The sequence below is a fragment of the Electrophorus electricus genome, chromosome 6 (genome assembly GCF_013358815.1).
Source record: "Electrophorus electricus isolate fEleEle1 chromosome 6, fEleEle1.pri, whole genome shotgun sequence".
In the NCBI taxonomy this organism is placed as follows: domain Eukaryota; kingdom Metazoa; phylum Chordata; class Actinopteri; order Gymnotiformes; family Gymnotidae; genus Electrophorus; species Electrophorus electricus.
This window is the reverse complement of record NC_049540.1, coordinates 6,931,555-6,996,429: the sequence shown is the minus strand read 5'-3', so window position 1 is coordinate 6,996,429 and position 64,875 is coordinate 6,931,555. Positions and strand designations below refer to the sequence as shown.

Genomic DNA, 64,875 nt, shown 5'->3' with positions numbered 1-64,875 from the left:
CTTTGCCTCAGATACCTTAGCCGCTTCTCCTCAGCCAGCCGATGGACAGCACAGACAGAAGCCTGTTACGAGTCCTGGAGTCCCCGGACCTGGCAGGGTGTGCTTAGCTGCGCCTGTGTTAGCAAGAAAATCCTTGTGTCTCTCGGTTGGGTCAAGGTTCTTTTCTCTCACTCAGTCAAGACATTCTGAATGTTTTTCTGGCTCTTGGTCAGGTTATTCTCCTCCGATTCTCTGACACTTCTGACACTTACTGCTCCTGTTAGCTAAACTTATTTCTGCTGCTTTGTGTGAACTTCCAAAACTAACCTTGGTGTGCAGTTCTCTACACTGGTGTCATGCCTTCATATTCAACGCCCCTCTCTCTCTCTCTCTCTGTGTGTGTGTGTGTGTGTGTGTGTGTGTGTGTGTGTGTGTGTGTGTGTGTGTGTGTGTGTGTGTGTGTGTGTGTGTGTGTGTGTGTGTGTGTGTTTGTTTGTGTTTATATACCCTGACATTCTGTGGCCTGGTGTGTTTATCCTTTGCTCTATAACTGCTTTGGAGGAGGTGCTAGACCCCCATGGCCCAGTGCCCACTCTTGTTTATGGTTTTCCCACAAAGAGACACTCTCACTCAATAGAAGAGAAGGGTTTCCTCACAAAGAAAGAACTCTCACACAACAGATTCTAAGACTACCACAACAAAAATGTGTTATTACAATTATCCACTTTTACAGCTTCATGTCCTTGAGGCAACACAGAATCCCTCTCACAGGCTCATGGGAGTTTCCCACCTCAGTGATCATAATTATTAGATTATTTTTGTTTTTAAGATATTGAAGAACACGTCTTCTAAACTCCAATAACTGTGGATCAACTAAACTTTTATGACCTTGGAATTTCAGGCCTAATCTTACTTATTCTTCAGCTCCCACTAAATCTTCTCTCCTCAGAAATGAGGACTGCAGAGCTGGATTAGAAGTATTCCTTGTTTCAAAGGGTCTTGCTCTTAAAGAAAGCTGGAAGTTATGGATACAATATGGATCTCCAGATCTGAGAAAAATCCCACTACGTGTGTCAACCAGAGAGGCAGAGGGACAGTCATTGTACAACTCCACCATTGTGTATTGGTCATTAGCATGACACAAGTGCCACTCGCCTTCTCTTCCATTCATTTAGCCTGAGGGCTCTTGTCCTCCCTCTTCTTCACAATGGAGGGGAAAACACTATGGTTGCCATTTTGCATCCCTTCACCTCCTGTGACATGAGAAACTCCACATGGCATAGAGCCTACTCTCCAAGAAACTGCTGATGAATCAAAAGACTGCAAGAGATATACAAGCTTAAAAAAGGCAGTCCTGTCGTCTTTTTTATTTCTAAGCTAACATTAGTATTACCATTTAAAGATTTGCAATTATTAGTATTAATATTCTAAGGGGATTTTTTAAGGATGAAATTTTAAATAATGTTTTAAGGAATTCTGTAAGCACGTTTAAACTGGTAACCTCTGTAAATGTCAATGATTCGTCTGATGGAAATTTTTTTGTCTTACATCTACCTGAAGCGGTCACATGCACACACACACATGCACGCACGTGCGCGCGCGCGCGCACACACACAGTAGCCACAGCTCACTACAGCAGTGTTTGTGATGGCCACTTGAGATTTCATTCATGCGAACGAGGCATTCCCTCCTCTGGCATTAGCTAAGGCTTTAAATAAACAATCCAGCTCAGGACAAATGAACTAGCCAAGGCCCTTCTTGGCTCCCATTCTCAACTCTGATCCCCTTCAGAGAATCTCCCCCCACACACTTCCCCTTAATGTTTAACAGGAACTAACACTTACTGCTTCTGTAAACATTTATGTTTACAAGGTCAAGTGCACCAACACACATTCATGTGTCCTTTTCTCCTCTGCTGGCTGGGATGTTTAACTTGATTTAATAACAGTAAAGACCATGATTCAGAGGTGAAACAAAATTGTATCTAAATGTTGTTGGAAAAGGCACAAAATCTTGCTCCCTCACTGGCCAACAAGATACATCTTTTTTGTAGATTTTGTAACATTTCATTCTTTCATCTCAGTGGTCATTGCTGGTTGCCTCCAGATGCCTGAATGACACCAGGTGTTTTTCTAACAACATATTCATACTCCACTGTGTTCATCTGTGCCTTATATCTCATTTCTCCTATGTTTAGAGTTAATACGGAACAGCAGTGGCTGGCATGATATTTATCAGAGAGGGACAGGGCAACCACAAAGGTCTGTGTTCCTAAGAACCCATGGTCATGAACATAATATGCACAGCAGAGCTGGATGGTTTTGTAACCTAAAAAAGCAAAATGTACGATTGTTACTATTCAGTATATTTTTGTGAAAAAGCGCATGGCAGAACATATTACAGCATATCTTAGCTAGACAGCTTAGACTGTATGTTTCTATGCAATGTTGTGATGTAGAGTAAGGGAATTAAGCAATATTTCATAAATGGTGCTTTCAAGAAAGAACACTACATCCACAGTTCAAACAACTCATTACTGTATTGTATTTCAATCTTTAAAAAAATATAATTTGTACAATGCAACAGAAACAGCATACAAATATACACAAAATATTCTCATAGGCTGGTTCTGCCTTTACACAGTTACCCTTTACATTCTCTAATAATGTTATCTCTTCGCACTTATTCATCTTATCTGCATAAAAGTCCAAATTTACGTTGCTTGCAAGTCCTACATTGGAGTAGTTGTAACGGTGATGCTCTCCATAACTGAAATCGTATCGGATGTTAGTGGATTACTAGCTACACTTTCTCTTCGGTCATTGGTTTCAGGTAACTTGCATCTCAGCCTGACGACCAATGTGATAACTTTTCAAAAAGTGCGGAACTGTAAAGTTGTGCTCTGAATATGTCTCATAATCTGAAGAGGCAGACAAAACAATAAATATAGCGTACTTTTCAAAAAACGAGTCTTTGCTTCAGGGCACTAGAAGAAACGCAAGAGCTAAAATGGTGGACGTCACCGTGAGAACACTGCGCACTCTGCAAGTGCTACCTGCGTTATCTTCTTCCTCATAATCTTCCATCTCATAATCATTCTCGAGGTCGTCTTCATCATCTGAAAAACCACTGCCCGCATGTCTATCGGGCGAATTAAAACACAGGTTCCTCATGCTAACTTTGACGTACTCGCATATAGTCCTCTCCGTCCCGTCGCAGACGCACGTATCCAGAAGCCGTGCTTTCGGTATGCTGTGCATGTGTGTGATAACCCGTCTGCAGTCATCCGAACACCTCTCACCTCCGAAAAGTTTTCGGCAGTGGTAAAGGTAATCCCGCATCGCAGTTCCACATTCCGGATCCTTCTCACACTCCTTACGGGCTTCGGTGCAGCCAGTATGCCTTATTTTAGGTAGGCACGGCTCAATTGCGCGTTTGGTACTTTTGCAAAGAGGGTCCGAAGCACACTCGCAATTCTCCAGCCCCGGGCCATTCTCTGTGAGATTGAGCTGTATGATGGAAGAGATGCAGTGACTCGGACACTTCTTTTTATGTCCGTTAATCACCGGTCCGCACGCGTGCACATACTGAGTATAAGCGTAATAACATTGTGGTTCTCCTTGACATTTCATGATAGCTTGCCAGCATATCAAACGATTACTGTGTGCCGGGGAAGCCACGGCCAAACAATCAAAACACGCCATCGCAATGCCAATAGTCCAAATCAATACCCAAGGGCACCGATTGACCGTTATGTAGGCACCCGTAGCCATGGCTTGGTGTTTCAATAGAAAACCTGTTGCATGACTCCCGTTTAATTTCACATGTCAGCTTACATCCATGTCGCGTCGAATCGCTTTTAATTTCTTAGTGAAGTCCACTTTGTTCTTCTCGCGCCATCTACCCACGTTTTGTAGCCTATCTAAATTGAGGGCATATGAAGATTTGTCTTTTTAACATTCACAGTCACTTGCAACGGGCGTTTATCATACAATAACCTTAAATTCTGTAAGCTCTTGAAATCCATCACATTTTGTCGTTCATCCGCAAACGAACGGACATTGGCGATTATTATCTAGATGCGCTCATTTTTCACTGCAGTCAGTATGGCAATTCGTCACGTAGCGGTGTTCACAATCCTTGCGACGCAAAGGTTTTGCCCCTTTCCGCACGTTTAAGAGCACCCCGCCCACATTTACCGGCCAGTTGCGTCTTTTCAGACACGGATCAATTCTAGAAATGCTAAATTAGAAAAACCTAACGTCCGCTAGATGAACACACGTCTTCTTGGGAGTTTGTCTTGTTTCCCCAGAACTTCGGACAGGGAATATGGGATACTATTGGTCTCTACTATTGGTCTCGGTACACTGTTGTTATTTCTACGTCATATAGAGGGCGGGGATATTGAGGTCAGAGACGTGACAAAAACGTTTGGGAATTTGGTAGGGGGATGGGGTCTCCTTAAAGTTCTCCTTGATAGATGTGTTGTAATTTCATGTCTTATCTTAGTGCGCCATCAGAGCAAGTCTCACGCCATCCGGCTTTTTAGGAAAGCAAGAGCATTTCGACGAAACATTAAACTTGCTTTTCGAATACGAATTGTTTTTATATTACCTAGTCCAATTATCATTTAATTTTAGCATGGTAACCTAAACTTGCAGTAGGGTCATTTTAAAAATCCATTGTTTCGTATGCTATCCTTTGTTACTTCAGACGGGTTTAGTTTAAATTCTTAGACTAACGTTTGAAGATATATTTTTACATATAAGCCTACACCAATGTGCACAGGTATGAAATGACTTGTAATTAGACTTAGATATGCTGATAGTAGACAAGACAATAGAAATTTTATAGGCAGAGGAATCTTATAGTGCACCCTTCTTGATCACTGTTTTGGTGTTATTGGCCAGGAAGAAGTGGACACTGCTGACATGGCCTCTCTTTCACATTTAGTTTCCAGTGAGTGGGAGTCTCCTATGAACCTTTCTGGTCAGTTTGACTCCTTGTAGAATGAATTATCAGCTGCGGCAACACGTATGGCTTCATAGTTCCTTTCTCTGATCTACTTAGGCCCAAAGCAACCTATCAACCTATGTATGTTTATACTTCTTTGCCCTGCCCTCTCATATGCTAAAGAGAGGAAAAACAGTATATACTACTTCCAAATTTTGGGGGTTGTTGGTGGTGGTTCAGTGCCCTTAAAGTTTACCCCAGGGCATAATCACCGCTGACATTCCTCTGCAATTTGAAGCGCAGTTTGTGTGCAGCACATAAAACAGCTGCCCCATGTTACACTAAAGAGCAGCAACAGTCAAATGCTCAAATGTGATTCTGCAGTCTAACATTGCATGGACAACAATACAGCTGGTAATAAAAGTGTTTGTTACACAGATGCCTCCAGAATTTTAAAATGTTAAAACCGTGGAAGCCTGTCAAGTTTAAGACGACAGAGCCTCAGGAATGTATGTTGTCTCCACCCAAAGATGGCTCTATTTTTATCTAAAAATGACAAGAGAGGATCTTAGAGCAAAGCCCAAAGGAAATGCATAGTGAGTTGCCCCACAGGTTTTGACCATGTTACTGTTTTCAGTGTTATTGCATCAAACCAAATGGCTAGCGAAGTCACAGAACACAACCCAGAGATATTGATACTCCAGGGACTGAAACACTAGTCAGAACTATGAGGCCTTTTGCAAAGACTGGTCTTTAAAAAAATCACAATTTTAAAGATTCAGCCAATATATTTAGAGAATACCAAGGTTTTGTAATACAATAGTGGCATTACACTTTAGTAGAATCAGAGTTTGGGTTTTCATTATGTGTTAATTTCTCTGATTATAAGCAGTGTATTTAATAGTTTGGCTCTTAAACCATATACTCAAGCTCTTTATCAGCTTTAACAGCAAACTCAGTCAACACTGTGCCAAAAGTGGGGAGTTGGAATGTCACAAAAAACATTTTGTGGCCATGCAGATGCCCTGTGCCAGGCATTCCAGTTTCTTTCCAAAGGGCTCCACTCTACTCAAAGGAGGAAACTGCTTGATTTTCTGCTACAAGAACTGCTAGATACTGGCATTTCCCTTCCTGAAAGAGATCACGCTAAGTCAGTATTTCCCCTAGTCCTTATGGCTGACCTGTTTAGTATGATTTGCTGAAAAGCACATTTGGGCCTGTGGAAAATGGTGCTCAGGATTAGAGATTTGTCTTTGGAGGTGGGGAGTAGATATTAACAAGAAGGGATGGGAGCTAGATGTTCAGAAAGAACATGCTCATTATTGGGTTGGATTTCGAAATAAGAGAGAACGTAGCATGCAGCTGAAATTCTGTCCCAGTAGCGTCAGTGTTGGCTGCAAGCCAGGTCAGTGCTGGGCCCAATATGGCCCTCTTTCAAATAAAGTCTGAACGCATGACCAAACAGCTGCTCTTCATCTTAATTTGTCTTTGACTGCACTAAAACACTAAAACATAGAGCCCTGTATCAGAGTCAAAAGTCCTGGAATGAGGTTCATAACAGCTTTACTGCAACTAGCAAGGTTTCAGAGTTTGCACAAAACAAATAATTAATTATCAATTCTGTAACTAGACCTGTGTGCTAAATGTATCTATTAAAGCATGTCTGAAATTATTTAGGCCCACTGATGGAAAAGAAAAAACTAGAAGAAAACTAAAAGCAAGAAAAATACAGCATGAAAATCGGCATTATTTAGAATATTGACTCGTCCCATTCCTTTCCTCTTTTGAAATAACTGGGGTGTACATGGTGGCTCCCAGTAACAATTTATTATAACAATTCCAGAATGGAGCACCGACGTTTGTGGAAACAAGACACACAAGTCGCCTGGTCTCTCCCAGGCAAGCCGGCAGTCTCCGTGTCTCCAGCGCTGTCACAACTGATTACACATACTAGATCCTTGCTGCCACAAGTGGATTCACAGGACCCTCCCTCATCCAAAAAGCTCCCAGACGGCACAGAGCCAGAAAACAGATCTAGGGAGGTTGCCAAAACCATCTGGCTCAGGCATTCTGTTTCTTTCTCTCTGCCTTAATGGAAACAGCTGTTGACAGTCTCTCGGTCTGTGCCTCCTTATCCTCCTTCTCCTCCCCCCATTCGTTTTTCACTGTGCTGTGTTTGTTTAACAGTCTGCTTTCTTTTTCACATCTTAGGCAAATGTTTTTGAATGAGTTGTTACATCTGTCCTGGGGTCTGACACCCAGAGAGCCCACTTTAAGATCAGAATATAAAACCATCTTCAAAAGTCTATAAAGTGAATATTAGATATTTCTCCTGTTTTTTTGTTGTGTGATTGTTGCTCTGATATCTTATGAAACTCTATGAAAGCCTTTCAAGGTATACAAAGCATGAGAGAGAGAAAAAAGAAAGAGAAATAGATTTGATTGTCATACAAAAAGAAAGATTTTCAGGCAGTGAGCAATCTGTGCAGTAAACTGATGTTTTAGAATTGTGCCTCTGCTTTTGAGAGAAGCCTTTAGTATAATGATGTTGATTTGAGGAAAGGAGTTACTCCCTTTGTGTGGTTAAATATTTATTAAATATAAATACACTCTAGCCCACTAACGTCCCAGGACTCTAAACTGTAGCTTGTGTAAAACAAATATTTCAGTTTGTGGTTGGCCAGTTTACTTTTCTTTTCTACCACTTAGATTTTGAGATGGGCATGCTCTCTCACTCTCTTGCACTCACTCTCACTCTCACTCTCACTCTCACTCTCACTCTCACTCTCACTCTCTCACACACACACACACACACACACACACACACACACACACACACACACACACACACACACACACACACACACACACCTGGCATAGATACACAGGGAGTGGAGAAGTCTCAGACAGAGGTACTTTTGTTCTCATAGATGAAGCCATAAAATGGACCTGACATGAAAATCCCAGCATATCACCCCCATAGATCCCCAAGAGAAAAAGAGGAAGTGAAATACTTGGATCAGAGAGGGAGGAGTATGTTCCCCCCTCTGACTAAAAGAGTCTGAGTGATGGCAGGTCTGACTGAAAGGGTGAATGAGGCACAGGAGAGCAAGAGGTTCAGGGCTAAGTTACACAATGTTGCTGCCTCACTGTGTGATAACAATCTGATTTACCAAAACTGCTTTCATTTGCTGATCACAATATGTTTTGACCACTTATCATACTTTGAATCCTGCCTAGGCAATTTAGATTTATGGCATTTAGCAGATGCTCTTATCCAGAGCGACTTAAAAAGTGCTGTCATTTACTCATAGAATATATCCTAAGCAGTAGAGTAGGTTAGAGTCCAATATACCAATGATCTAGAATACTGTAGAGCTACAGAAATCAGTGCTGATGCCTAAAAGTACAAAATACATAAGCTCTATCTTAGACAATGATAAGTGCAATAAACAAGTACTAGTTTGTTATTCAACATCAGTGTAATAAACAATACCCTACAATAAGTACTAGTTTCAGTTAGTCAATGCAGGAGCAGGGTCAGTGATCATTTAAATATTCCATGAATAGATGGGTCTTCAGTCTGCATTTAAAGACTGCAAGGGACTCTGCTTTCCAGACAGCAAATGGATGTTCATTCCAAAATCTAGGAGCCAGGACAAAGAATAGTCTCGATGATTGTCTTCCATGAGACTTGAAGCATGGCATTTCAAGCTGAGCTGTACTTGAGCTTTGAAGTACTCGAGGTACGGATGGGGATTTAACCATTGACCTCATGTATGGAGCAGCTGGTCCATTTTTGGCTTTGTAGGCAAGCATCAAGGTTTTAAATTTGATGCATGCAGCTACTGGAAGCCAATGAAGGGAGTGTAGCAGTGGAGTGACGTGTGTACTTCGGAAGATTGAAGACCAGTCATGCTGCTGCATTCTGGAGAAATTGTAGAGGTCTGATGGCACTTAGAGGAAGACCAGCAAGTAGCGAGTTGCAGTCTAGCTTTGAGATCACAAGAGACTGCACAAGTACCTCGGTAGCTTCCTGCGAGAGAAAGGGATGAATCCTTTGTATGTTACAAAGGAAAAATCAGTAAGACGGTTTGATTTGACACATGAGTTGAGAACTACAACTGGTTATCCAAAGTTATGCCAAGGCTACGGGCAGATTTAGATGGTGATACCAGGGAGTTCTTGAAGAAAACTGTGAGGTCATAGTAAGGGTTGGGAGTACCTGGGATGTACAGAAGCTCAGTTTTACTGGGGTTGAGCTTCAAGTGGTGGGCTGTCATCTATGACGCAATGTCAGTCAAGCATGCTGAGATACGTCTGGAGACCTGTGTGTCAGAGGGTGGAAAATAAATAAATAATTGAGTGTCATCAGCATAGCAGTGGTAGGAGAAACCATGAGAAGATATTACATGACCAAGAGAACGAGTATACAAAGAGAAGAGAAGAGGGCCTAATACTGAGCCCTGTGAAACATCGGTGCAGAGTCTACAAGGTTTGGATGTGGATCCTCTCCATGTTACCTGATAGGACTGTCCCTCCAGATAGGATCGAAAGCAAAGCCTGTCACACCAAGCCTGGAGAGAACAGAGAGGAAAATGTTGTGGTTTAGTATGTCAAAGGCTGCCGAAGGGTCTTGAAGAATCAAAACAGATGACAGTTTTGAGTCCGTACCTCAATTCACACATAAGGCCAAAGCACAAACTACACCTGCAGTGAGTCGTTACAGCTAACAAGCAACTAGGTTCAGATAAGAAGCCTTGACTTTAACAGAATCTAAGGCAAAAGTAAGTAAACTCAGAGCTTACCTTAACCAACCAGAAAATAATCCAAGAGAAAAACCAAAGCACACTGCATGATGCATTAGAAGCTTCTTTTTGAAGCTATGTTTGGCTCTACTTAAAAGGGAGGAAAAGCAAATCAAATCAAGTTTATTTATATAGCACTTTTTTTTTTTTACAACAGATGTTGTCACAAAGCAGCTTTACAAAACTCCAAGCCCCCAGTGATCAAGCCAAGGACAACAGTGGCAAGGAAAAACTCCCTAGAGCATGAGGACAAAAACTTAACAGGAACTACGTCTCAAAGGGGGGGCCATCCTCCTCTGGCTAAAAATATGCATGTAGTCCAAACAGATGCAAGATGGGTAGAGAGGGCAGATAAAGAAGTGCATGAATGAACAGATTGGTGTACGGAGAGACAGGGGAGGGTGTGTGGAGCAGCAGCCAAAAGGGCGTAGATGCAGATAAAGGGGAGGGGCTGCAGCTGGAATGGTGGAGCAGCAGTCAGAGGGATGGATGTGTTGTACACAACTATAGTTTTGTTTCTAATGCTACCCTGTACATGCATCTATACACCCCAAATTTAGTGAAATAATCCCAATGTTTATGGAAGAAACTATGGCAACCCCTTACATATCCCCGGTGGCCTGAATCTTCACTCAAAGCCAATTCATTACACACTGTTTATGTAACCCTTATGCAGTTGACATTTAGCATTTTCTCACAAAGATTTTACACACATACTCGGGGAACAGCTTGCTAGAAGAAGCAGCCAACATTCAACAACAATTAAGCAGAACTCTTACTGAGGTCAATGCACACATTCAACAAGGCCAATATAAACAGCCATGCCCATCATCAAATCACCTGAAGAAAAAGCAGCGCTATTTACCTCTCTCCACCTCACCGATATGTTTAATAGTAGAAGACGAAGAGAGTATAGAGGAGTATTTACGGTGGTCCAGGCAGACATACCCCCCCCTCCCCGCTTGGTTTTGTTGCCAAATTCACAAGACATCTCCAAGGAGTCTGTGACCTCTGTCTGACCTACAGATACACATACAATTGAATTGGTTGAATTTATATCATTGCAGCATTGACATAAATATACTCTGAGTATAAATCACATCCACACACACACACACACGAATATTTTGAAAGCATTCTTCTTTCCAATGCTAGTCTCAGACAAGGTGTCCCAAGTCTAGGTTCTCAACTTTCTCAACTATAAAACCATAAAGATGGCAACTCTAAAACTGATCTCAGCTCAAAGTACTTCTAGCAGTGCCTGATATCACCCACCGCTGTTCCAGAGAAAAGAAGCTTTTAAGTAATCTTCCATTTAATGAGAGACATGTTGGTTCATCGTTAACCTCTTCACAGACCATACAACCGACCATGCTCTAGGTGGGATGTGAAAGACATCTCTGAAGAGTCCAAATAAGTTAATGCCAAAAACCAAAAGCTCCTGTCTGTGACACCACATCTCTCCCTATCAGTTACTACGGCTGAGTCACTTAGTTACAAGCATAACATGGAACAAAACTTTACCATGTTTTTCTCTCCAGGCTGAACCTAAGGCCTTAATATGACAAATGAATCTTTCTGAGCTTTGTCACTGATATGCCTGTTAGTTAATTCCGTTTATCTGAAAATGAGTGTTATAATATTGAGTGTTTTTTTGGCATTCAGCAAAGTAATTTAGGAAAGCTGAATAGAAGCCAGTGCTTTCTTTGTTATGTGATTGGTCTGAATTTATCACGTGACTGGTCTGTGACAACCTTCTCTCACTTCAAATCATTCACCTTTAACACATCGCTAATACACAAAGAAATGACATACACATCTAACACTACCACCAAGTGATTAAGATACAAACACGTGATATTTATTAGCCAGGTAAGCAACAAAACACAAAACCACATGACTGAAATCCAAACTATGAAATCTGTTAAATATACATGCCTTAATAGCAATAATTTAGTTTGATTATTTGTGTGGAAATGGGAGGCTAGAAGTAAATAAGGATTTTATTATACTTTAGCCCCACCCTTCAGTATTGTCAGAGCAGTTCCCACGAGGCCTATGAATCCCCTCAACCAATCAGAGCCTGGATGGGGTAGGGCTGTGTGAATGGTGCATTATTCTCCCTATAGAGGACTCAAGTGAGGGAAGGATGGTTGCATTTTGACTATTCTAAGCCTAGGCTGACAGAGACGACAGAGAGAGTGCATCTCAAAAAAGATAGCACATGATGCAAATACATCAGTGGAGTTAATACAGAACAATATACCATTATGAGGTATGGCATTTCACATTTATAGTATTAAAGAAAACCAATAAGAAAGAACTGCTTTCAGGTCAGTAACTTAGTGCCTGAATTACATTCATCTTCATTATAAAGAACACATTTCTGTGAGAGTAAGAGCTTCCTTTTTGTGACATCAGAGGTAAGGCTAGTGAATTTTCAAATAAACACATAGTAGAGAGAAGAGAATAGAAAGCTCAGCTGAAGATCTGACCACAGTACCTAAATATTGACTCTGGGACTTGTAATCATGTTTGGTTTGTGGACAGGGTGAAAATAAACACCAGTGTGTATATCGTGTGTGTGTATGAGTGTGCGTGTGACAGAAATCTTAATATAATGTGGACTTAACAGGGACAAAGAGGTCATTTCAACACTCAACACACAGTAAACCCATATTCATGTAGATTTTGCCTTTTCAAACCCTGTTTCAGCAGCTGCAGGACCACAAGCATATGGAGTTCATAACGTTTCCTTTAGTGACTCAGTGTGTGTCATAACACTAGCATAAATCTCTGTATGCGTGTGTGTGGTCCAAATAACTTACATGTGTGTGGCTTTCACTTTTAACTAAGGATAGCTTCATCAGTTTGAAATAAAAACAGCTTCACCACTTTTAACGAAGAACAGCTTCATCAGTTGTAACTGAGAACAATTTCACCACTTTTCAAAAGCTTTAGCAAAAGCCTCACTACTTTGGCAGACTTTAGGCATAAGGGTCAATTGTGTTCCTGATTTTCACCATGCTAACATCAAACCATTTTAAGAGTGGAAACAACAGAATTCTCTGGGACAAAGGTGGAATCATCCTGGCTTGCCTTACTACCCAAAGAGACACTTCTGTTCTAAAGCAACTATGTTTTTGATCTTTATTCATTCATCTATAACCAACTAATACATTTATACTTGTCATACTTGCCTATTTTTATTTCGTAGACATAGAGAATACAAAATGTCATTATCATCCAGAAATAAAGACAAATATGCAAATATGGAATTCATTAGAAAGCAAATATGGAATTCTAAAATGTTGATAGCAGCTGAAAGTTCCAAAAACTCCAGGCATGAGTAGTTCCCCAATTATTGTACAATGAGAGCACGAGAGAGACAGAGACAAACGGAGAGAAAGAGAGCACAAAGATGGATGACAAAAAAGGGAGACAAAGGGGAGTACACAATGAAGGAATTGCAGGTAGAAGCGAACTCTATAAAGCAACTTAAGAGTGTAAAGCCCCAGAGGGGAGAGAAAGTGAAATAGGGTTAATAGATAGGAGTTCTTAGCCAGCTCAAATAGATACTAGAATGTGCACCTGACAATCCATACTCACATGCTCCGCCTCGCACCACCTCTGCCAACACCAATACTAGCTTTAATAAGCATATCTGCAGTGTGAAGTTTGGAGAGGGTTATGATGTTTGGCTTCTAGCTCCACCTATCGGTGCTGGTGTGCAAATCACAATATTGATATTCAGATTTTTCAGCTCAGGACAAAGCAAAATCCCCCTAAAAACATAAACCTGAAACATTGCAACACTCCTTACTGCTAAATTTAAAAAAACTTAATATTAATGAAGTCAGAGAAAGGGTATCAAATTGATGATTTGTGTACTCAGATTATCAAAGCCAAATTGTTTAAAAACTATTAACAGAACCTTTAGATAACAACTTTAATAATATCTGGCACTCAGTGCTACGAAATGCTAACTTACAAAAAAAAAAACAACAACAAAAAAAAACCACTTAACTATTTGGTTTCCATGGTATTCCAAGATCTTTCTTTAGAAGAAGCTTTTGGTACTCTTTAGTTAGTTTCATCTCACTGAGAAATCTAGTTTTAAATTTACTTCTTTGATAAGCAACTATCAAATATACTTCCATAAATGAAGATGCATTGTGCTTGCATAGTACTGAAAATGGCTGTAAAAGCCAATGTTCACAAATTACACTAACAACATCAGAATATTCATCTGAACAGTTGTAATGGAACAGAAAATTCTGAAATAACAGCAAAAAACAACCCTGAGAAAATTGTGCATGTGTGTGACAGCCATACAGCCTTTTAATTCCAGTTTTATTGTCCCATGATTGTTCAAGTAAAATAACTTTTATAGATCTGGAATAGTGCACTTCATAGAAATGTGTATCAGAAATAATCATCATGTACTCAGAACATACATAACCTGTATAACCAGACCAAAAGGCAGAACAGATTAAGGACTACATGGTCTTTAGGTTCTTGCCTACAAAACTTTTTATTATAACCAATCAAAGATCCAAAACTGTATCCAACATAAAAGCAGCACTTTCCCTTCTTAGACTCAAGATCTGCATGTAACTGAGGTTTGTCTAACCACAGAGATGAAGTCCTGCAAGGACACAGAGATGGAGACTGAAGTGCTGCTAGGAAACAAAGCAGGAGAGTGAATCTAAGAGAGAACAGACACATAGATGGATTTATATTTCGATGCTCATCTGCAGTATGCCTCCTGTACATTTTTTGGTTTAATTACAGTTCTGCTACCATGGTAAAATTTACTGTCTTCTTAGCTTAGGGAAAGAAAAGGAAACATCTACCCTTAGCTACTTTAATTTATTCAAAAGACAGTATATCATTATATACAACCAACAAACCTGAAATGTTCCATTTGAGAATGGATGCCATTATTGTCTACAGGGACATGAGTGTACCAGAAAGTCTGAAGCATCACACATGCAGGTCAGACTCCACAAACGTCTGTTGAAGCCTTGAACACAACAGTGAATCAGGCCTTCTGCCAAACACTCTTGATGATTATGGTTTAAAGCTTCCCCTTTCCATAATCTTAGCTGATGTTTTCAGAACACTATGCAAAAGAGTGTAAATGCAAACAGTTAAACTGCTACCAAATGACACACAAAAAAGTTCTAGACTCAAATTTGTTCACTTACGTTGATGATAAGTGTATAAAAACAGGGTGAATTCTTGCTTCCATCAACAGGATCTTGCAGAATTAGGTCAGAACACCTGATATTTAAATGACAACAGCATCACTGCCCTTCTACTACTGACACAGATCAGTCTTTAAAATGGAAGATTAAAAAATAAACAAACATTCAGTGAGATTCACATGATCTTTCAAGTGAATAAGCCTGTGTACATAGCAGTAGAGTATATATTGTGGTATAGATTACATTGGGTTAAAAAACACTGAAAGTGTAAAAATAAATATACTTTTCTTACTGAAGTTAGGAATTCTAACGGTGAAGGATTTGTCACATAACTGCAGACATCTAAACTTTAAGATGAAAAGGCACATGACTAATTGAAAATTTAAAATAAGGGTCAATATTAGTCAAACAATGACTTTCACACAAACTTCAATTTATCACATCCATTTAAAGATCCAGTATAATGGAGATCACAGATGTTTGGGATGCAAGCAGAGCACAGGGGCGTGGCCTTCTGCAAGCATATCTTCCTTAAAGGAAATTACAGGATTAAGGCATCATTTCCCTGTATTGCAAATATAAATTTGTGACCCATAAATAAAATCAAGCAGGCTTGTTTCTATGAAAAATGACACTCAAAATACATTTTTAATATCAACCCTTTTTTTCCGGGTGATTATACTGTAGTGGGATGTTATCGTTTAGTCCAGTGCTCCACCCACTGCTGCCTTGGTGTTTCTTCTGCTCCGCATTTGCAAACACCAGCATAAAGGTCTACCCAGTCAGCACTCTCTCACTAGCATAATGGATGTCCAGTCCAGCTACCTCCCTCAGCTGTGGGGGTTCCTGTCCATGATGATAACCACCAAATTTCATTGCCAAATGCAAGATGCCCTAATGACTCTGTACACAGCAAAAAGAAACAGCCAGTTGTTCTTGAACTTAAAAATAATTAGAGCAAATACAGAATGAAAGAAAGAAGAGAAACATTTGTGTCCATGCAATATCTAACTTCACTGGCTGCAAGGTTTTTGTTTTTTTTTTAAATCTAGAGCACCCTTTCCCCCCCCCCTTTGCGTCCATCAAGGCGGGGTGTCCTCAAATCCTGTCTAGCCATTCTCCTTCCACAAGACCAGATGAATGCTATGGTCAGGCATACTGGTGGCAAACACCAGGCCTGCATCATTCTTGCCATCAAAGCCATCGAGCCAGGAGGTGATTCCCGGCAGGAAACTAGAGCCCCTCTTGGACTTGCGGTAGGCGGGTAGGGGCCAGCGGCCAGTGATGGCCTCGCTTCGGAGGTCCATGACATACAGGTGGTGATTATCAAACAGGAGGGCAAACACCTCACCGAAGCTCAGCAGTGAAGGACTGGCGGGGTCTTGCTGTGGTTTGATGACTCTACAGGCAGAGTGAAGGACATATTACATTCAAACGAGAGTGACAATTTCCTGGCTAATCACACTTGATTGGCAGGAGAATCTAAAGATGAGGCATCAAGGACTGGATCTAAAAGAGCTACATATATGTTATGTAGGTGTATGGAGAAGCAATGCTTCTCTCACTACCACTACCTACGTAACATACTGTACAAGGAATGCCATGGCAAATCTCAGTTTGCAAGTAAAGATGTTAAATACCTACAATTAAACTTAGTTATAATGGCCAGAAAGTGGTATATCATTAGTTATACCATCCTTTCTGAACAATGGATAAAACAAAGAAATTAACAATCCAAACTGTTTTAAAGTCTGTTCTACATTCTGTTTAAAAAAAACAATACTGCCCTGCCCACATGGCTTATAGCCACTTCATTAGCTATATGCTGCCTGGCAACTCGAATATCCTGATCATTATATCATACATAGCACAGGGTAAAAAAAAAAGAAAGAAAGAAAGAAAGAAAGAAAGAAAGAAAGAAAGAAACAAACAAACAAAAGGTTATGTTACTTTATAATTCTCTATATACACACAAACACACATTACTCTGCACTTTCCTCCAAATGACTACTTTTATCACCATAGATGTTATCTGTGTACTTGCACATGGAATGCACCTTTTCTCTACCAACACACCAAAAGGAATGTATTATGCAATTGAGCATTGCATGCATTCTTTTGTGCATTCTTGCATGTGTTCTGGGGTAGGACTGGGGAAACAGGGTTCACCTAGAAAGGTTTGTGAGTATCCTGACCTCAGTCATACTAGGTGGGTTTCAAAAATCATGTTTTTTACATGCAAACAGAAATAACTTTCGTCAAAATAAATGTAGATCAAACACGGACCAATCTTTAACCATGTGATTAAGAGTTCAACAATGTATGTGCCACAACATACAGCAATATAACCACTATACACTGTCTTTCTACCACCATAGTAGGCAGCCCTGGTTGGCCATGGTCAGAGCTTTACCTTAGGACATCAAAACTGGCAAAGTCCCACTGGTAGACGCCAAGGTCCGAACTGCAGACGATGTAGCGGCCATCGAACTGGAGACGGGGCTGCAGACTCACACTGCGGTCCTCAGACACAGATAGCGTTTTCAAACATTTGCAGTTGATCTCTCGCCCTATGGGCCAAACCTGTTTGAGCATATAGAAGCGCAGAGAGAGAGCGAGAGAGACAGAGAGAGAGAGAGAGAGAGAGAGAAAAAGCAGTTACAATTCTGTCAACAAACATTTGACCAATATGACAAGTTACTATTTGTTGAGACATGGACTAAACAAATGTTTATGAGTAGCTACTTATCCATGTAAATTTCAACAAAATACAAAGCATTAAGAGCAGAGAAGCAGATGTATATGAAATACTGATATGCATATGGATAAAAGCACTCTGATGGTAGTCTAAACAGAATGGAAAGCAATCACAAAGCTAATCACAAAACAACGGCAAGTCAAAAGCAACAGCAGTTAAACTACCTTGATTTCATATTTATCAGCACTCAGTAAAATGTAGTCTCCAGGACTGTGCATCATGGACTCCACTTGGCTTTTCTGAAGGAGTACCTAGAGCAGGGCATATGGAAGAACTGCATGTACAAAGTGCTTATAGGACTCAGTATATATGGAAAGCAATTATTGTAACCTGGATTCATAAGGTGAAATGACAATTTTTCAATTACTCAACAGGTGAAACCTTTAAATTATTGTCATAGTCCTGCAATCACAGTCTTTTAATACACTCAGTTTTGAAATTGTTCAGCTAAAGCAAACGGTCATTAGAATTGAAATGTTAGGAATGTGATATTCATTAGGAATATTACATGCAATACACATACAAAATGTTCTGAAAGATAAGAGATATTTGTAGGATTATTTGCAAGAACACAGACTTGTGGATGAGACTGAAGGCCTTCTTCATGAGCCATGGAAAAACAAAACTGACCCATCACGACTTTCCCATTGGTGAGCTAATACGCTGCTGGGTTATGCAACTAAGCAAACTGTGCAGGACATCTCACTTAGCAGACGCCACCTGTTCCACAGCAGTGCTGGCACTGTACACCAATATTTCTAGGCTAGCCAATCTCTGGGGGGATGCTAAAGCTGGAAAGATTATGAAACAAATCAGAACTGAAGCAGCATTCAGCTCTGGGACAAAACCTCAAAAATGGTTCGATTCAGCCATGAAGACAAAACATTTTCTGCTGGCACCTAGAGTTTAACGTAAAGTGTTAAATAAAAATTTAAGTTTTTAACAGGTAGATCAACCATTATGCTGAAGACAGGTCCCTTGGATTTCACCAGATGACACTGCAGGTATGAATGTTACCTTAGTCACCCACTCCGTGTGTCCAGTGAGAGTGTTGAGACAGACACCAGCTGACAGGGCCCACACTTTGACAGTGAAGTCTGCTGAACCACTGACGAGTGTGTCCAGCTCATCGTTGTAGTCTACACTGAACACTGGAAACAGAGAGGCCCTTTAGTAAAAAAATAATGCCACCTTTAGTAATAAAATAATGCCATTCCAAACTAATGCAGGCAAGAGGAAACTGCACTCTTAAGTAGACACCAAATCTATTTACCCACAAGTCTGGATTCACTGCCAAGCTAAACAGCATATTATATTCCCTGGAACCCAGTAACTGAATGAGTTGGTTAACTGCCAATCAGTAAGATGTGTGTGGGAAAAGGTGTGGGAACACTGTCTGGCATCTCACCTGCACCTGTGTGTCCACGGAACTGCTGTATTCTGGCCCCTGTACTCCACTCCCAGCATGCAATGGTGTTGTCAAAGGAGCCGGTTACCAGCTTCTGCTCGTCAAACTTGACAGTGGCACAAGTGTGGGTCTGGATACCGTAGATGCACTGCCCTGTGCGCACATCCCACAGCTTGGCTGAGAGGTCATCAGAACCTGAAGGGAAAATAAACAGAGGACCAGTCAGCTGCACCAAGACACACACACGCGCCACCACTGGAAGGGGTAACAGGAATCTATTACACAGGCTAGTAATAGTAAGAACAGAACCTTGAATATAAATACATAAAAAGACAAGCAAAAACCAGTAACCCCAAAAAAACAGAGACCTGTGCACAGAAGACCATCCCTGTAGTACAACGCATACACCCGAGCACTGTGGCCAATCAGAGAGCTGGTCTCGAAGGCATCTTCCTCTCTCAGCTGCTTCATGCGGCGCTTGGCCTTAAGGTAGACCTGCTTCCAGTGGGCAGCGTCCTGGATGGAGTCATCGATCCGCCATCCTAGGTCTCTGCACACACCCTGCCACACCTCTGGACAGGCGTTAATCACCTTGTTCCACTGCTTGCACACCAAACAGCAGGTGAGGAGGGTCTGAGGGTCCAGCCAGCGTAGCAGGTAGAAGGCCAGTTCCAGTGGCAGCAAGCGCAGGAAGTCTCGCTTCAGCAACGCCTCCAGCCCATTGGACAGGTGTCGAAGTTGGGCGGCGCCACTTAGCGAGATCAGGCGATCCAAAGACTGATTGCGTTGCTGGTCATTCAGTGCCAGGAAGGAGGTGGAGACTGACTCCAGCCATCCCTCGAAGGCCTCCTTCTCCATGGGCACATGAGGGCATCAACCTGTAAAAAGAAGGTCTGGACACTGAAACAGTGAAGTCTAAATGGCACCAGACATCACCACAACTAGCTGTTATGCCTTAAACAAGCACTTTAACAAGAGCCAGCATTGCACACAGTCCTCGACTGCTTAAAGGCAATAGACCTGTTTTGCTTGAACACTTTAATTGCATACTTTCTAATACAAACAGAATCAGCAATGCAGTATTTCAGGTCTGACGCTTTTGAAGACGTTTTCAGCGTAGAAACTCGTCTCTATAGTCAATTAGCATTAGGCCTTCTTTAAGCACCTAGCAGATCTTATGACGGGTTATTAAATAACAAAAGGGTGAAACTGAAACTAGAGCACCTCAGTAAACACTATTACATTAACGGTCAAGTGGTTTTCCATAGACATTCTATGGTATTCGGTTTATTGTCGTTAAATAACGTCTGAAGAATACACTGCTTAAGTATTTAGGGCCTGTCAATGTAAGCTACAACAAATGTGATCACTAACTAGCTAGCTACCATGCTTAATCCTCGTCGCCTCCCAAAGCCAGATAGACGGCTAACTAGCTAGCTACGCTGGAACTGGCAAGCATACTTTTTGTCCAGTGTTTAGCTAGCTAGCTAATAAATCTACTGTCCAGCCAGCTAGCCAGCACATCTACCAACTAAACTAATATCGCAATTAGCTAGTTAAGTCACTAATTATGGTGGCATCGACACACAGCTTTAACTGAACTGTCACTTATTCAAATGCATTCAAAGCAACGCCATTAGCTAGCTGCTAGAATTACTTTTAGATACCAGCTAGTTAATTAATGATATCCAGCTAGCTATGGATAGTTGGACACTTTGCAAGCTATGGGAGGTTAGCTAGCTAACGTTATGTCAGATCATAAAGTTGCCAGCAGGAACATTTAAATAGCTAGCTACTTTATCTGCCAAGCTAGCGTTAGCTCCCAAAAACTTGACTGCATGGCAGGTTTGCCCACTACCAATACAGGCTACCTGTGCTAACTAACAAGCGACTTACCATTTCCAGTAGAATCCAATGGTTACTGAGGACGCTAGTTGACTAGCTAGCTAGCTGGCTGATACACGTTTAGTTAGTTTTTAATAAAACTCGGAACTACTGTAGCTGTAAAAGTCTAACTAACACTGTGGCAAGTTGGTCGGAAAAGTCCGTGTACAACCACTAACTAATTTTGGCAAGCTATACAATGAGAATCCGCAAAGGCTGACTCCCTTGCTAGCTAGAGTAGGTGTTCCAGCTAGTTAGCTAAAACCTTTGAAATGCTGGCTATCAAGACAGCGTAACCTAGCATAGATACTGTGAAACAATACAGAAACCAACAAATCCAGCAAGTTTTATATATATATATATATATATATATATATATATATATATATATATATATATATATATACACACAAACACACACACACACAAATATATATGTACAAATGTATACCTTGTCTTTCGACACTACCGTAAATGAAAAACACCCATGCTGTTGCTGTAATTAGCGCTAATGTACAGTTTGCTTGCTAGCTGGCTAAGCTAAGGTGCAGACCCAGAACAGGGGTGTGAAGTTGCATTTGACACAAGCGGGAGGAAGTAGGGAGGTGCGACCCGTTTTCCTGCACGGGTTGGATCTTCACGAGGGAGATATGTCTTCAACCTAGCGCATTAATTTGTATTTATTTAAACTCGGTAATTTGATGTTATGAACGGACTACGAATTGTGCAATTTCACAAACATCTGAACATTGAGAAACGTCATACACATAAACAAGGTACATACGTGAGGATGCTGTTTCTGGATTAAAACTCCGCTTTCAAAACCATCCGCCCTAACAAAGTTCACCACCGGACTCCATCAACAAGGCTTGAGCTCACCGCTGTGCAGCTGGATGCTGAACTTATTGTCAGAGCGTTGAGGTGATAAAATGCTATTGTAGGAAGAAGAATGCGGATGGTCTAAAATACATTGGATTATGTAGAGAAAAGGCTCCTGCAGGCTTCAGTGTAAGGTCTCAGAAGGCCTCTGTGTCAGGTATTGGACTAATCCCAGGACATCAAGAGATGGACCAAAATAAACAATATTATTACAATGAGCACCAGGTGGAACTAAATAATTGTATAAATAAAGTAATACAGTTGTGGCTAAAAGATTTGAGACTGACGTAAATTTGGGTTTTCACAAAGTTTACTGCTTCAGTTTTTTGTCAGATGTTTAGATGGTATAGTGAAGTACAACTATAAACAAAGTTTAATAAGGTATAACTTTTTATTGACAAATAAATCCATTTTAAGCAAAAACTTAATATTTACAGTGTTGACCCTTCTTTTTTAAGACTTCTGCAATTCGCCTCGGCATGCTGGATATCAGCTCCTGGGCAAAATCTTGACTGATGGCAAACCATTCTTGTCTGATCAGTGCTTGGAGTTGATCACAATTTCTGTGTTTTTGTTTGTCTACCCTCTTTTTGAGGACTGAACACAGGTTCTCAATGGGATTGAGATCTGGGGAGTTTCCTGGCCATGGATCTGAAATCTCAATGTTTTGTTCAGCGAGCCACTTGGTTATCACTTTTGCCTTGTCACACAGTGTTCTTTCATGCTGGAAAAAGCATTGTTCATCACCAAATTGCTCCTGAATCGTTGGGAGAAGCTGCTCTTGGAGGATAATTTGATACTATTCCTTATTCATGGCAATTTTGAGCAAATCCATTCCCTTGGATGAGAGCTTGCTAAGGATTGGTAGAAGGCAGTTGTGAGTGAATCTGCACACACCGTGAGGTGAAGGCTTTTGGAGGATGGCTTGGTGTTAAGAAGGGCTGCAAAGAAGCCACTTCTCTCTAATAAAAGCATCAAAGACAGATTGACATTCTGCAGGAAGTATAGATATTGGACTGCAGAGGACTGGGGTAAAGTTATTTTCTCTGATGAAGCCCCCTTCACACTGTTTGAGACATCTGGACAAATGATTGTCTGGAGAAGAAAAGGTGAGCGCTACCATGAGTCCTGTGTCATCTTGAGACCATTCATGTGGTTGCTTCTCCAAGGGAGTGGGTTCTTTATGTACAGTACTTTCTTTATGTAAAGTACTAGTGTTTAAAATCTTCACTGTTATATCCAAGTATCCATTATTAAATATATGTAAACTGAGATCCATCATTATGCAAGTTGTATCTTGACACCATCATATCCCATTGGAAGATTTTCCTTTTCTAAACAAAGAGGATGTGAACTCACACTACTAAACACCTGCAAGTAAAGTCTTTCTTCTGCACCACTCTGACCTTGGTAAGATAACAAACCTTGTTTTTGCTACAAAACTTCACAAAGTCTTGTAACAAAGATTATCTTTCCCAGTACTAATGACGTTATTTTTCAGGGGAACAGTTCAGAGTGATCTGCTTTAGACTTGCATAGAGGCCTTGAAACCTCCTGCATCAGAGCCTGTGTTCTGCACTTACAGACCCAACAATGTCTCTTAACCTTAAGATACCACAAAACATTTTAAAAAAGTGGGTTCTTTGTGTGACTGTTTATTTTATATTCTATTTTATATTACTCATTTATACATTATGTTGAACTGCAAATAAACAAGGGACCTGCTATTCTCTTCAAATAATTCTTGAGTCTGCCTCTTTATTTTCTGTTTGAGTGTACTTAATAAAAATTATTGGAATGTGGGAAAAATCTAAGAACCACAGCGTCCTCAAGTAATGAGACCCTGGTCCCCACCCATGCTCCAAATATAACTCTGCGTACCAGAGCAACACAGGGTTGCATTCTGAGTCCCATCCTGAGCTCTTTGTTCGCACACAACTGTGTCTCATCTATTTGACCTACTTCCATTCAGCAGACAATACAAAACCATCTATCCAGACTGAGGAATAGTTTTTTACCCAAAGACATTACAACAGAATCTTACCATATTCATTGCACTACCCACATAACACACATACTCGCTGCACTACACCAATAAACTACAAAGCAAGAACAGGAGTCCATTCTCCACTGGCTACTACTGTCAGGACTGCTGTTGCTGCTTTGTAGTGGATACATCAATATTGATGGTAACAATACCAAAAATTATTTACTTTATATCAATTATTGCTGCATTAAACATTGTTAATAATGTTTAATTTAAATGGATAATGTTAACAACTGTCTAATGTTTACTCTTTACTCTGTTTAAATTAAACAATCTAGATACTCACTGCTGACACCTTACAATTAAACATAGTTTGTTACAACTGCACAGTAGTTTATATTTGTATTTTTGTAGCCTATTTATATACATAGTAACCTGTAGATAGCAACCTGTAAGGAAGCTGAAAACCCAAGTTTCGTACTTGTGCAATGACAATCAAAATATTCTATTGTATAATACATTTGCTATGCAAGATAACATACAGGTCAACCCTTTGAATCAACTGCGACGAACTTGCGATTAGAGTGTGATATGAGAAAAACAGAAAAAAATCACAATGTTAACACTACATGCTAGTATAGACATTTTGTTGCATCAAGATTGTTAAAAGGATTTCACTCTTTTGTTGACACTGCTTTTAATATTTAGGGAGGCATACTTGCCCTGCAGTCTTGCAATTGTAAGAAAAGTGATTTGATATGCTCACAAGTAATTAAATAAGTAATTAAATTAAAGTAATTAAATGAGGTAAGGCATACTGGCATGGCCTTTTTATAACATGTTATGAGACTCCCAAATGATCTAAATCCTTGAGAAAATTCCAATACATAATTGTATCATATTTCTTATAAAATATGTGTTACTGTTTTTTAATATGTTTGTTCTGTTTGGATTAAGAGTTAGTACTTTATATAGACTATTTATTATCATGAATAACCACAATGGTTTACCAAGAGACAGTTAATGTGACAATTTAGTCATTCAACACGTATCAACCTAAACTAGCCTAATATTTCATTAATCATCAAGGTCTCTGGTTTCTGGCATTTAACTAGGGTTAATTCTGATGATGATCTACTTGAAGATAGTCTGTATAATCCAAATGCAAAATGAATGTTTTAAGCACAGTTCAAAATGTAAGACTTTATTTCTGGCTACTTTCTGTAGTAGTGTGCTTTCAGTGGTAGTCTTATAATTGAGCTTCATGCTACAGATTAAAAAAGATCATTACCACAGGTTTTGCATATGATTAGATTACAGAAGAGAAGACGATGTCAGCTACTTCATTTATCGTTCAATACAATTACAAATACTAATATTTGGTCTAAAACTTGCTTGACATAATCTTCAACATAACATGCCTGTCTATTAGTATGTGAAGGAGGGCCAGTGCACCTAGAGAGAATTTCTTCATGGTCATCGTATGAGACCATATATCTAAACAAAATGATAAAATACAGAACTTTAAAACCTACGGTGAACTAGATGTCATTCTTACCCCTTCCTAGCTGCATGTAAAGGTGCTTTACAAAATCTGGACAAGCAAATCTCTAGATAAAACATATTAACCTCCAAATGAAAAAACAAGGCTAGAAATTTGCAAAAGGGCTGTACAAACTTATAAAACATTACATGCTATATACAATACTTAAGGACACTATCACCTTTATTTCTACCATGGTTTGGTTCTTCTTCTTGGTCTTTATGTGGTATGGCATGGTGTCTGTAGTATTAAACAAGCCACAATAAAATCTGAGTGTAATACTCTCATTCAGAAATAATTCTAATGGTGGGTGACACTGAGTCCACTGAAGCACTGGAACCTGGTCTGTCTTATGTCTCTATCTCGATCCTTGCTCTAGTCCTGCATTGGGCCAGACTGAAGGAGGGTCAGGATAATAGTGTCATAAGACACAGGAGGCAGAAGTACGCTATGTCTCCAAGAAGAGACAGCGAGTGCAATTTTTTTTTTTTTGGTAGCCTATAATATAGCATCACATAGCCTGTTATTATTACGCTGTTGGTGACTATTATTATTATTAGCATTATTTATAATTATAAATATTAGCTATAGTGGAGCGTTAATGTAGCGTTTGTGTAATGTTAGAACACAAACTAGTATAGCGTTAGTACGAAAACATTAGTCTGGGAACGTTAATGTTATTGCGAAAACGTTAGTCCGAAAATGCAAGCTCGTTAGTTAGTAACGTTAAACTTTACAAGTTACGGCTATAATCGAATTGAATAAAAGAATGGAAGATGTAAGTGTAAAATATGGTGTGCTGGACATAAACGATGCCTTCTTAGCTAGTGATTAATATTTATGTTTAAGCAACATAAACCCTTGATTTATTGGTGATGATGCATCTGGAAGCGCCTCTGTACCCACAACCTTAACCGTCATGTGAAAAGCGAAGCGATTGTGAAGAAATTTCAAAAAATAAATTCATTTGAAAACGGCTGGTTAATATATAATTATAATTTCAGTTTATCGTCACGCTTCCGTTGTCACCCGTTTCCGGTCTGTTGGACCTGACGCAATATAGCTGAAATTTAAGTCATAATCATCTGAGCGAATTTGTAATATTTGCATATGGTTAGTGCTTTAGGTTAATATTAGGGACTAAGGATGGTATAACTGATTTTGAAAGTTTTTTAAATTAAAACTAAAGGCCGGTAACCCAGACATTTATTAACCCTAATTTTGAATCACCATTAACACTTTTTATAGTCAAAAGTCTTAGGCTTAGTCTTAGTCCGGATCTAGTGCTGCCTTCAAGTCTTGTCGAAAATATCGTATTTACGAGATGAGGGTACATGAACGCCACCACAATGTCATATTTACTAGTAGGAAACTCGAATTTCCGAGTTGGCGGCTGATGGTGTGGATGCCGCTCCTACAGTAGACTAAAGGTTTTTAACTTATTAGTTTTGCATGCTAACTGTAGCTACAGTTCAAGCTTGTATATACATTGTTTGCACAACTCGCACTTATGCTAATGAAGAACAGCAACAAAGCTAATCACAAGAACCCCATTGCATGTCATATTTTCTTCATTTTCTTTCAATAAGGCAAAATAAACCTCCGGTTTTTGATGATACGAAAACAAAAGTAAAAAAGTTTTTTTTTCTCATGGCGTCCATTTCCCCCCCAACCAAAACAAAACAAACAGACAAACAAAAACACTTCAATGCATAACTACCATGTCGCAATTACGGCATTGGAAATAGTAACTTCCGAGGAGGACATGAAACTGTCCCAAATGGTTATTTGGCTATATCTCTTACAGTGTAGAAAATTGCAAAAAACCGTATTTTAAGAGTTTATCCTATTTACAGAATTGACTTTTGAATCGGGATCGGAAAAGCCACCATGAACCGTAAAAGCTCCGGATGTAAGTCTTATGTTGTGATTTGGGAATTACCGTGATGACTAGCGTCATGCTCGAGTCGTCGAATCAGAGAAAGCATAACGTAGTCCGAGCCAAGGTCTGTATTTTGATTGGGCAAACCGCTGCCGAGGCTGGAGGATGCAAGATATTTCACACACAACACATTCATTTGACGCAGCAATATGTCTGCGCGCATAAAGTGAGTAACATGGGAGGGAGGAAAGAGGATTAGGAGAAAGCAATGGGAATAAAACCGTGGAGACGATTTTAGTGTGTTTTCGTTTTAGTCAATATCTGCCCTTGCAATAGTGTGGCGTTTTTTTGGTAAATTCTGCTTAATTCGATGACTGCCCGTGGCAAAGGACGCTGCGCTAAACATTTTATTATATCCTCGGATATAATTAAAGCGCTTTTAATATCCTTCGTGCCACGGGACATTATAATCCAAACATGGATTTCGTTCTGAGTGGGGTGGCTGCCTGCGGCGCCTGCTTATTCACAAACCCGCTGGAGGTTGTTAAAACTCGTATGCAACTGCAGGGTGAGCTGAAGCGCCGTGGTACGTACCACGTCTATTACCGGAATGTTTTCCACGCCTTTTACACGATAGGCAAAGTAGAAGGTCTGGTTGGCTTGCAGAAGGGACTTGTGCCGGGACTTCTCTACCAGTTCTTTATGAATGGGGTACGACTTGGTTCTTATTCTATCATCGAATCTGCTGGGTATATCCACACAGACGGAAGGGTCAGCGCGGTTAAGAGTATCGTGGCCGGAGCTGTCTCTGGGATCGTAGGTGCCTTTATGGGCAGTCCGATATATCTGGTGAGTACATGCGACAATCTGAAACTGAAAGTACGCATTTTTCGTGGAAACCAGCGTCATTTCCAGTAAGGCTGCTGGAGGGTCACAGAGTAAAAAAAGTTGCGCTCAGCTCAATTTCTGGAAAGCTGTCTTTCCTCTCTCGATAACATATGTTAAGACGCCAGGGTGAAAATTTATTGGTATTACAGTCACTGATCATATCACCCAAACTGCGTCTGAGAAACTTTCCCAAATATATGTGGTGGATTTTAAGGAAATTACAACATAACTTACAACATGGCATTAATTAATGCTAATTAATTAAAAATATTCGTGATGGCAAAGACAATGGTGGTGAGCAAACGTTTACTGGAAGGGTGGATCATACAGTCACATTCTGTGCCTACAGGTAAAAACTCAACTGCAAAGTCAGTCCACCTCCACCATAGCAGTCGGACATCAGTATCAACACCGGGTGAGTTCCATTGTGGGCCAGTTCCGGTTCAGCCAGTAATTTTTCCACAACTCACTTCATCTTGGGAAATCACCACGGTGAGAAAACCTCTGTTGTAATATATACATGGGCCATAAGCAACTGCTATTAACATGATTCAGCAATTTGGGAATGACAGCTGCTCACCCCTGTAATTTAGATTTAGATTTAAATGGTTGTGGCTTTGGAGAGTGGTGTCTCTGACATGTTATGACTGGCACAGAACAAGCACTGTATTTGCAGTGTCCACCCAGTCAATGAAACTACAAATGTACCTGATCAATGAAACACAAACATCAGTGAAATTGACCACACTGGACTTTCTGCACCAGTTCCAGAAAGTCATTTAGAATTTGTTATTGACATTATGATGTCAGATCTTACAATGCAAAAATGTTAGTTATAAAGGCAAAATCTTACTACTCATCACACTGAATTATTGATTACATTGTGCCCAGTGCCACATCAACATCTGGTTGGGCCAGGCCTCATTGGTGCATAAGTTAGAGACTTAGAGAAATGCCAGTTTTTTTAGAGCCTAATGCTTACTCATAATTATTAACTGAATTAATTTTTTCATATTTTTTATTGTTTTAAAGGTAAATGATTAAAATATTACCAATTTTCTTTGTTATCCAGAATATTCTTAACTATAGATGGTACTTCTATTTCTGCATCTCTCCAGGGTATGTGGCATGCACTGGTGGCAATTCACAGTCAACATGGCATTCTGGGATTGTGGCGGGGTTCAAGTGCAGCCGTGCCACGGGTCAGCGTGGGATCAGCCGCTCAACTCTCCACCTTCTCCGTCTCCAAGGAGCTCATTGCCAAACTCCAGGTGAGGCCCCACAACACTCATCAGAGAATTCAACCAGAAACACTGTAAAGAATGAGCAGGGAATAAAAAGTGTTCAACAAGTGTATTGATTGTATTTTCACTTTATTTCTGGTCTACCCCTATCTTTCCTTTGTCTTTTCCACTTTCTCTGTCTCCCTCTCTTTTTAGTTGTTCTCAGAAGGAAGCTGGCTGTTGGCTCTCTATGCTGGTATGGTCAGTAGTGTGGTGGTGGTATTGGCTATGACTCCGTTTGATGTGGTCAGCACACGTCTTTACAACCAGCCTGTGGACGACCATGGCAGGGTGAGCCTCTAGCACCCTGCAGGTTCCCCGTAACTGACTTAGCGTTGACTGTCTCAGTCCTGCAGACTGTGTTCACCTGTATTATCTGATGAGTTGATACAGATGTGTGCAGGGCAGAGACAGCAAAAAACACAGCAGTGCTGAGGGTTTCTGTGCCTAGGATTCAACAATATACATCACCTTTCTCAATTACACATATGCACACTCGCACACTACAGTGAGCAAAGCATTAGTATGTTAGCATTGCTTAGGTTTGTAGTGACAAATTGAACACAAGTGTTTTGGCCTCGCTTTAATTAAGCGCTTCTTCAATAATTAAATGCAGTTTCTTATTTAACCATTTGTATGTTTTGCTTCCACAACTATAATTATCCGGTAGCTGAAGTCAGTCATTGTGTGTGTGTTTGGCAGGGTCAGCTGTACAAAGGTTTTGTGGACTGCTTCTCTCAGACACTGAAGAAAGAGGGTGTGATAGGACTGTACAAGGGCCTGGGAGCTTCTTACTTCAGACTGGGGCCTCACACTATCCTCTGCCTGCTCTTCTGGAACCAGCTCCACTCCTTCTATCACAACTACAGTTAACACCAGTCTGAGCTCCTGCCTGAGCTACCCGCACAACCCCCAGTGAACTGGCTCAAATACGGGTTTGGAACACACGTTTCTGGTGTTTGTGAGCCTGTGCCAAATAGATCAAGGTAATAGTGAAAAGTTAAGAGTTAATAGTTAATCAGTGCAACAAGATGACAAATCCAAACTTTTTTTAAAAGTTGTTTTAATCAGTGTTTGCCTTAACATTCATGTTTCCAGTATGGGTCAAACCTAGTCACCATCTGCTTTCCCTACCATTCACCATCACCTCCTACTCATTTATAGTTGAAGTAATGGGGAACCACTACTGCCATTAGGAGCCATTAAATAAAGGTTTGTTCAGTGAACTAGGATCTAGGAGAAAGAGGGTGGAGAATATCTAAGGGAGGAGCACATCATCTGCATTGTCCTACCTCTTCCACCTTGGGCCCACCTCCTCGACCTCCATGATGGAATTAGACCAACTGACTCCACTTCTGTATCACACAATGAAGGAAACTAAAGACAATTGGTCAGAGAGAGGCTCTCTTAGAATGTACTGTATAATAAAATAATGGAGGGTCAGCTGCACTAACTTATTAAAGATTACTCATAAAATGTAAGAGCAAAAGGCCAGGGAATGCTTTTCTGGGAAAAACATTGCTCATATCAGCAATCATGAACTGGTCAGGTCAAAGATACTACAACAAAAGTCATTTCTTACAGACTGGATTTGTCACTGAAATATGCAACAGTTTTGAATTCAAAACTAAACCCAAGGGGTAGCTGATGCTTTAGTTGGTGTTTTTTCTGTAACTGCTCATCAGGGCAGATGAAGACATTAAACAGAAGGGAAAAAAAATCTAAAGGGTATGTATATGTGGGGTCAGTGCTTCCAACGTACTGTGTACCAAAACGGGCATTAATTTCTTCACAACAAGGGAGGGATCTACTGGTACTGGGTGCTTGGTTTGCCTAATGTTTTCCTAGCTTTAGTCATTCTAGTGTTTAATTTAAATTCTACAGTGAAGTGATGCAATTCCCATGTGGGAACAGTCCTGCAGGGCAGGGCTAATGGGTTTTACTACGAGCCAGGAACACAGGATGAATTCAATGAGTTGCAGATTTTATGTAGAATTCCTTTAGGTCTGTATTATCCCCCAGAGCAGTGAGAGATGCCTGATTTTACAGCGTCATTTGCAGAGTAAGGTCAGTTTTCCTGTTATAGAAGGAGTTGTCACTTACTCTGTGCTCACTGGATAGAACTGCACTGAACATAAGATAAGTCATTGAACTCCTGAAATGAGATGGTAAAAACAGTAGTATAGTGGAGCTTGTTACTTTGTTTTTTCTCTTGATAGTGGGTAATGAAAGGTAAATAAAATGTTTGCAATAATGTGTCTGACTTTTTTCCTCCTTGAATGTGCAAGTTTTAGGTGGAAACTAAATGCACAAGGCTGCAAAACCTGTTGCATTATTCTAAAGCTAAATCAATTGTCAAGGAAGTCATATAAGGGATTGTGAATTTACAAGCTTAAAGGTTACAAACGATCTTTTAGTTATCCAGTAATCTGTAATGGAACTACACCCTACTTCTCTCAATAGGAGAAGCACTGTCACTGGAAACAATGTTTGTGCTCTGGTTACTAAAGTGTCCAAAGAAATGTGTTTGACTCAGAATAAATGTACACAGCATCAGCTAGATCTCCTTTCATAGATGTGAGTCTGGTATTTACTACAATCTTTTTTTTTTAATCACAGCATGTAAACAGCTTACTCGGATAGGCCTCTCAAAGGAGTAAGCAATTCAGGATCGAACCAATAAAAATACATATACAAAGATATAAACACACAGTGAACTTGAACTCTTGTGGGCAGCTCTGATTCATTGGGCACTTTCCTATGGAAGATGATCTACTTAACGGTGTCTACATAACATCCGTGTCTTCAAAGGGTTCCACTTTGTCCAACCTCTCAGAAATCCCCTTATGTTTAAACTGACCCATCTCTGTGCGTACAGGACTCTTATCCAAACACTCCAGGATCAAGCAGGCGTAAAGACTGAAGTAGAGTATGGAAGTCCTGCAGTGTCCAGGCTGTTGCAGCTGATCCACTTAATGCACAGCTGCTACTACTGAGGTGACTGAGAGAGAGAGAGAGAGAGAGAGAGAGAGAATCCTGTTCAGAACCTCTAGAAATAAAAGCTACAAACCTGAACACTTTCATAACAAAAACAGCAGCATTCGCTGCTGTGAAACTCTGAGGTTCGTGCATGTGTGTATTATCTGATAACAGGGCTGAACATAATCAGAAGGAAAGAAAGACCTGATGTTTGTATGTTGCTCTTACCAATGCGTCAATAAACGGTATGGAGGGACATTCGTGTCTGTAATGCTGTGGGTAAGTTTGAGTATTACAGATCTGTCCTTCTGAAACCCACCAAGCTGGTGAACTACTAGCACATGGATGTGGCACAAAAGAATGCAACAGAAACTGTCAGGGGAAAACAGGCCTGTGTGCTCAAAAAGTGACCACAAAAGGAGAAATAAAATTGCTTAAAAATGGGCTTTCCCAAACAAAGGGGGTGGAACAATTAAGAAAGACAAGAAGAGATAAAAAAAAAAAATGCCAGCACAGTCCCCAAGGGATGAGAGAACTCCAGAAGGAAAGGCACTACACAACGCTGTAGAGAAGCTCAAGGGGTGAGAGATGAAAAAACAAGAAATACCAGTCTGGTCTTCTGCCAGAACACTGAACAACACAGAGCTTGTGAATTGCTCTTTAGTAGGCAGGAGGACAAGTGTGGCCAATTACCCCCGATTATCCCAGAACCACCCTGTGCCGCCCTCTGGTGGCCAAATGTTGCATAGCAGATAGTCATTAAAACTCCTTAAGGTCCCCTAAGTAAAAGCTTTCCTCAAACTTCAATATCCTAAACTCACTCCTCCTTTCTTAAGATGTATTAAAGAGACTGCAGCCTGCAGTTCATCAGACACACAGCAGTTGGAGGTTTCGAAAGACACAGGAAATTAAAATTTTTACATCAATGTTAGCATCACTACATAAGTTACCTCTGGGTTTTCTTCCTATTTGTATACCTTTGTCTCAGAGTGCCTTGATTAACCATGTTTAAATTTGTTTACCTTGTTGAATATGGTAATTACATTCAGAGTGCAAGTAAATAAACCTTACTATTCCATTTACATGTGTTCTCACAAGGAAGTAAGTTACTGAACATTTCTATTTGTACCTTGTGCATGTATGTGTGTGTGCATGTGTGAAACTCACCTAATAATAACTGGGTCATTGAAGGTAACCAGAATATCTGTGGAGTACTGTGGTAGGCGGAACAACCCCAGGTGAATGTTTACAGTGTTCTTTGCCTGTTAACAAGCAACACAAAATATCACCACCTGAGAGCAGAAAACAAACACAAACCATCTGAGCCAAACATGATCACGTCTACACACTAGTGACAAACACCACAAACAAGACCCTCCTCTATGCACCCACCTCCTCACTGAACTTGGAAATAAGCTGAGCTCCAGAGAGCAGCCAGGCAGAACTGCACTCCAGCTGGTATTGAAGAAGAGGCTCCACCCCACACACCTCCCATGAGCCAGTGGCCGATGACTTATTATCACCAGCCAGATCCTCAAAGTGATACCTACCAATCACACTGGTTGCTTATAGAGTGCATTTATCACAATGAGGCATACTAGGCACCAAATGAAGATCCCAGAGAAATGGAAAGGAATGAACAAGGGGGTGGTGGTAACGACCTTGCTGCCTGTGTGTCCTCCACATGGTTCTGGTACTCCAGCAGCTCAATGATAATGCTCTGGTCTGTCTGAGTGTGTGCAAATGCCTCCTGGTTATCAGGAATCTCCCGTAACTCACTAGGGAGTGTGACGGACCAACATACAGGGATAAGTAGGTTCATAAGACAGGTTGCTGTGTGTGTAAAACTGCACTGGTACATATGGCAAAACTTTTAATATCAGTCTTAATGTATGACATTTCAGGAAATTATTTCTAATGGACTATCAGGTGAATTTGGTGAAGTTCGTTCGTGGCATTTTTTTGTTATATTGTACAGTAAATGTAATTTGTTCAGACCCGTGAATTTTAAGTACCTGATATCTTTGGAGTTAGGGGGAATAGTAGCCGACAAGGCACCTCCAAATAGAGGCCGAGACATCGCCTTCCAAAGCAGAAACAGGCGTACTGTATCGGTGAGAATGACATGTTCATAAGGTCAGAGTAGTTACCGTTAGTTTGCAAGCCCTTTTGCAGCTGTGTGTGTGCGTGCCTGAAGTATGCATTAAATATGAAAATCTGTAACTAGAGAAAAGTGAATTAATTCAAAGAGACTAACTTAAACATACGCAACATAAGAGATCAGCTCGCTAGCAAACTAGTAAGTCGATGTTCGTGTACTAAGCTACAGCTACTATCAATGCTTTAGCTAGTTTACTTACTATATTGTGTGCTAGCGAACGTTTTATATTATTTCCAATAACTCAATATTGAGTATAATGTAAGGAACACATTATAATGCCTACCGTGGAAGCTAAATGAATCTGTATTTTAGAAAGCTGCTAACTAGCTGTTATACCTAGCCGTTAGCTAACATTACTGTTCCCGCTGACATTTCCCGGATGGGAGGTAATACTTTGGACGTAGTAAACATTGTAGAATGCCACTATTGCCCTCTACAGGAGCTAAAGCGCAGTACGCTAACTTAAATAACTAAATATCGTTTTGATAAGAATACAGGTAGTTTCGTATGTGTGATTTCTGCTTTATGTAGCCCAAAGGCCACTATTACACGATAAATACATGCGCTAAGGGTAAGATAATGCAGCATTTACTACTGATGCGGGTCTAACGTAGCTAACTGTTTTACATAAATAGCGATTTTTAATGTGCTTTACAGAACATAGCCACAACGTGACTTTAATACGAAGCAGCACTCTCGCATAGTGCTACCGCCTGAGTGAGTTATAGCTTTCACGAGGTGCTTCACATCTACAAAAAAGAATGATTTGGCGCTGTGAAATGAGGGATTAAATTAAACATATCGTTGAGTTTAAAATTCAGTTCCGCCAGGTTCGATATCGTAATGTTATGTGACCTTACAGCATCTTTGCGCCCCGCTTTATTAGCTCATTTTTGACCTCTTACTGAACTCAGTCAGCTGTGTAGTCCAGGGTTTCAGTGGTCTGAAACATGTTCAGAATCATGAGATGGTCATGTGGGTGGAGGTTGTAATACTGCTTAAGGACCTTCCTAAGTAAATCCCCCAAATTTACACACTGACACGTAATGATTCAACTAACACGCATCCAAAGGTAATCAGACTAGATATCTGCAGACAAGACCCAAGTGCAAGGACACTCCAGGGTTAAATGCAAAACTGCATTATTTGAGATCAAACCCATGACACACACGCACACACACTCTCTCATAGAGGTGGAGTTTTGAAGAGCTGAGGAGAGCTCATCAGAGCAACGACTACCAGTTGCTTATCGCTCACACATTGACCAGCAAGAAAGAGGAAGATGATGGTGATGATTAAGAAAATAATCATGCTAATGTTGAAGATGGTAAGCTATTCTAATGTGCAATAATTGCAGCGGCTCACGACTGGATAAGGATCCAGGGTGTTGAAAGTATGAATAAAAAAAAAAAATCAAAACTCTTTTCTCTCTCATTCTCACTTTTTCTACCACCATGACCCTGTTCACTCCAAGACGCATTAAACATGTGTCTTGGGTTATCCACCCACGAGGGGTTACCAAAATGCATAGCCGTTTACATTTTGAATGTGTCGCTAGTGCCCGCTGGTAATAGAATTTTTCATAACTTTCGCTTAAGGACATTGTACCCCATTCTTACTTATACTTAAATCCATTTATGATCTGATCACCTGGGATCCATGTTAATGCCAGGGCTTCTTGCTCACTCTCTCTTTCTCTCTCTTGTTCTGTCTTGTTCTCCCTCTCAAGTCAAGTCAAGATGGCTTTATTGGTATGACTATACGAAGTACAATGATGCACTAGACATTTTTACATGATTAAATTAAGCAAAAATAATAACAATTACAACAAAAGCACATTACATAATAATATACACATTACATAATAATAGTAATAATAATAGTAGTAGTTTTTACCAGGTTAAAAGAATCAGAACTCACTGAATAGGTGCACTCTTTTCAGGGTTCAGTTCTTGCATCTGTAGCATCTTAAATTGGTAGTGTTACTCTCGTACTGGTCTTTACATACATCCAGAAATGTAGTGATATTTTGTGTTTGTTTATTGACAGTGTAAGTTGGCCTAATTCTGTCCTGCTTGCATTGGTAGGTGCTTTTCTTTGAGTTTTCAAAATCAGTCAGCAAAATTTTGCATGCAGGGCTTCTACTGAATTCTTGTTCCATCTAATGTAGCTATGATGACTGAGTGGAATCTATACTTCAATTCCATAGAGTGGAAAGGGCTATTATTACTATATTAAATAATTTGCACCAAATTGAAATGGGCAGATCAGTGCAGAATCTTCCTTTTATTGCATGTATGCTCTGTATGCCACTTTTTTTGTTTAGTGCATTTATTGCCTTGCTGAAACTTCCTGATGCTATAATGATGAGCTCGAGGTAAGTGTACTGCATCATGTGCTCTAAGGTGTTGCTGCCTATAGTGAACTGGTGTCTGTGCTCCTGGCATCTGGGCTTCTTTTAGAAGAAGCTTCTGCTCAACAAGCCCATGAATAAGCCCATGATTCTCCCTATTAACAGGGGAGGTAGTAATGCTGTACCCTGAAACCTATCCTTTGCCTTCTTTATTGGAAGCATTAAATACCTAGACATCACCATATCTTCTAAACTTTTATAGCTATTTCCTCCTTATTTAAAACCATTATTGGAAACAATAGAACATACACTGCTGTATGAACTTACCAGTTTCACTGTTTGGCAGAATAGCAAATGATCCCTATTCAACTAACCACTAGATGGTTCAAGACACTGGATTCTACAATAACAAAATTTTACTGGAAAACAAACTGAGAATCAGACCAAAAAAAAAAAAAAGAGGCAAGAACTAGGAGGACTTAAAGTACACAGCTATCACAATTAGCATTACTATATAGCAAATTAATGACAACATATCCACATCTAGGCATATGCCAAACAAAAATATTACCAATTTGTTTCTGTGTTATCCACTAGTGTGATCTTACTTAGTGAAATGTGGTTGGTAAACTTTCCTCTGTACCACACCAAAATTCCTCTCAAGCAGGTAGACTGTACTTGGTTTGAGTGAAGCCACAATAATTTATTTAGGTAATTTAATAGTTTGTCAGTTTTTTGACAGTATATATTATATACACATACTTGAAAAGAGTAAGAATGGCTTCTGGCTTATACAGGTGTATAAAAGTACAGTTGGCCTAGATTCTCAGAACATTCACTCATTGATCTTCTACATCAGTATCATGTAAAACCCAAAATGAACAGCAACTAAAAAAATCATGTTTTCTGCATGAAGTGAGGCATAAAAGAAGGGGAGAGGGATGGGGAGGGATGGGAGAGATGGGACAGATGGTGGAGAGATGGTGGAGAGATGGCGGAGACATGGGGGAGAGATGGTGGAGACATGGGAGAGAGATGGGAGTGAGATGGTGGAGACATAGAGAGATGGGGAGAGATGGTGGAAACATGGGAGAGAGATGGTGGAGAGATGGTGGAGACATGGGAGAGAGATGGTGGAGACATGGGAGAGAGATGGGGGAGAGATGGTGGAGACATGGGAGAGATGAGATTGAGTCACATGAGTCCTGCAATTTTTAAAAATGTATTTATTAATTTTTTATATATATATATATATATATATATATATATATATATATATATATATATATATATATATATATATATATATATATATGTTTAATTAATTACTTTATTTTTTGTGGTTGTGTAGATATTAGTGGGGTAACAGAAGTTATCTTTTCATTAACTTAACCCAGTTTTAGCAGGAACAAGAAGCATCCCTTATCAGTCCCTTATCTCCTTACCTTCGTTGACTTTCTGCTGTTTACATAACATGACTATATTTTCTTTCTTGAAGATTTGGGTGCTGACATTTAAGAGTACGAACAGCATAAACAGATAAAAAGTGTCATTTTGTATGGGCTACATATGCCATACTACAGTCCTAACTGAGGCATGATGGACCCAACATCAGAGCAATGAAACAGAGGCAATGTTCTGACACACTGAATTTCCACAGAGAATGCAAATGTGGATAACATACTTAATATATAAGCACTGAGAAGTGCAAATATAATATCTTCTTACAAGTTCCTTATAAACACTTGTGCCTTATACCCAGTCATTCATCAATAACAAACAGACCCCCTTCTACGAATACTAATGCTGACCTGAATACTAATTCTGTCCACCTGTCATCAGTCACTACCGCTTTATAAATACTCCATATGTTCCCATTCATCTTTGTGAAGTATTTTTTGACTTTGGCAGTATTTGGCTGTTCCATAGTTTCCATGGTTTTTGTTCTTAGCCCTGTTTGTGTCTCTACCAACATTGGATCGCACTTTTGTACCTCTGCCCTCTGCCTACCTGGATTTTGACTACTGCCTGTGTCCCAGGTACCGGTTCCTGTGTTTTTGAGCTTTATCTTTGTATTTGAATTGTACCTAGAATTAAGATCCTCCCTTATCCTAGTTCAATGTGGCACTATGCAGGATCTGTGTTGGATCTGTGCCATTTCTGTGCTGGCACTCTTGCTGATAGCTTTGCTGATCAGAGGAGAAGTGAGGAGTGAGAATGGGGTGGAGCTACACATAGACATTTATACTGTCAGTCAAATTATATCAGCTATTGATGTGTTTTATATATCTGAGGACATCTAAATGCCCATACTAAAGTTTAGTTAATTAAAATAATTTTCCATCCCAGTGAGAATGGGCCCAGTGAAACACCACAGGCACAGACATACATTCAATGCAATGTAATCACTCACACTTACTGGACAGGATGTAATCTCTCAAACTCACTGCACAGGATGTCAGCTCTCACACTCATTGTGCAGGATGTAATCACTTATGCTCACTGATGTAATCATTCACACGCACTGCAGGTCTATGAAATAATGCTGGATTCAGACGTCCTAGTCAAGTCAGTGTTGGTGTTAGGGTTAAGGTCAAAGTTATGGGTTAGGATTAGTGTCCACCCCAGCATCAGTCTACATACACTGCCTGGCCAAAAAAAGACATCCTGTGGTCGTGGAAAAGATGTTAATCTGTTTCAGAAGGGTCAAATTATTGGCATGCATCAAGCAGAGTAAACATCTAAGGAGATTGCTGAAGCTACTAAAATCGGGTTAAGAACTGTCCAATGCATTATTAAAAAGTGGAAGGATAGTGGGGAAACATCATTTTTGAGGAAGGAATGTGGCTGGAAAAAAATCTTGAATGATCGTGATCGGCGATCACTTAAATGTGTGGTGAAATCAAATCGTAGAAAAACAACAGTAGAACTCAGGCATATGTTTAATAGTGAAAGTAAGAGCATTTCTACACACACAATGTGAAGGGAACTCAAGGGATTGGGACTAAACAGCTGTGTAGCCTTAATAAAACTACTTGTCAGAGGCTAACCAGCAAAAACGGCTTTAATTTGCTAGGGAGCATAAAGATTGGACTCTGGAGCAATGGAAGAAGGTCTGATGAGTCCAGATTTAACCTGTTCCAGAGTGATGGGTGGATCAGGGTAAGAAGAGAGGCAGCTGAAATGATGCACCCATCATGCCTAATGCCTACTGTACAAGCCTGTGGGGGCAGTGCTATGATCTGGGGTTGCTGCAGTTGGTCAGGTCTAGGTTCAGCAATGTTATGTGCCCAAAGAATGAGTTTAGCTGACTACCTGAATATACTGAATGACCAGGTTATTCCATCAATGGATTTTTTCTTCCCTGATGACACAAGCATATTCCAAGATGACAATGCCAGGATTCATTGGGCTCTAATTGGGAAAGAGTGGTTCAGGGAGGATGAGACATCATTTTCACACATTGATTGGCCACCACAGAGTCCAGACCTGAACCCCATTGAGAATCTTTGGAATGTGCTGGAGAAGACTTTGCGCAGTGGTCCAAATCTCCCATCATCAATACAAGATCTTGGGGAAAATTTAATGCAACTTTGGACAGAAATAAATGTTGTGACATTGCAGAAGCTAGTGGAAACGATGCCACAGTAATACGTACTGTAATCAAAGCTAAAGGCGGTCCAACGAAATATTAGTGTGTGTGACCTTTTTTTTGGCCAGGTAGTGTATAACACAACACTACTGTTTCTGGCTTTTTTTTACCACAGCTCTAGCTAGTAAATAAGACACACACAAAATAACTTTTATGAAACAAGACACAGGGTAGAGACAAGAACAGAAACAAAACAAAGATCACATGTTGCCATAGAAGCCATGAGAAAGCCATGCGTGAATCTGTGAGAGACCGAACCCCTCCTCTAATGCATGATTTTTGTGGTGGGTCAGTAAAGAGAACAGGAGGATCCATGATGGTAGCAGGAGGTTCCAGGAGACCACAGTGCAGAAATTCAGTGGCATTTCCACACAGACAGCTATGTCCATACTGAAAATCTGTGATGTTGGCAGCTCAGAGGAAGCGAGAGGTGGGGTTACGAAGTAATACTCTTTATTCTCCATCGGTTTTTCAACGATGTACGCACTTAACAAAAACAACAATCCTCCTTTAATGGGAACACGGAGACTTCTCTTAACTGAAGTGTCATAGGACCACTAATGTGCAGCCCTGTCTCCTGGAATCTGTGGGTTTAAATAAAGGGGAAAGCATTTAGGGAACAGGTGAACCTAATCAGTATTCTGGAGACTGTGAGCAGGGCAGGTAAGAGGCTTGACCCCTAGCAGGAATGGGCGTGTCCCTCCTGCTAGCCGGCCGACCAACCGTGACACATACCAGGCAAATATGTAAGCAAACGTTAACAAATTAAATATTATATTAAATATTATAAATCAAATGCAGCTAGTGCTATAACAGTTATTATAGCACATATAGTTGGATACTATGAGGTTGGATACAGAGGTGTGGTTAGACATATAGGTGAGCTTAGACACAAAGCTGAGTGTGGACTTACAGTTGAGCTTGGATGCAAGTTTTCCTGGAGACAAAAGGCAATAGTGTGAATACAGGAAATACAATGTAAAGCTAAAGGAAGTATTGATAGAAAAACAGGAGCACAGGACTGCATGCGTCTGGTTGTCATCTGCAAGGCTTCATGAGGTCTGCTAGAATGTTCTAGTCTAATTACCACGAGGTTTTGGGGGGAAATGGATAAACGGGTGTTCCTAAGAGGTGGAGTGAGGCCATGTGTATTAACTTTATAGATTAAAAAAAAATTATTTTGTTGTTTAATGATTGAGTCTTTCAGAATCAGTGCAGTTCTACATTATATAAAGCACAAACACACAAAATAATTTGATGCAGCATTATGCAATTCTTTTGTTTTCAAACACAAGTGGTTGTTGAACTAGAATGCTGAACCGAAAGTTTTAGTTAGGTTTGGTGTTTCCCTTTTAAGGCTACTTGTTTAAGTGGAAATTTCTAACATCAGTGTGGTGGTGAGCTCAGTTCCTGATTCCAACAGACTCTTGACCTGCCCCTTTTCCTCTCTCCCCTGCACTGACTTAAACCAACATCACCATCAGCAATGCACACCTACCACTACAGTGTTTGTTAGTCTAGTTTTTGTCCATTTTCAAGAAAGCACCTTTTTTTGTCTCTTACGCCCCTCAGAAGAGTCTGTTCATGCTGCTCATGCAAATGGATTTGAAGTCATGTCTGCTTATAATGAAGTGTGTTCCTTCACGTCTGCTCATAGTGAAGTGTGTTCCTCCACGTCTGCTCATAGTGAAGTGTGTTCCTCCACGTCTGCTCATAGTGAAGTGTGTTCCTCCACGTCTGCTCATAGTGAAGTGTGTTCCTCCACGTCTGCTCATAGTGAAGTGTGTTCCTCCACGTCTGCTCATAGTGAAGTGAGTCTCCACACCCCTGTGTATAGTGAAGTGTGCTTACTTCCTCTCCTAGGTCATGTGACAAGGAAAATGCAGCCATCCAAAATGAGAAGTAACCATTGATAGCAGTAACCATTATTAACTCAAAGAAAAGACAACTCACATCATCAAACTCTCACTCTCCTTGACACTGACGACACTGAGGTACTGTAACAACTATTCATTTCTTTGTGATCTTTGTATCTGTCCGAACACAAAAGAAAATATTAACATATTTTAATATTCAGATATTAACTGTCAAGTCGTATCTATAGTGACAGATAAATGCCAGCAAAATATACCTCACGGGCTCGGGTGTTAATAAACTGGTTGGACCCTGCCTCACAGGATCAGGTGTTAAAATCCTGGCCAAGAAGCTGGCTGCCAGCAATTCATTCTATAGTTTTACTGAAGATACACAACCCAGTAGCCACATATTCAAACAATAGTTTGAGAAGTTCAGTCTCACTGGTTATAATGAGGTCTGTATATCAACTGAATGTGTACTTGACTCAGTAACATTACTTATGTAATTATTATGAGTGATGGGGTGAAGTTCTCTAATTATAATTAATTCTTCATTCAGTCTGGGCCATGTGCCTAAGCAGTTGTTAATTCTTTCTCTAAGAAATTGCTACTCATGCCCTCTGATCTCTCAAATTATCTCACTTCCAACACATCACTTCCAACAAAACTAAGACTTTAGAAAATGTTGTTATTATGCTTGTTTTTTTTAAAGTAGGAATAACAAACACAATGTATATCAGGTTAAAGAAGTGACGTGATGGAGCACAGCCAAATTTAGCCACACAGTTACACAAAATAGAAAACTGTCCTAAAAAGTCGTAAGAATTTGGATGAGCAGAAACATCCTCTTTGCTGGGAAAATAAAGTCATAGCATATTTCTCTGGTCCTTTTTCGATTCACATTGACTTTCTAAAGTCCAAATTGACTATGTTGTTTACAATGTTTAAAGCCCTATGTTGCCTAGCAATGACATAACCTGCTGATCTCTTGAAGCATAGTAGCCAATTTCAATCATTTCACTCAGTTGACACAGTCTGTGGAACTCCTTTGGTGGAAGGCGTTTTTCTTCTGAACTCTGAAATAAAGTTTCAGAGAGAATATTAAGAAGGGCCACTCTCTAGGTGTTTTTAGACTAAATGTTTTCTTTTTCAGAGTTAATAAACTATAAACTATGGATAGTTTATTAGATATTTTATTTGTTTGAATTTCCTAAAATGAAGTTTTATGTTATGTTAAGAATGTTATTTTATTAATGCATAATATTATATTCATGAATTCTATTATAGTTTTTTGTTTAAAAATGAAGATGTAAATATAAATAGCTTTATTAGTACTGTTACTACTTAGAGAACATAAAAGACAGACTACAGCATTTTCCAAAATTTTGTCTTTTTTCTTGTTTTTTAATAGCTCCGAGCACCATATCACCTTCAGGTTTTAAACTTCTTAATAATTTTTAACTCTTCCAACAATTATTTCATTTGTTTTTACCTTATGTGTTTCTTTTTACGTACATAAGCAGTTTGTATATGTGCATAGACTGTAACACATTTTGCATTTAAAATCCAAATTAAAAATGATTTAATTAAAAATTATAAACAAACCACCCTTGACCTGTGTTCCAGCTTCTCAGTCTAGTAAAATCAAGGGATTTTTATAACCAAGAATGTGGTGCAACATTTTTTGTCACAGAAAGCCCCCAGGATTCTGCTGCTATGGACCTAAGATTACCAGTCAAGGTCAGATTTTAGAGGAAGAAACAAACATACAAGATGGAGGCTCTGAAGCCTACTCTCTCTCAGAAACCAAACCTCCCTCCTAAACCAAGGCTGGAGTCGCCAAACGCTATCCCCTGCCCTGCTGTGCTGGACAGGGCCATTAGGAGGATAGAGCCAGGCACAGTCCGGCAGAGGGCTCTCAGCTTCATCAACAGAGAGGAAACTGGAAATGAAGCTCTGAGCCGAAATGGAAGGATATCTTCATCCAATCAGGCTGTATTTCAGTGGTCAGAAAGCACAGTGAAAGACCAAATAAAGGGAGTACCACCTTCTAGAGAAAATGAACAGAAACAGAGAAAAGATAAAAAACAAGATATTAAGCAGAGAGAAGGGAACAAGGAAAGAAAGTCATGGAACAAGGACCTGTCACCTGAGTGTGAGGAAGCCGGTCGCTCAGGTATGCCAGTGATTATTTTTTACAGTGAGTGACTTTTGAGTTATAAATCCTACGACAACAATAAAGCTACAAAAGTAAACTGATCAGAAATAAAATTAATTAAAAATAGCATTATAGCAAATGTTTAAACTCCTTTAATGAATTAAAACTAGTGAAGGATTTAACCCTTTCTGTACAGACCCCGACGGCAGTGAGATGGACTCTGTGTCAGGTGCAGGGCTGTGTGAGGAAGGCTCAACAGCACACTCTAGCCCTCTGGAGGAAAAGCACTGCCACTGTGTCTGCCACCTCCACAGGCCTGGCATGAAGCTGGTGTGGGTGCCGCTGCAAGCCGAAGAAAACAACAGTGTGTGCATGGACAGGAAGCTTTCAACTAATGGATCATTAAAGAGGGAAGAGGAAATAATAAACTTATCAAAAGGAGAAACTGACTGGACAGAGGGCAAGGTTACCAAAACAGTGCATGCCGATAATAAAGAAACCACACACCTGGTGAACAAACAGCTGATGAACACACATTTGGCTAACGCATTCCAGCCTTTGCCTTCCAAACACACAACCACTGAAAAATCTCCCACAATGCCTCAGTGCGTCAACTGCCAGAGTTTTCGCTTTCATCATGGACCTCACAAGGAAGCGGAGAAAGAGTCGGAATATGAAACAATGGACACATTTTTCCACCTGTGCTCCTCAGAAACTGGGCATGCAGAAACCCAGTCCAGCCAGCCACTCCCTGCTGAGGAGCCTCTGTATTTAGACCTTCAGCCATCCAATGAGAGTGCTGCTAGTCCCCCAACTCCACCGCCCAGGCCCAAGCTTCCCCCACGGCCATGCTCCACCGCGCATGCTAATCAGAAAGAGAGGCGGTGCACTCAGCCAGTTCTAGCCTATATGCTGTCACCAAGGGGAGGTCGCCCACCAATGAGATCTCCAACTAGCTTTGATAGGGGAAGTAAAAACCCACCATCAGGAAAGCCAAACTTAAAAGGTAAATTATATGAAAGCAGTATCAATATGAACTCTATGTAGGTAGTTTTATGGCACATACAAGCCTATGGCACATGATAGGGTTATGATTAGAGTTATGGTAATAATAATTGTACATACATGATTCAAGGTTTGGTAAATATGTGTGTAAGGCTATGATAAATATAGTTATATGGTTAGGAGTATAACATAAGCATTAGTATAATCCAATATGGGGTATTAATAAAAACATCAACTATCGGATTTCTAATTTATTTAAATTTTATAGAGGAAAAGAAAAGTGATGACAAAGATTCAAAAATGAAGGAGGAGACAGAGTAAGTAAGACCACTTCTCCAGTTCATCTATTGCCAATAACAGAACTCATGCTTAGCCATGATGTTTTGCTGTCATGGCTAATCATAACTGTAGCTGCGTTATTCCCAGCACATAATAAGTCCATGTACCCATCCATACTCAGATGGTCATGACATCACACTCTTTTTTCTGACTCCTTCTCCCTCTGACTCCTTACTCTGTACCCCCCCCCCCCATTTCTATTAGAAATGGAAAACAGGAGCAGGAACCCCGTAGGATATCTCATGACTGGGAGCCAAACAGTGACTATGGTAAGATGATAATCAAACTGTTTTGTACTTGAAGATGATGTTAATCCATCATTTTTTTTCTGCTATGATAATCATAAAAAGTCTGACTCAGAAACAGGATGAAAAGGAATCTGGAATGTTAGATATGTCATGAGAATAATCTGTTTTTAATCTGAAATTCTAAGGCCCCTGGAGACAATCATGAAGCCCTCAGAATCAATTGTGAAATCAGACATCGAAAGTAAAATAAATCCTGTCTGTGTATAACTGCTGTGTGCAGAGCCTTTGTATCAGATGTATCAGGCGAAAGTGTGCAAGGAAGCAGCTGAGTTGCAGGATGACAGCCCCAAAGCCCAAAGGAAGAGCATGAGTGAGTGTTTGGGGATGCAGGGGACTGGGGCCACTGGGAACCCATCCAGGAATGAGCTGCTGGAGATCACATTGTGGCAAGAGCTTCCTGTGGTGAAGGAGAGCAGAGTACTGCAGACACTCACTCATACAGAAAAACATAGACAGGAGGTAAGAGAGAGAGAGAGAGAGAGCACAAAAGAGAAAGAAGTATGTCATCATAAAATCTGAAATTTTCAGGATTAAGAATCTTCAATCATCTTCTTCTCATCTGTAGTGCCTTTTCAAACTTCGACCTTTCACCTTTGTCTTAGTGTATGTTTGAAGTATTGACCTCAGAGGCCTCATATCTGCGCTCACTTCGAGTGCTCAAAGATCACTTCCTGGGGTCACGAGAATTGGATGATACACTGGTTATTCATGACAGGAAGTCGCTATTTTCCAACATTCTGCAGGTGTATGAGGTCAGCGAGAGGTGAGAAAGAGCAAAATATTTCAATAGATTTACCCTTCAGGAGAGTTTTACTGCTGTACATAAATATTCCTGTCCTTGCAGTGTTGAAATCTTTACTACCTGACACCTCTCCTCTCAGGTTTATGCAAGCGCTGCTGGACAGAGTGGATGAGAATGTGCTCATATCTGACATCTGTGATATCATTCATCACCATGCAGAAAAATACTTTTCTGTCTACATAGATTATGTCAGAAACCAGGTTTATCAGGAAAAGACTTACAGCAGACTAATGTAAGACACATATATGAACACACATATACACACATGCCTATATCAACACAAATACACACAGACACAACAATATAATGCATACATGTTCTCTCTCTCTCTCTCTCTCACACACACACACACACTTACTCCTATTTCTCATTTCTCTGACAGTGTGTTGCGTATTGTTCCAACATGGCCAATTAATCTTCATTTCCTTATCTGCAGCACAGCTTCCTCTCAACATATCCTCTACATCATCATATGCTAACAGAAACTTCACAAACACTAAATACTGCCTCTACTCAACATTAAACTCTACACCACATCTACTCTACAGTGCCTCTACCTATATACACAGTGTATACTCTAAATACTATTAATTTTTCATCTATTTATATGTGTCTGGTGTGTGGGTATGATTGCATTGATCTGTGTATATTTGTGTGTAACCTCAGGCAGTGTAACCGAGCATTTGCAGTGATTATGCGGCGGCTGGAGGAATCTCCACTCTGCAGACGCCTCCCCTTCACCTCTTTCATGCTGCTGCCCTTCCAGCGCATCACACGCATCAAAATACTCATCCAGGTCTCTCTCTCTCTCTCTCTCTCTCTCTCTCTCTCTCTCTCTCTCTCTCTCTCTCACACACACACACGCACACACATACACACACACATACACACACACACACATACATACATACATCAAAATACTCATCCAGGTCTCTCTCTCTCTCTCTCTCACACACACACACACACACACACACACACACACACACATACATACATACATCAAAATACTCATCCAGGTCTCTCTCTCTCTCTCTCTCTCTCTCTCTCACACACACACACACACACACACACACACACACGCGCGCGCATCAAAATACTCATCCAGGTCTCTCTCTCTCTCTCTCACACACACACACACACACACACACACACACACACATACACATACATCAAAATACTCATCCAGGTCTCTCTCTTACACACACACACGCATCTAAATACTCATCCAGGTCTCTCTCTCTCTCTCTCTCACACACACACACACCCGCGCATCAAAATACTCATCCAGGTCTCTCTCTCTCTCTCTCACACACACACACACACACACACACACACACATACATCAAAATACTCATCTAGGTCTCTCTCTCTCTCACACACACACACACACACACACACACACACACACACACACACACACACACACACACACACACATACATCAAAATACTCATCCAGGTCTCTCTCTCTCACACACACACACACACCCACACCCACACACACACATCAAAATGCTCATTCAGGTCTCTTTCTTTCTCTCTCTATCCAAATACTTATCCAGGTCTCTCTCTATCTCTCTCTCACACACACACACACACACACACACACACACACACACACACACACACACACTCATATATTGAAATACCTATCTGTTCCCTAAAAAATGCACATTTTACATCTCTCAGCCATATGATACTGAATTGTGTCTAGAGCAGTTTGAAGTGTAAGAGTCTGTTTTATAGCATTCTGTGGTGTGGTGAAATGTTTCTAGAGCATTCTGAAGAGGACAATGGAGGATTCTCATGAGGAAAGCACAGCTTCCCAAGCTCTTGCTACTGTTTCTGAGGTGAGAACGACACTAATCTGTCTTCCTTCTATGTTTGTAGCTGCCAGGCTAGCTGCTTATTTAAAGCTTTGTGTGTTAAAGTATTGAAAGATAAATGAACCTGATTTTGAGTACAAAACAAAGAACATCCGGGAAGAAATAGAGAAGACAACATTATTAACTGCATAAAAAATTTTTTCCATTTGAACTTTTATTTGCATCTAAAAAAAGAAAAAGAAAAATGTGTACAGTGGTAACAGCAACAGACCTGTAACAGCAGGACACTCTTGGTAATTGTTCCATCTTTGTGAGACTGGGAGCTGTAACTCTACAGTTCTTTGCATGGCTGTGTTTGTTGTCAGATCATCAGGGAGGCGAACACACAGGTGGGGAAGATGAAGCAGATGGAAGAACTGATGCACATCGCCAACTTGCTCGAGTTTGACAAACTCAAGGTGTGAAACCACTTAGCACATATTTCACAGTAACACAGACTACGCACTCATTGCCCAAATAATACGTCCTACTCACAAACTATACACGACACAAACTACACACTCTCACAACACAAACTACGCTCCCACAATGCAAGCTACACACTCCCACAGCATCCACATGGAGATGGGTAAAGGTCAGCTCAAACTTCTGGTACCCAAGGTTGCTTGTACTCACTCAGACACGTGCATAGCTTTGACATTTAAGACAAAGAAACAGGTTTTCTACAGAATAAGTGTGTAGTATAAAGCTGACTTGACTGACATACTTAAATAGGGCAATCTACACATTTGCATAAGATTTAAATGAACACTTAACCCTTAGACACTATTGTGTTTTATCCTATAATATTCACAATAGGCCATCCCACTTGTGTCTAAAACACGTTGTTTGGAGAAACAAGGTGAGCTGCAGGAGCTCAGTAAAGCAGGATCACTCTTTGGCTTCAGATTCCGCTTTACACCCATCTACATCTTCCTTTTCAATGACCTCCTCATCCTCACTGCTAGGAAGAGGTAAGTGCAATTATATTTCACCAGGGGGCAAGAACCTTTTATTTACACCCGACTATACATTATACTTTCACCATCTATTCACTTTTACCATATTTTCACTAATTCACCTTCAGTGTACCAATATGGCTAGCTTGTGACAGAGTAGCAGTCTAGCACAAATGATGATATTTCTCTCTTCCATTCGCTCATGTGTTTCCATCACTCCAGCAGTGTGAGTCCAGAGCGGTTTGTCGTTCTGGACCATGCCCACCGCTCTTTGGTGCAAGTCCAGGGTGTTGAGGGTGGGCCAGCCCCCCAACTAGAGCATGCCTTCAGCCTAACCATACTAGAGAATCACCAGGGCAACACCTGTGAGCGCCTGCTCAAGGCCAACACGGAGTAAGTTGCACATGCATGCCACCTAGAAACAGTCATACGCTGTGAAGCAACACACCACCAGAGATAAAACAGAATGGTTTATGGTTACAGTTGAGTAGGGTGGTTCAAGATTAGGATTGAGTGGTTTTAGGATTGAGTAGAGTTGTTTTGGGCTATGGTTATTTGCTACTCTGTAGTGCCTTTATATAACAGGCATTATCACCAGCTTTTGAGAATATAATTTAACTATTGCTAGTTCTCCTTCCCTCATCTTACTTTTGTCCCTTTTTCTTATCTGTTTCTATCCCCCCTCCCCTCCCTTCCAGATCAGACATGCACAGGTGGATAGCTGCATTCCCATCTCTGACTGGAACGCAGGAGGAACAGAAGGAGAAGGTGTATGAGGACTGGGGTGAGCTTCAGTGTAGGAGAAATTATCCCCTATTCCCCAGTTTAGGATGCACATATAAAAAACACGAGTGAGCAATCGTCTCCTTATTTTCAATCGGAATTGGGGAGCTGGGCTGTGAGAACATACAGCATTCACAGCACCTCCACTGTACACATAGTGCATACATCCTTTTATAACCACATAATGATGTGGTGGTATATTACCACCTACTAGTTCTCCCTTTCCCTCAGACAGGTGCACAGGGCCTGTCTGCTTCTGCAGAAAAAATTGTTTCCAAAGAACCAGGGCATATCTATTCTAGTGCTAATCATTCATGGACCCGTTCACTGTTTTATATTTTGATGATTTTATTTTGATACACCAGCCACATGGTATTATTATTTTGTGTGTATTATTCAGCCAATCAAACTATAATTTTAAACTCTAAAAATCTGTTAATACTGTGAGTACATTAATATATGAAAACTAAAATGAAAATTTATGAAACTTTTGACATTTTCCAACAACAGTTACATACAGCAACGCTAGAAGGCAATGGATTTAAAATAGGGGTTTTAAAAAGGAGAACAAAATACTTAAATGGAGTGTAGGTAGCTACTGAAGCAGAACTGGGATCCACTGCTCTAAAGCTTATAAAGCATCATAACAATAATCTAGTCAACAAGACTTTACAACCACATTATTGACCATGGGTTACTACAGCTCAGGATTAAGTGTCTCGATAGCAGTGACACTACAATCCTTGTAGTCCATCAACCCAGTCCGAACCTATTCAAACAGCAGTCCAACCTGAGGTAAGCAGCTCTGCTCTACTGGTCCCTGTAAGCCTGCCTCAGGAGCATGAGGGACAGAACAACAATTCCCTGCCTTCTTATACTTATACGTGTGTGTGTGTGTGTGTGTGTGTGTGTGTGTGTGTGTGTGTGTGTGTGTGTGTGTGTGTTTAGATTGCCCTCAGGTACAGTGCATCTGTCAATATGTTGCAAAACAAGCTGATGAGCTCAGTTTAGAACCCTCTGATGTCATCAATGTTATACGCAAAACAAATGAGGGTAAGGCTATAAAAAATTAGAAGCACATTTAATTTAAAGAGATTAGGCACTGTTCAACATTGTTTTTCTGTCTTTCCATGGCAAGGGTGGTATGAGGGAATCCGTCTTTCAGACAGACAGAGGGGCTGGTTTCCCCAGGAGACTGTTGCTGAGGTAACCAACGAGCACCAGCGACGCCGGAACCTGAGAGAACAATTTAGACTGGCACAGGCAGCCAATCATATTGTTCAGCGCTGAAATTTGCCAAAAGATTCCAATCTGGTTGCTGAGCTTGAGTACAGGCCACTCATTACTTCCCATCTTCAAAGCATTCTGTATATAGTATAGTAGGCTGCTAATTGTACAAGAAGTTAAAGGTATAAAATGTAACCCTAGATCATTAATTTCATTTAAAATGATCACTGAGAAATAAAACAATTTAAAGTGAAATATTTGATTAAAAGCCTAGTTATTTCTAAGCAGGATGTGTTGCATTCTCGATGGGAACATAAAGATGCACCAGAATGTCCAGAAAAATGAAAACTTTTATTGTAAAGATTTAAGTCACTCAAGTGGGGGCAAAGGACAAAAGGGACCAATGGCCACCTTTCTCTCTGCTGCCGGGATCCACCTTTGTCATTGTGGCTATTATGCAGGTGTATGCAGGAAATATTACTATTGTTTTCGACAAATAGACACAGACAAAGAGCAATCGTGTGATGTCCGCTTTTCTCTTGATTCTCCTCCCACCAAATAAGTGCAGTCAACTTAAATTTAAGGTGGGTTTTATGAAAGAATCACTCACCCATTAGTGACATCATCCGCCTGACAAGCAGAACCACACCTCCATTAGTGACACCATCCCCCCCCCCAACAAGCAAAACCACACCTCCATTAGTGACACCATCCCCCCCCCAACAAGCAAAACCACACCTCCATTAGTGACATCATCCCCCAGCATGTAGACAACTTTTTTTTATATCTGTATAAGCATATTGTGTCACTTTAGATACACAATAAGCAAGTTGAAAAGGCCTGGACACACCTCCACTCTTACCGTATTTTGCCCCCTGGCTTAAATGTTGCTGTTTAACTCAACATTTTTCTTTGGGTATCTTTAGTGTTTTGAGTTTTATGGTGCCTCCCTTGAGCTGGGGTTGCAATAGTGGTGTTTCCCAACCCTGCTCCAGGAGCCCTCCAGTACTTCAACACAGCTTTAGCTAAGTGCCTGAGAAGCTGGGTTGTCACATCAGAAAAACTGCTACATTCCTAACCACTACGACCACTTCTGTAGCTTCAATTGCTCCGGAAATTGTGAAAATCACCAGTGTTTACTACTAATGAGCTCCAGGGATATGGAGTCTTACAGTACTGTGTGCTAGTGATGTATTGATGTATGCTAATGACCTGTCTGTGCGTGTGTGCCGATTTACCGGTGCTCTTGTTGGAAGTGAGTGACGAAGGTGGAGGACTGGGAGGGAAGCTGGGGAGCAGCATGGAGTGTGGCTGGTAGAGGCTGGGACTGCCACCACTGCTCTCCAGATACACACACATTAGAGGTACACTGCGGGAAAACAGCCTTTCATAAGTGGTCATTCACAGTCAGCATTTTTCATAAGGCTCTGCTGGGGATAAAGCGGCACTGCTCTGCTTAATTCCTGCAGCTGCACTGACCTGCAATGTTCTGAGTGGTCCTACCCCACCCCCACCCCCACCCCCACCACCCGCTTCCCAACACACATGCTCCACAACTATAAACACATTCTGTCTATTTATTTATTCATCTTTGTCTATCTAATCTAACCAACCTTCAATGTGCACACCTACGTTTACAGCTCATCACATTACAGAAAAGGAGTTAAGGACTTTTGCACCAGATAAACTGAATATTATGGCTCTCATTTTCCATGTAGAATAGTTCTAGAATTAAAGGACCTGAGGAATAGTACAGGTGTGTCTGTGGCAGCTGTACACCCTTCCAGGTACACCAATGTATGTGTTTGCACTTCTGTAATACACCTGATTCTGGCTCACCTATATGGGAGTTGTGGTCTCAGGTGGGCAGGACCTGGGGGCATATATCTCTCTTCATTTGTGTAGATCACATGGCCACCTTCATGCTGGGAGTGTTGTAAAAGGGGAAACAGCATGAGGGAAGTGGAGTCCTGAGCTCTATTTGCACAGTAGGGAGATAATGGACCAGGTACCAACAATCACAGAGTTCTGCAACACCAGCTAGATCCAGGAAGATGTGTCAGTGGCTTAGAGTGGAATGAGAGGACAGCTCTCACCACATCCCGGCACTTTATTGATTTGCAAGAAATCATGGCTGGCTGATCTGTGCACATGCAACGCTCCATAAACTCTGATTTAGAGCAGTTCCTCTACTCACAGTGATGGAGGAGCCGCAGGAGGCTGCTGGAAAGCTGAACAGAGCCTTGAAGCAGGTCGTTCCAAGTGGGCCACATGCTGTGTCCAGCAGTGCTGTGTGCTCAGGATCCACAGGATGGAACGCACCAGCTGTGTCCACCAGCACAACTATGCGCCAGTCCAGCAGACACACTGCCGAGAGCGTCACAGTTTGCACAGAAATGTTTATTGACATTTCTCCATATATTTAGTAGACACCAGAGCAAGAGGTTTCTTCTGGTCCACAGTATGACACAGCAACAGTACAGCAGGACTACAAAAAACATACATCTTCAGAGCCCCCTCCTCCTGACCAGATCCCAGTCATCTGAATAAGGTCCAACCTTATTCCATTATGCTACTTCTTAAATTATCTAAATGTAGGTTGTAACTGGTATCAACGCCTTCACTTACACTCAGATTAAATAAAAAAATGTTCACTACAACAGTAGCAAGGAGATAGATATATCTTTGGATAATTAGAGTCATTTGGATAATTTGTCAAAACACAAGTAAATTAAAAAACAATAGTCTGAAGAACAGACTATATTAAAGAGACAGAGAAATGAAAAGTTTTTTAAAATAAATATTAAGACAGGAAAATGATGATCATCATAGTCACAAGATGCTTTTTGTTCTCCTGACTCCCTTTACTGGGAGCACTGTACCCTGTAGTCCATTCCTGGTCCATATAAGGGCACCTCCGCACTAAAATAGCCCTCGTAACTGTTCAGAGTGTATTGGCCAGACCGCACCAGGTCCCAGTCCAAACGGTACCCTCCCACATACACTGTCCACTCTGAGTCTATGGTCCCATAATGCAACATTATGCGCACACCACCGGCATTGCACTCCCCATCCAGCCATGGTAGCACTGTAGAAGTTCAAAGAACAAAACTTTGAAGGTTATTACTTACAATAACAGACATCCCGAATGTAATTAATCAACATTAAATCACCAACATCCTGTAGGTGAGTGTGCACAGTAGCAGACTGGTGGAAGGTCTCTCCACTGGGTGACAGTATGAAGGAGAAGCACACAGAGAGCGTGAAGCTCGGGTAGCTCTTGCCCAGATACTGCACACAGAGAATCAAATACCCACTGCAGTAAATATAGATCTGCTTCTACAGATAACTACAGATCTGTTTCTATAGATAATCACAAATCCATCCAATTTATGCTGAAGGAAAAAGAGCTGAGGTGAAGATGAACAATGCAGAGAGTGGGGGAGGGCAGAGAGTGGGTGTGTGAAGGGCACCTGGAGTAGGTATCAGTGTGTACCATTGGAAAAGGGCACCTGAGAGATGTGGACCCCGCTCAACTCCGCCTCTTCCACCCTCATCAGCTGACCTTCTAAAGTTACGTTCAGCAGTGCCACATCCCATGTAAACCAGCCGACCGCAACTGCAAACTCACCCACTGAGGGGACTGCCTTTGAGAGAGAGAGAGAGAGAGAGAGAGCGAGAGTGTCTTAATTAATGATGGCAGCTTTTATGTGTGTGCACGCATGTTTATGGATTGTGCTGGATGTGCATATGTGTATGTGTATCTGTCTTACGTTTGGTGATCCTGATTCGGTATGGATGGCGCTGAATTGTGTGGGTCCTTAAAGTGCACTTTTGGGTGTAGCTCCACATTGCGTCCTCCCACTCAAGCAACACCTGCATATCCACTGCATATGTCAGAGTACAGACCTCCAGCAACCCCGCTCTGCACAAACACATGTCAGGTCAAGCATAATGGATGTCTGTATGAGTGGAGGAATATTGTCTAAGAAAAATATTTATAACTTTTAACCCAAAAGTATATGCAAGAATGCAACTTTGTACATATCTGAGAATGTGAGTGTATGTGCATCTATGAGCACATCTGTGTATGTGTGTTTGTGCATCAATGGGAGTGTTTGAGTGTGTATGTGTGTGTGAATCATTGAGATTGTGTGTGCATCTGTAAGAATGTTCGTATACCTTTGATTCATCCTCCTTCAGCTCCAAATGGAGTATGCATGTCTATAGTTCGATTATTATAGTGGATTTCATAACCCTGGTGATGAGCTGCACATGCACTGAGAGAGTGTCCCCTCACACCCACTTTCAAGCTCTTGTGTGTGAGGGGAGAGTGCACCAGCGGTAAGGGGACCAGGGGCAGAGACCAGAGCATCTTATCCCTGCCCCAATGCTCTCGGCCTGAGGGGAGGAGGGAGGGAGGACAGGAAAGGGAATGGGCATGCATTGTGTAGACTGTAGAAGCAGAAGAATAAGTCTAATATTCTGCTTAGTATAGGAAAGGCATAATCATAGAGCAGGCCACTGTGGTGTCTACTCTGAGCAGAGTCCACTGGTGCCTGTATAAGATGGTGGCACCAACCACCTCCATCAGAACATCACCCTCCTGCTGGCAGTAACACACAGCCATGTTCCCATGACTCAATTTTACAAGGTTAGTGGTGCATCCAACACACACACACACACATACACACATACACACACACACACACAAACACACACACTATCAGCATTTGTTTTATTTGGAACAACTTATAAAATATAAATATAAGTCTACAGAGATTATATATATAAATAAATAAAATCAGTATACATTATGCGACTGAGTACTCCTTGGGAATTAAATTCATGATCTTAATTTTGCTAACACATTGCTCTCACCAAGTCCTGGATAGTGGATCTTCAGAATCAGACCTTGGCACCACTGCTGTTCCGGCTCTTCTACCAGGTGAGCTACAGCCCCACCCCCACATCTGACTACAGTTTGCTTTCTAGATTTGTGTATCCACAAATGGCAATATTTAGGAATACAGTTCAATCCTCTTGATCAGGTTACTCACGAAACCCTGAAACTGCCAGATTCATTCACACATCACCCAAATAATGTATTAAGAACTCAAACTCTAGCTAACATTCCTGAGCACCCAACAGCCCCTTTATAGAGGACTTTAGATCTCCTCGCTGTACTACAATAAAAGGTTCTATTGTAGAGGAATGTTCGATATCAAATAGAAATAGAAACTTGAAGCAGCAGTACTGTAAAACTGTTCTGGCCTTGTAAAGCTGGGACAGCCTGAGTGCGTGTGTTTTATAGAGATATAGAGATCTGGCACTGTACATGTGGTGTTCACGACCTGCAGTCTGTAGGCCATTCTGGATCCATAGCCACAGTGAAGGAGGATGCGAGCTCTGCTCTCAGCTCTCTCTCTAGCCTCAGCTGTGGTGCTGATGTGGTACCCCAGCAGATGGACTAGGTGAACAGGGACCATCTCCTCCTGCAGAGGAACCCAGCTGGGCTGCTGATGCAGCTCAGGAACCCAGCAGGATCCTGCAGGACAAGTAGAGAAAGAAAATAGCCAACAGATAAAACCAAGCTAAGTTTAGAAAAAAAGACAAGTCTGCCTTACCACTGGAGCTAGTGTGAGCCACTCCATACCCCACCTATGGTTGGAGGGGACCTGCTTCATCACAGACACCTGCAGACAGACAAACAGAAAAACAGCAGTCAGATACATAAATTCTTTATTTGAGATGTGTCAAATTTGAAGAAAGTATCAATGGCATTCTAGTCCCAGTCGTAAGCACCTCCATATAGTTCTCCTCACAGAGGATCTCTCGTGGGCTCCAGGGCACCTGGAGGTTGCAGGAGAGTAGCACAGACTGCAAGCTTTCCTCTCCATCAGGAGCTTCACTCACAAACCACAACTGCAGTTGAAATTTTGTGTCCCCCTGAAAACAATCAGCAAATCACTGTACATCATTAAGGATATTCAGCTAATCTCTCAAAGAATGTGCCATCACTGCACCAGTGACATATGATCAGTTACTGCTCCTTTAGCACAACAGAGCATACTGGGCCAAATGTATGGACACAAAGCTCAAATGAACATATGATTTTCAGTGCTGAATCCTTTGAGCAAATTAGCAGTGGGACCCTGATGGCTGGGACTAAAAGACTTTAATTTAGAATCTCAAATGACAGAGTAACAATCTCATTCAAGCCAATGATGATGGAAAAAAATAATCATTTTATGACTACCCATTTAGTCAGTGTTTACACTGAATCTGCTAATGGAAAGACTCTTGGCAGTTGTGACTCACCTGGTTCTTGACCAGACAGGAAAAGTAGGACACACATAGGGACAGATCCCCCCAGGGGTCCATCTGCAGGTGTGTAGCCACACTCAGCTGCCCAGTGGCCCGAAACTGTACGCATTACAGGTCCACCTGCCATAGCGTGAGGACATGCTGACGCTTCTCTAAAATTATGAGGTTCATTTTTCAAGAAATGATCACATCAGATTTAGTCTCTTGATCCAGTCCAGAAACCAAAAGTGTATTATTTAACTTGTGGTAAACACATTCATGTACAAATCAACTGACCAAACTCAGGTACATGGTGACTTCAGCCTCGACATTCTCTGTGTAGCACATGGTCACTGACAGTGTTCATGTTTTGCAATTAAGCAGAAGCATGCAAGGTGACCTGCTTACCCTGCACATAAAATCGGTATGTGGGGCCGAGGAAATGGGTCTTGATGAACAGAAGAAGGTTTCACACATCTGACCTGGAGACAAAAAGATATAGGAAAGGAAAGTTTCCATTTTGTAAATCAGCTGTGGAATTTAGCTTTTAAAAGTTGCCAGTAGTTAAGCAGCTGTAGACTTATAAATTTTCATCAAAGATTGCTGAACGGGTGGTTAAAATGCTTATCATTTGGTGCAGTGTGAAATAATCTTAACAGGAAGAATCCAAACAAAATTGTGCTAAGGATGAATAAGAAAAAAAAAAAATCACAGCCTCACTTTTCCCAGAAGACTCAACTTTCATTAGAGAATAGATTTACATGTTTCGTCTCAACATACACTGAAATAATTGAATATACAAATAACCTCAAAAACTGAAATTGGCAGGTTTGGAGAAAATAAATTCACCAAACCACTTTCTCGTAATGCATATGAGTCATGTGAGTATGATATAAGTGAATGTAATATGTTCATATAATGTATGGATGACTTTTGAAGATGCCCTTGAACAAAACAGAAGGTTCAGGTGGAGTCTCTCTGATTGACATTGTTTTAATTAAATTGTGAATCCACGTGACAGACTGTTTGTCGTAAGTTAAGAATTCTGTTTAATGATTCACTGTAGGATCCCAAACCTGCATGTGCAAATATATATATAAAAAAAGCGAAAGCGAGATAGTACACAAATATTTAGATACATATTTCCACTAAAACACACACACACACACACACACACACACTCTGAACGCACCGCGAAAATCATTTATTCTTCTATGGGTGCCTTCGAGTAGCACAAAATAAATCATTTGCAATGTAATGATTCGCATATCAGTGATAACCAAGACCTTATTATTTTATCTGTTTGTTATTCATTGTAAGCAAACATTTACGATACGCGTTCATACATTATCGTATAAAAGAAGTTGCTCGACGCGTTACATGAGTCATGTGACGTGATTACGACACCATAAACGAAACAGTTCCGGCAATATGGAGGCTGTTGTTAACGATGTTGTTGCCCCCGAAGATCTTGAGGTAAAGTACTAATTTTCTATTCCTTTTACTTTATAGATTTTGTTTTTGAAAAGCGAAATGTGTACCTGTATTATTGTAAAATCTTTACAAAATAAATGGATGTTTAAAAGTGAAAGGAAACAGACATGTAACTTAGCTAGTTAGCTACCTACTTATTCTCACAGTTGTCTAACTATAAACATTTAAACTCTCGTGCGTTTTCAGAAATTTGAGAAGAAATATAATGCGGAACTGGCAAAGGGTAGCGTTTCTAAAGACACTAAATTCGAGTATGCGTGGTGTCTGATTCGAAGCAAACACCCCAAGGACATCAGAAAAGGAATCGTGCTCCTAGATGGTGAGGACTAATTAGGAATTTACTGTTCTATACTGCAGAACTTCTCTGAGTGTGTATGAGAAGACTGAGCACCTGGTCTCCAACTGGGGTCTTTCAGGCAGCAAACGTCTGCGTTGGCCACCAGACCAAAGAGCACAACACATGCATTTTTTTTTTAAAGATGCACATGTTTTTAGGTGGATTTTATTGGTGCGTTTTTGAATGCGTGTACCACACAAGCCACCCTCAGTGAAATGTTTGGGTATCAGTTTGGCCTAACTAAAGCAAATGTATTAATCATATATTCCACAGAGCTTATTCATAAAGGGACCAAAGATGATCAGAGGGATTACCTATTTTACCTGGCTGTTGCAAACTACAAACTGAAGGTGATTTATACGTTCTCAAAAAGACATGTTCACAAACTCAGGTCATGCAGAGATTGACTGTCCTTCCACCTCTGCTGTGTCTAGGAGTATGAGAGGGGGCTGAAGTACATCAGGACCTTACTCAAGAATGAACCAGGCAACACCCAGGCACTGGAACTCGAGAAACTCATAGACAAGGCCATGAAGAGAGGTCAGCAATCCTGATTTGTGTGCACAATTGGGTCTTCTGAAAGTGGCCTTATGTGTGATTGGACATATCAGCATTAGCAATGCCAGTCTAAATCAGCTTTTAAAAACCAGTCAATCCTTGTTCAGTAATTACTTCTGCACATTGCATCATTTGCACAAGCACTGTCAGCATGAACAATGTCCTAAATCTTGTAATATTTTCTTTCTCCTTTACTTTTTATAGATGGGTTGGTCGGTATGGCGATTGTTGGAGGCATTGGTCTAGGTGTGGCTGGATTGGCTGGTCTGATTGGCCTAGCTGTGGCTAAGAAGGCTGCATGAGAAAATCGGCACACTCAATTATCATGAAGGTGTCTAGGTGGGAACATGGTGAGATTAAACCACGCCTCCCCTCATTGTGTATTTGATTGAACTGAAGCTAACCCTTTGACGCCTTACTAGTTCTTTGGCAATTTACCCAGATAATGTCAGTGCTTTCCATATTACATATTATACTAACTCAAGGAGTTTTCTGTTAGCTTTATTGTAAAATGCACTGACATGTTGAACCACAGTCCACCTGACCATTGTAACATGAAAGGGGTTGTTTATTCTTTTATGGCATGGAATTATTGTTCAGTTCATTGCTTCTGTGTCCTGAGGCTGTGCTAGTACTTATGGGTTTTTGTCATAAGAATGGTGTGATCAGCTCAAGGTGGTAAAATGGGTAGTTACTTATCCTCTGACTAAAAACAGTTTTGTTTTTAGGTGCATTTTATTAGTCTTTGAGTGCTTGTACCACATCAGCCATTATTATTGTAATTTGAGTATCAATTTGATCAAACTAATTCAAGCAATTTCCACAACTACATAATAAATGTTTTCCTCATTAAGAGTGAGGAGTAAAATGTATCTGGATTCTTATTTGTAATTAACCATCTTAACAGGGTTTGAATGCTGTAATTCAATGTGCATATCTTTACAGCTCTGCTTATTTTTTCAGTTTTGACATTATTGTGGGGAAACTTGCTATGGTTTAATTGGAAGTGTGTGTGTCATAGAAAAGAGGAAACGTTTTACCTACAGAACTGCTGTTGTGAGCAGTTGGATCAAAGGTAGATCATGTTGGGGAACATGCTGACTTTAAGCCCCCCCACCCCCCAAGCGAAAATCTAACATATCCTTACTGTTAACGTCAAGTTGAACCATGGCTTAGTATTTTTTATTAAGGGGCAGTGATGAGCATTTAATTTGTTAGTGTCAACAAAGGAAACTGCACAAAACATCTGTTTCTAATCTTCACAGTAACTTCGTGTGTGTGGTTCCTTTAAACAGTCCACAGGGGGGCACCTGTGTAACATTTTTACATTAAAGGTTTGGGACAGAAATATTCCTTCCATAATTTAAAAAAAAATCAATACTCAGATCTTTAGCACTAGTTTATTGCTGGTGTTCAAGACTGTGTATATTAAACCAAAAACAACAGTAATCATTTATTCTTAAAGATTTCTGGGGGTACTGGTAGGATTTAGAGTGTTTATAATATGCATGTATTGTAGATGGAGGTAATGTGGAAAATCCACACTAAATGTCAATCCTGTGTTTTGGAGAACTCGCAGAACATAGTTCACAAAGGGGGGGGGGTCTCTCTTCTGGCAAAAAATGTAATTAATTAAAATTCTTCTTGTTCCTGTTTATCTGTTGCCTAAGAAAACTATTAATCTTTGCTGGGTTTTTTGTATAATCTACAGAATTTCACATTTTTCACATCTTGTACTGAAGCAATTCTTCAGTTTGTTTGTGTGCAGTAATGAACACTGCATCCTGGGAGTTACTTCAGAAACACTGTAAATAAAAGCAAAGTATTAACACCCTGTGTTAGTGTACCATATTACATATCATGTTTGCTGGTGTACCTCCTGTTGATGGTATAGAATAGCTCAGTTTTCTGAGACATGAAAGGACTTGGATGCATGAGATGAAAGGAAATGAGTATAATGGAGGGAGCTAATGAGTGGAGGAGGAGTAAACGGTGAGAAGAAAGTTCACTCAGTTTCTATTGCTGATAAAGCTCAAACATATAGAAACCCTTCTGAGATTACCAGTGGAAGGTGTCTGGTTTTATAGCCTTCCCCATTCTCAGTAGCTGATCTGATAACACATTCACATGGCATGATTTGTGAGTACTTGTGGCCATAATAACTGATCACGGTGTTTTTAGAAGCTTATAACTGGAAGTTGCTGGTTAGACATAATGGAACACAGTAAAGTATGTATGATGAGAAGGCTAAATGGGGGGAAAAATGCATTTAGGTTAAATGGGGGGGGGGAAAAAAATGCAAACAAACTATTATAGAGCATTCTATTTTGTGGGGTGAGTGACTGATGCTTGCTATTAGCTGTGTTGGATTTTTAATTCACTTTGTTGGTATCAGAGCTGAGGCTGGGGGGACTAACTCAGCTCCTAGGTATTCTCTACTTCACAAGGTTTAGTTTACCTCTAATCTAAAACATTCTGTTATGCATGAGATCCACCTAGTCTTTTGTACTTATTTTTCTGTCTTCTGGGTAACATCACTGCCTCCCCTGTGGGGCTCTTAACATGACTGAAAAAATGTTAATTGCTCTGGAAAAGACCATTTGCCAAAATAATTAAAATGTAAATTCAAAAAATGTTTTGACTCAAAGTGTACCTGCGCCAGTGCCACTTTTCACAGGGGTGTTAGAAATTCAACAAAAATGTGACAGTAAAAATGTTGATGTTGCTTGGTATCTGCTGGTGCTCAATGCAAGTGAGCATTATATACAGTACTATACAGTGACCTGCATAGTCATGCTGGAGCAGACTGAGAAAATGCAAGCCATGTGACCAGTCATATGCCATCACTGCACATGCTACTTTGACCAATTTGAGGAGTTTAAGCACATAAGAGAGAACACACATGGAAAACCTTCGTCCATCACCAAGGAAACATGAACACCAACACAGGAATGGAGAAAAGGGAGAAGAAAAAAATGTCCAGTGAGAGTTGGCTTTGGTTCTGCTACTGTGACTCTGCCAGGCCTGCTAATGAATGTGCTTGATTAAGTTCTGGACAGAACTTAATGGGGCCTAGAGCATTGACTGGCAGCTCACATAGGGGTGCCCACTAACATACGGGTTAGCAGAGAAGCCTCTTACAGAGAGGCTTTGGTTACAACAGGCATAGTCGTTGTTTGTGCTGTAACAGAATGCTGAAATGGCTTCACTACTGACTCTTAGCTATAAACATACTCTAACACCTAAATATGCATAAACATACTCCAATACACCTAATTCCACATACATAAATATATTCCAACACACCTAAATATACATAAACATATTCAAACACATCTAAATATACATAAACCTCCTCCTATTTCATCACATATAAACATACACCAACACACCTAAATACAAATAAACATTCTCCAACACTCCACTGTTAGTGACCAGCAAAACCCATGAAAAGAGGCAGTGTTAATATGAGTTACTAGTGTAATATACTCCCAATGTTGCCCACACACATGCATACTATTGTATATCATCCAGACACACAGTACCAGTCAAAGGTTTGGACACACCTGACTGTTTTTATCAGTGATAAAGGCACTGTAATCTAATGGATTATGCTTAAATTTATTTCTAATAAATAACATATTTGAATTAATTTTCAAAACACACACCCATAGACAATTTTAGATGCACCCTCAGCAAATAGTTTTCTTTCAGAACTTGAGTTCCTCACCCTACAAGTGGTCCGCATATACGAGAATATCTTCAAAGCTGATGGAAAAGTACCATAGATGGTGCCTCATGAAGCAGGTTAAGTGAACACCAAGAGCATGCAAAGCTGTCATCAAAGTATAGGACAGTTACTTTGAAGAATGTCAAATCTACAATAGTGAATATTCATTTAATACAGCATAATCACATATGTGTTATTTCATTGGTTTGATACCTTCCCTGTTTTTTAATGTAGAAATTTGTTAAAAAAAAAAAAAAAGAGTACGTATGTCCAAACTTGTGACTGGTACTAAACATACTATTGTATACTCACACACAGTTAAGATTTAGAAAAGGTCATAGGGGAAAGTAATATTAAACATAGTTACTGATTAGTGACATAAAGCTGATAAGAACAATGTGCCTCTACTGGATCTTTCTTAAACTAAAACTAATTTACAATGTATTTTAAGTCTTTCACAATATCTCAAGTGATTTACTGCACATTTATGTAGGAAATCACATGTTGTCAGCCTTGGTGACCATGTATAAAAAAGACATATT

At 40.5% G+C, this 64,875-nt stretch overlaps 6 protein-coding genes across 11 annotated transcripts; 3 read left to right on the top strand and 3 right to left on the bottom strand.

Annotated features, from left to right (window-relative positions):
- Positions 1-2,499: 2,499 nt before the first annotated feature.
- On the bottom strand, positions 2,500-4,295 carry gas1b (growth arrest-specific 1b). The gene has a single exon (XM_027020033.2). The coding sequence runs from the start codon at positions 3,750-3,752 to the stop codon at positions 2,958-2,960; it is 795 nt and encodes a 264-aa protein (XP_026875834.1). The 5' UTR covers positions 3,753-4,295; the 3' UTR covers positions 2,500-2,957.
- Positions 4,296-14,053: 9,758 nt separating this feature from the next.
- Positions 14,054-22,157, bottom strand: fbxw2 (F-box and WD repeat domain containing 2). 4 transcript variants are annotated; one of them, XR_004776214.1, is made up of 8 exons: positions 21,452-21,596; positions 19,485-19,994; positions 19,117-19,311; positions 18,726-18,859; positions 17,873-17,959; positions 17,364-17,533; positions 14,654-16,351; positions 14,054-14,448 (listed from the first exon to the last, which is right to left on the bottom strand). XR_004776214.1 is itself a non-coding variant. In XM_027020029.2 (7 exons), exons 2-7 carry the CDS (start codon positions 19,972-19,974, stop codon positions 16,060-16,062), a joined length of 1,368 nt encoding a protein of 455 aa, XP_026875830.1. In that variant the 5' UTR covers positions 19,975-19,994; positions 21,785-22,157; the 3' UTR covers positions 14,054-16,059. The 4 variants fall into 4 exon arrangements, 3 of the variants coding, with proteins under 3 accessions (XP_026875830.1, XP_026875828.1, XP_026875829.1); XM_027020029.2 differs by lacking the exon at positions 21,452-21,596 and adding an exon at positions 21,785-22,157 and having other exon boundaries at positions 14,054-16,351; XM_027020027.2 differs by having other exon boundaries at positions 14,054-16,351.
- A 5,340-nt stretch (positions 22,158-27,497) lies between these two features.
- slc25a35 (solute carrier family 25 member 35) lies at positions 27,498-30,404 on the top strand. The gene is made up of 5 exons (XM_027020063.2): positions 27,498-28,140; positions 28,529-28,594; positions 29,298-29,450; positions 29,619-29,753; positions 30,165-30,404. Exons 1-5 carry the CDS (start codon positions 27,769-27,771, stop codon positions 30,333-30,335), a joined length of 897 nt encoding a protein of 298 aa, XP_026875864.1. The 5' UTR covers positions 27,498-27,768; the 3' UTR covers positions 30,336-30,404.
- On the bottom strand, positions 29,406-34,987 carry rangrf (RAN guanine nucleotide release factor). 2 transcript variants are annotated; one of them, XM_027020065.1, is made up of 6 exons: positions 34,886-34,987; positions 34,457-34,547; positions 34,103-34,219; positions 33,834-33,987; positions 33,609-33,703; positions 29,406-29,492 (listed from the first exon to the last, which is right to left on the bottom strand). In XM_027020065.1, exons 2-6 carry the CDS (start codon positions 34,519-34,521, stop codon positions 29,480-29,482), a joined length of 444 nt encoding a protein of 147 aa, XP_026875866.1. In that variant the 5' UTR covers positions 34,522-34,547; positions 34,886-34,987; the 3' UTR covers positions 29,406-29,479. The 2 variants fall into 2 exon arrangements, with proteins under 2 accessions (XP_026875866.1, XP_026875865.1); XM_027020064.2 differs by lacking the exon at positions 29,406-29,492 and adding an exon at positions 31,430-32,463.
- Positions 34,988-42,513: 7,526 nt separating this feature from the next.
- On the top strand, positions 42,514-52,163 carry arhgef15 (Rho guanine nucleotide exchange factor (GEF) 15). Of its 2 annotated transcripts, none has more exons than XM_027020056.2 (16): positions 42,514-42,601; positions 44,157-44,639; positions 44,818-45,627; positions 45,895-45,943; positions 46,170-46,234; positions 46,494-46,732; positions 46,876-47,036; positions 47,155-47,307; positions 47,742-47,871; positions 48,850-48,924; positions 49,266-49,358; positions 49,759-49,913; positions 50,124-50,291; positions 50,597-50,682; positions 51,630-51,734; positions 51,820-52,163. In XM_027020056.2, the coding sequence occupies exons 2-16, from the start codon at positions 44,237-44,239 to the stop codon at positions 51,969-51,971; spliced, it is 2,844 nt and encodes a 947-aa protein (XP_026875857.2). In that variant the 5' UTR covers positions 42,514-42,601; positions 44,157-44,236; the 3' UTR covers positions 51,972-52,163. The 2 variants fall into 2 exon arrangements, with proteins under 2 accessions (XP_026875857.2, XP_026875856.2); XM_027020055.2 differs by having other exon boundaries at positions 50,121-50,291.
- Positions 52,164-59,614: 7,451 nt separating this feature from the next.
- On the top strand, positions 59,615-62,437 carry LOC113583641 (mitochondrial fission 1 protein). The gene is made up of 5 exons (XM_027020077.2): positions 59,615-59,690; positions 59,895-60,027; positions 60,319-60,395; positions 60,480-60,585; positions 60,808-62,437. Exons 1-5 carry the CDS (start codon positions 59,646-59,648, stop codon positions 60,903-60,905), a joined length of 459 nt encoding a protein of 152 aa, XP_026875878.1. The 5' UTR covers positions 59,615-59,645; the 3' UTR covers positions 60,906-62,437.
- Positions 62,438-64,875: the final 2,438 nt, after the last annotated feature.

Coding starts and splice junctions, on each gene's coding strand:
- slc25a35 (XM_027020063.2), top strand. CDS start 27,769: ATGGATTTCGTTCTGAGTGGGGTGGCTGCCTGCGGCGCCTGCTTATTC. Junction 28,141..28,528: donor TGGGCAGTCCGATATATCTG/GTGAGTACATGC, acceptor CTGTGCCTACAG/GTAAAAACTCAACTGCAAAG. Junction 29,451..29,618: donor AGCTCATTGCCAAACTCCAG/GTGAGGCCCCAC, acceptor CTCTCTTTTTAG/TTGTTCTCAGAAGGAAGCTG.
- arhgef15 (XM_027020055.2), top strand. CDS start 44,237: ATGGAGGCTCTGAAGCCTACTCTCTCTCAGAAACCAAACCTCCCTCCT. Junction 46,235..46,493: donor GGAGCCAAACAGTGACTATG/GTAAGATGATAA, acceptor TGCTGTGTGCAG/AGCCTTTGTATCAGATGTAT. Junction 47,872..48,849: donor GCATCAAAATACTCATCCAG/GTCTCTCTCTCT, acceptor AAATGTTTCTAG/AGCATTCTGAAGAGGACAAT.
- rangrf (XM_027020064.2), bottom strand. CDS start 34,521: ATGTCTCGGCCTCTATTTGGAGGTGCCTTGTCGGCTACTATTCCCCCT. Junction 34,220..34,456: donor CCTAACTCCAAAGATATCAG/GTACTTAAAATT, acceptor CACACTCCCTAG/TGAGTTACGGGAGATTCCTG. Junction 33,988..34,102: donor GAGGACACACAGGCAGCAAG/GTCGTTACCACC, acceptor TGTGATTGGTAG/GTATCACTTTGAGGATCTGG.
- gas1b (XM_027020033.2), bottom strand. CDS start 3,752: ATGGCTACGGGTGCCTACATAACGGTCAATCGGTGCCCTTGGGTATTG.
- LOC113583641 (XM_027020077.2), top strand. CDS start 59,646: ATGGAGGCTGTTGTTAACGATGTTGTTGCCCCCGAAGATCTTGAG. Junction 59,691..59,894: donor TTGCCCCCGAAGATCTTGAG/GTAAAGTACTAA, acceptor GTGCGTTTTCAG/AAATTTGAGAAGAAATATAA. Junction 60,028..60,318: donor AGGAATCGTGCTCCTAGATG/GTGAGGACTAAT, acceptor TATATTCCACAG/AGCTTATTCATAAAGGGACC.
- fbxw2 (XM_027020029.2), bottom strand. CDS start 19,974: ATGGAGAAGGAGGCCTTCGAGGGATGGCTGGAGTCAGTCTCCACCTCC. Junction 19,312..19,484: donor GGATGGTCTTCTGTGCACAG/GTCTCTGTTTTT, acceptor TTTTCCCTTCAG/GTTCTGATGACCTCTCAGCC. Junction 17,960..18,725: donor ACACGGAGTGGGTGACTAAG/GTAACATTCATA, acceptor GCCCTGCTCTAG/GTACTCCTTCAGAAAAGCCA.